The sequence below is a fragment of the Oreochromis niloticus genome, linkage group LG23 (assembly GCF_001858045.2).
Source record: "Oreochromis niloticus isolate F11D_XX linkage group LG23, O_niloticus_UMD_NMBU, whole genome shotgun sequence".
Classification (NCBI taxonomy): Eukaryota; Metazoa; Chordata; class Actinopteri; order Cichliformes; family Cichlidae; genus Oreochromis; species Oreochromis niloticus.
This window is the reverse complement of record NC_031986.2, coordinates 37,565,576-37,637,426: the sequence shown is the minus strand read 5'-3', so window position 1 is coordinate 37,637,426 and position 71,851 is coordinate 37,565,576. Positions and strand designations below refer to the sequence as shown.

Sequence of the window (71,851 nt, the reverse complement as noted above, 5' to 3'; positions counted from 1 at the left end):
AAGATGATTTTTACAATGTGATGATTTAACCACCTTGGCGTGCTAATAAAGATAGGAGAAATTTGATGAATGGCTGGCCGGCTTGCCTTTGCGTAGCGAGTTTCTCTTCTCAGAGGATGAGCTGACCGGTGCGTTGCCAGCAACAGAAGGCTTCATGGTCATGTAGCTGTTCAAGCTGTCACTGTGAAGAGGAAAGGAGCAGTCTGGTCTCAACTGAATACAGCCACACATAAGCATGCTGCTGTCCAAATAACTTCCTCCTACGCACGTTCTGGATAGTAAATACTAGTTCTGTCTTTTCCACAGGACAATAAATCACTTTTTAAAGATAAAAAAGAACCTGACCCATCTGTGACTCTCTGCTGCATGACGTTGCGGTTGTAGTAATCGTCCTCAAGCTTAAAGCAGATGCACAAGTCTCTCTTTCTGCGTAGAAAGTTGAGCAGATCTCCGAAACAGCAGTACTCTGTGATCACCAGGGTAGGACCTGCAGTACAGTGAAAATAAATCTCAAAATTTGCAACAATTTATGAAGTTTACAACTTTATTGCAGTCATAAATAATAAAGCAGGCGAAAATGGTTGCCTCACCTCCAACTGTGCAGGCTCCCAGCAGGTTGACAATATTAATGTGGTTTCCCAAGTAACTGAGGACTTTCAGCTCTGACATTAGTGCTTCTTTCTCTGTGGCATGAGCGCTAGCTGTGGAAAGAAAAATATGTAATGCACTCATTATTTACTGAAATATTAAGAGTAAACTGAAGCCAAACTCATGTTAAGCAGTGCTTGCATATCGTGATTTGGTATTTGCTAGCTTAAAATGAATGCTAAATGAAATAAAAGAGCTCTGTTGAATATTTTTAATATAGAAATAGCGTGCAAACCACCAAAAAATATCCACGTAATGACTCTGTTTACAGGCATCTGCAGGCAAATTATGTTTTCATTAGAATTTCTCGACAGCGTGAAGCTACTGTGCACATTTGTCACATAGTCAAAACAGCTACACAGTGCTTATCCCACTTTATTTGCATGTGTGTTCACAGCACTTACATTTGAGCATTTTCACAGCCACAGTCATGACTGAATCTGCTTTGGAGAGTCCATATGCAGTGGCTTCCACCACTTTTCCAAATGCACCAGATCCCAGAGTCTTCCCTAAAAAAATGGAGACAGAAACAAAACTGTTAATCCCCATCCTGTTTTTTTCTCCAACAAACAAGCTCCATGGTAGTGTTCCTAGGACAACACCAGTTTTAACCCCCAGGCTGTGTACGTAGGCACCAGGACATGCAGGATCCTGTTTAAGGTTTGTTGAAAACACCCAGAATATGTCAACAATATTGTGTTTGCAGTGAGGGAGTGGGGTTTCATCATTAATGAACTGTGGAACTGGTTAGTAAATAAAGACCACAGACATGGCTAAGCCCCTAATGCTGTGTCCATATACAGAAACCAGAGTGGCTGTCAATCAATGGGAACTAGCCTGAGGGTGGCAACAATGATGTCATACCCACTGGACTGTTAGGCTTTATTACAGATACAAGCCCCCATTTATCTTCATATCATCCTGCTCCCTACTTACACCTAAGACATGACACCCAGAACATTAATTTTAGGGCCGCAGTGTATCAGAAATTATGGATTAATGTAATTAAGGGAGCCTAGATACAGAACACAGTCCAGATTTTGGTAAATAGGTTCCGGATGCTCACCAAAGCGCAAGTTGTTTCGCGGAAACTCCCACTGGTCATCGTACGGTAGCTGGGTGGGGTCAATGTCCACATAGTCGTTTCCGATAACTTTCCACTGAATCTGATATTTGGGTTTCTGACGTGAAAAATAAGACACGGGGATATCAAAATACAATTCATGCATTCATCATGTGGCATCTCTCTGCTCTTTCTATTCACTTGTTTATAAATGTAATCAAAGAGGGTGGGGCATGCAGGAAAAGTACTGTACTTTCTTACCTGCATGTACTTGTAGAACAGCATGATAAGGATGAGGCAGAGGATGCCTGCTGCTGAAATGGAGCCAATTAGCAGAGGGGTGAACAGGCCATGTGGAACTCTTTTCTCTGCAGAGAGACAGAAACAGTCATGTTTGATAGAGCCAATCGGGGAATCTTTTCAAGGTTTGTCATGTTTACATTCTAAACGACATTGACAAGGAGGCATTAAGGTAAGCCAGAGAAGTCTAAGTCACAGTGAAGCCCACTTTTGATCAAATAACGACAAACTAATCCAATTATACAAGTATACATACTGGGGAGTTCTCTGCTTTTATTCTTCGTTTAAAAAATTATGCACTTTGTTTTGCTAATTGCATAAATTCCCCTTGTTTTTAGTTTTTTTTTAAACCACACTGTTGTCCTTATTTTTTACAGCTGTGCTGAGAATAATTGGAAGTAATCAGTGTTCTGTTCCTTTGTGTCTGGCTCATTGTGATGCCTTATTGTTTTGCTCCTCTGTACAGTGGGGTGTAATAAGCTCTTTAGCGATAAGAAGCTTTCTCTCCACTTCAAATCTGAGAATGCAGAGTCTGCAGGAACTAATCCCCTGTAAACCTGTCAGTGGTTTCTAAAGCTCTGCGTGTTCTCTGCTGCAGCTCACTGACACCTCCGAGCCTCCCACAGCCCCACAATGCCCGGCATCGCCAGGACTCCTACTGTGCTCCACAGTCTCAGCGCCTCCGTCTGGTCCGCTGTTACTCTGTAAAGCAGAAAAATCCTGGGCACACACTCCCAAAGGCCTGTCCTGTCTGGCCACAAACACTCGTCTTCCTCATAATGCTCGCCCACATACCCGCTGGAGCCACAGTTAGCCCCCTGTGTCTTGCATAAACCCAGTCCTCCAGGCTCATTTGGGGACAACTCAGCTCAGACTCAGACTACTTTGAGGACACTGCAGAGCAGATGGGGAGGCCGTTACAAAAAAGTGGATTTGGGGTCATGAAGTAAACAATGGACTCACCAAACGCTATCTGAGCCAATCATGTCAGTGGTATCTCTTCACTAATGTTTACCTAACAGATCATACACGAACAACATCTAGTAGTAGGACTCCATTTGTGGGTTAATCCCTGCCAAAGTCATGTTTTCAGTAAATATTTTGCTGAGGAATTATCCCATGTGGCGTTCACTGAGGGGAAGACCTGCTTAGATAACAGATCAGTAATTTTTTTGTGTTCCAAAAAGTAAAGAAATTCTTACACCTATGTCTTCTGTTGTTGTCCTTTAATATTACAAAGAAAGCATGCGGAGGATTGCATCACTTCAGCAGCAAAACATGTGAACTGACAGACGTCAACGCCTCCTTTAATTCCACAACCCCTATTTAGACTACCTGTGCTGCTTATGTATGACTGGATGTATATCAGTGAATTAAACTCACCACTAATAGAGTAAAGTATGTAGGCTTGCTCTCCCTCCACTGTAGCCACACATTCAAGAGTATTGAACCGTGCTCTGCTGATGTTCACCCGACTCTCCACCTCTGTCTTCCCGAACATGGGACTGACCAGTGTGATGGTGATGACATTGAGCTCCTCCTGGGTGGAATTTACCTGCTGGGAGCACCTGAAGGCAGAAGATTATATACTGTTGACAAAAGAGTTGATGGGATCATCTAGATTTCCAACGGTTGTCTCTTGTCTGGAATCTCTCCTGTATGTCTCTGAAAGAATTCTTTCCTGAGGCTATAAAACCCTTTCAAATAACCTAACTTTACAATATGCAGAACCACAGAAGCATGCACTTCTATTTTAGTACAACAGCAGTTGTTAGTTTCACCTTTTGTGATGTCTTTTTGTGCTCATGAACCAAAGATGAAATATTTGTAATTAACCTTTGACGGTACTGTGCTAATAAGAGTAGCAGTTATTTAATTGCTCTCTGGTGATAGGCTGACTTAGATCAGGTTACTTTGTACTTGGATATACATGCCTTACATGCCTTTAATGAGTGTGCATGTAGTGAGTGTTAAGTGGATTTGACTACAATTTAAAAAAAAAAATGACTGGCTAAAGTTTGGATTATCGGCAGTGATTCATTGACCCAGCTGCTTAGGATTGGTGTTGCTACAGCAACCCAGGGCTCCTCCTTCAGCACACTTTATGTTTGACACAAGATGAACCCTGCCCACTTGTAGTACCTACCAATCACAAATCAATACTTCTCAATCCCCTGTCACATGGGAGGGTCATCTTATCACAGTCAACCAATCACAAGTCAGCCCAGTCAAATCCCCCAATCTCACATTCCACCGTCATCATCATTCCTGACTCTATCCAATGTGTCTTTAGTGTGACCTTTAGGACCCTTGACATGCACTTCATTTCAATCATGTTAAATATGGTTGAATATGGAGATGAAACTCCAAATAAATAAATGGTTTGTGTTGTGTGCAAACAGAGTGCTAAAATACGCAGTAAACCACCAAGAATTCTTCGAAATGCAAAAATGAAAATGTATTTAGAAAGATTTTCTGGGAAGTATTTTGTTAAATTCACAGATGCATGCCTCATTGCCTTGCAAAAGCTATGAGACTTTTTTTTTTGCAGACATAAATCTAATAATTGGATAGCGTTAGAGAATTTTGTTTGTTGGATACAAATTACAGAGCTGCTATTGATTTTGGTTTGGCAGGTTTTCCTTTGTTTAGTCAGTTTATGAGACAGATGACTGATCTGGCTAATATGAGTTTCCAACCAGTATAATTACTTTAGGCTGGAGTTCTAAAGTGCAGCACATACCATTGCACTCTGCCTCTGCTAATTATTATTTTACTTTCAGCTGTGTTACAAATTGAGCAATCATTTTGTATTTATCACTATGAAAATGTGTAGTTTTTCCCTAGAGGGACCACATTCATTTTCTCATTTTTGCCAACTGAAATGATTAAAGCCTTACCAAATCACATCAGTCAACATAATAATCGAAAATCTCTAGCTATATTATTTTTTGGGAAAAATGTATTGCTCAACACCTCATCAGGGCTTTGAGGGCATTGTTTGGTCAGATATGATTGGCAGTGCCCCAGCAGCTGTCATTGCTAAATTTGGTGCAGGAATTTATGATATGACATTTCAAGATGCAGCCCCGTCCACTAAAAACATTGAGAAAAGCAAGACAAACAGAAACATCTTACGAGAAGTCACAACCCTTTAAAAAAATATTTTGACATGTTGGTAACAGTAACTAGTAGTCAGTAAATAGAAAGGATTTTGGAAGCTTTAAAAGTCTCACCTGGCATGTGGACGCTCACAGTAGTACCAGGTGATCTGGGGAGCAGGGAACCCCTCAGCCACACAGCGCACCTGTCCATTCACTGGGCTGTCAATCGATACAATTTCTGGTTTACCTGATAAACACAAGTTAATGTCACAATGTGTTAGGTATGTAACAATGAACAAGCAGGAAAAATATTGGTTTAAGCATTAGCAAGGTATATTTACAAGGTGTGGTGAGGGTGGAGAGCTGGACTTCATTCCACACAAAGTAAGTGTAAAATACACTGTGGGTGGGTCATGAAATTCATCCCATGGCTTAAGGGAATATGAAACCTTTCAAAAAATGTGAAAACAACTTACTGATCACAAAGACGGTGAATGTCTGATTTGCTGAAGCATCACCATTGGAGGCTTGAAAGGTGTAAACTCCACCCTCTAACATTTTCAGCCGCACTAGCCTCAGCTCACTGATGTAACTAAACATAAAATGATTATTTTATTAGTGCATTTGTTTATTTTTAAGATTCAAATATCACAGTATTTAATTCAAACTCTAATTGTGCCAAAACAGGAAAGAGCTGATTCTCATTTAGCCACCCTGTGAGAAAGAACATAAAATGTTCAGATATTTGCATTTTATATTGTAACCATCTTTTCTTTGTTTTCTGCTCTTTCATGTGCATCTGCAGTATGCATATGAAAAATATTATTAGACAAGTATTAAATCCTTTCAGCCTTTTTGCATCCATTCACTGTTGTGGCCACTGTAGTAATAAATCCCCAAAAGTTGATTCTGTTCATCTGGTAAAGTTTTTTCTAGTTATCGGTATCAATTGTATCGATGGATATTTACTTAAGTGAGTTATATTAAAGTCAGGCTTAAAGGTTGCATCAAGGTTTTATTAGAAAGAAGTCTCGGCAGACATCTTGAAACTAGTCTGGGCGTCTTCTTCCTGTTGTAATGAAGCATTACCCAAATGAACTTCAATTTTAATGATCACTGAGACATAAAAACAGTGCAGTAATAAAAACAGATCTTCTTTGCCACAAATAAGTATTTTAGGATATACTCCTATTATCTTTTTTCAACATATTTAGAAAAAATTGAGATTTCTTTCACAGTGCCATATCTCCTGACAGAAATATTGAGGGTGGGAGGCACGCAGGATTACATAAGAACACACATTTCTATCTGCAGCATGTAGGTTACACTCCAGATATATCATGGTTTTATTTCTCAGAACAGTCATTCACAGTCTGACAGCTCCTGTTTCACAAGAAACCCCAGGGCACTGTTCACTGTTTCAACTGTATATTTAAAGGGACTATGACCTGCAGCTAAACCAGAGATTCACCTGAAATAAACCTTGCTGAATGTGATGTTTCCATCTTTCCAACACTTAGATAAAACAAAGCAAGTGTGTGCTTGTGCGCTGTCACACCTGTATTCATCACTGTGTGTGGTGATCACATGGTCAGTTGTGTTTCTCAGCTCATGGCCTTTAAAGCTCCAGGAGATGTGTGGCTTTGGATAAGCCACTATTCGAACTTTCAGGGACAGACTCTCGCCGGAGCGGACTTGAAAGATGCTGCTGTTTGCGGGCATTAAGTCGATGAATCCTCTTTCTGAAAAATAGGAAAATTAAATTGTTGTCAAATTTGTAGATTAATGCACTGAAGTCTGAATAATCTAACTAGTGCTGTTCTCGAGTCATCCAACACTTGCACTGCTAAGGGTTAGGATAAATTTAAATGTGAGGGGTTTAAAGTAAACACCTCACAAACTGTTTGTAACTGTAAGCAGTAGTTTGACATTTTGGTTCAATTTTAAGCTTGAACAGGCAGCAGAATACTGAAAATAGATGTTATCAGGAGTTGGGTGAGAATGTACCACTGTATACTGTATGCTCTGACTAATCTGGTCTGTTATTTGGGGCATGATGTTACTTGTATATTATTATTATCACATGCCAGATAATCAGTGGCTGTTTCAGGAATATTCACTTATTTTGTTGTCACCATAAAGTGTGACTCTAAGTGGTGATGGTCCATGAGAGTTCATGATATAGACAATACTGGTGCCATGACGCATTAACGTCTTTAAAGAAAGTGGAAGTGATAGTACAGAATGAATGCTATTTTGTTCCCTTAACTTCTTGTACAGTGGGGTACATTTAGTTCAGCCTAGTTAATGTCTAATAATCACAGTGAAATATATCTTCTCAATTAACTGTTATGCTCTTCCTTTTTTTCTAGTCATATCTGTACTGCTGCAATGGTGGATGCTTATATAAAACACTGGTAAAGTTTCAAACAAGGTATGTAAAAGTATTACCAATGAGCAAAAGGCTCAACATTACACAGTTTCACAGTTTTGTTCTTATTCTTGACTCTGTATGACATTAATGAGAGAGAACATGCTTAATATGGTCATTTAAGGTTTTCAACTTTGGATGTGAGTGTAGAAACACCTACCTGATGTTCACATATTTTGTTTGTGAGAGGCAATCAGAAGAAAACGATTTTTTAAAAGCTTGAATCATACAAAGCTTCATTAGTAGAATCAAAGAATACTAATACCGTTGGAAATTAGTGTATTGGGTTCCCTTTAATTCTTTTAAAACACTGAAAACTTAATGATGCAGCAAATGTTTGAGGAGAATAATTCACGAAAACTCAAAACAAGAATCCAAATGTGTTTTTATTGCCATCTGTGAGTGGCAACAAAATTGTCGAGATTGAACAGCTGAATTCCATAACAATGAAGTTCATGTCCAGCTTTAAATGCAAAAAAAAAAAAAAAATTACATCACTTACTCACCATATACATCGAGCCACACCGACTTGCTGCTGACCCCTTTTCCATTCCTAACTTCACATACGTAACTCCCAGCATCCTGTGGCCGTACTGCATCGATTTGCAGTGTCGTTCTGTGGCTATTGGCAAATTTTTCCGTCAGGGATTCTGTAGAACTGCCAACCTTTGCTGGTTGCTGTGGATACCAGACGGCACCCTGTCAACGCCCAGAGATCTCTAGAGATTAACCCTGTCTGCATGTCTATGCTCACCAAGCACAAACTACCACATACACACAACCACCTGCATGCAAGCACACACACCTACGGTAGCCCACAAGGTACACTGCAAGGCATACCTGAAGCTTAGACAGCATGGACTTTTTAAAGACAGACAACAGGAAGATGCAAGGACGAGGCTGTGCTACCAGTGAAAGATTCACCAATATTTTAAGGGGCTTGATTTAATTTCCTTTAAATTATTTTCATTTTGGAGCACCACATTGTAGCAGCTCATTTGGAATGGCAACAAATGCAGAATTTTAAGGCAACTCAAAAAGTGAAGCAGTTAAATCTTCCACTGACGGCAAAGCACACAGCAAAGACAAAGGCAGAAGGTTCTCACCGAGCCAGGTGGGGTGACCCACGTGATGCTGATTTCTCTATTGGCATTACTGGTGTTGCAGGTGAGGGAGAATCTCTCACCTCGGGTCAGAATCACTCTTGTGGATGGTTGGAGCTCAACTACAGGAGGCGCAGTCGGTACTGCAATAAAACAAACCTCATATGATGTCATGCCTTTGGTTGATTTTAGCCAAATCGAAAAATGTACATATGCTGCACACCCACACTATTTTACCTGGTACAACACTCAGGTGGAATTGGCCTGATCTGACGTCCTTTCCATGGAGTCTTCCTGCACACACATAGCAACCTTCGTAGGCCTTTTGTGTGTTGTGCATGTAAATGCCATGCTCCAGGCTGGCGGAGAACTGGAGACCAGGGGGCAAACTTTTACTGGAGCATGTTTCCAGGTGCATATTCTCCAGATCTGGATCAGTTGCCAGGCAAGGGAAGGAAGCATTTTCTCCCTCATGAGTAACATATCTATACACCTTTAGTTTTCTGAAGGGATTTCCAGGATCTGGCAAAAAAAATAAAATAAAATAAATTGCAAAGGTAGTATGAAAGGGATACACAGTGTAACAGTATATGGGTATTTGAACTTTTTATTATAATAATGGGGATGTAACGCTGGACGTGCAGTTCCTTTATATACAAGGAACAATGTACTTTGCTCTGACAGTCTTTTCTGTTTTTATGCATGCATTGATCAACCACATTATTAAAGCTATGTGCCTAATAATCTCCAAATCCAACCATGAAACAGCTCTGATACAAATAAAATAAGTCTTCTTTTGATCTCAGTGGACCCGCTGGGTACTGTGAGATGCTGACTCGATTGACTGGTTTGCTCTGATACATTCTGCAGATGTTTTATCAGACTGGGACTGGGTCAATGGCTTTGCATCTCCAACTAATTTCTGTGGTTAACTGTCTTGCTGGGGAAGGCTCATCTCAGATGTTTGAGGTAATTGATAATATAAACTAGAAACTGTTGCTACTTAGCTCAGACTTAACTGGCCATGCACTTTGTGCTGTTTGTGCCCTGTGAAATCTGGGACCTGTAGTCTTAAGTCACACTGCTATTACCATGGGAACCATAATTGTTGCCAAAACACCCAACAACCAGGACTAACATGTGAAAGATTATCAATCTGTAGATATTCCTTTTGAATAAGTTCCTTAACGAGAAAACAGGATGATCTTCCAACACGATTTAAACACTTACATATTAGCTAGTTGTTATAAGTTCATTACCAAACAAAATATTTCTTAATATTTCTAAATATCATCTGCTAAGCAGTTCCTGCTTGTTGCCTCAAAGGTAGATGAACGGATTGTGGAGTGAATGATCAGCACATGATAGAAGCCAGCAGTGATGGCTTTGGGCCAAGGGGATATTGGGTCATGTAGAAGAAGAAATACAGTAAAACTCAGTCATACACTCAATAAATAGCTCTGGTAGCTACTGTACCTGTCCAGGGCAAAGTCACAAACACCTTCTTCTGCTAATACACCCACACACATAGATTTTGTCTACTTTTCCCTGCAGCCTGCATACACTCTCGTTTCTCTATCTCTCACACAAAATTACCACACAGTCACGAAAGCGTTTAATCACCAGGAAGCATTTAGGTACCTTTCACATAGACGTAGATGGAGGCTTCTTCCTTGGAACCCTCCTCCTGGCAGATATAGCGGCCCATTTGACTAGGCAGAGCCTTCTTAATTGAATATGTCAACATCCCATCGATCTCGTTTGCTGCCGGCAGCTTTGACCTCTCCCGCTTCCACTGTATCCTGTTTTCACCCTGGCAATGTAGTTTGAAGGGTTCGTTGAGCTGGACGACGATGTGGGGTCTGGCAGGTGTGATAGTGGGCTTTGTGTCACCTTTAATGGGAAAAAGAATGTATTTAAATGAATGCCACAGGTATGAAAATGCAAGTAAGTGCAAAATCAATGCTACATTTCTTAAGCCTTCATATGAACTTAAGGCCCTACAGTCTATGCATTTGAAGATTTGTTTTGTTTTTACTTGACCAAAGCTATTGTACAGCAGTAAAAAGTTTTCAGCATTGTGAAATCAAGATGTTTCCACTTCTATGGCCCGACAAGCCTCCCATGCATCATGAAACCTTAGGGATAAAATCTCTGATGTAAAGGTAAACATAAGGGTAGCCCACATCAAATTTCAAAACAAAAGATTTATACGGCCATCATTCACAAATTGACCAACAGGGACATGAACTTTATGTGTAAAACTTCTTCAGTATATTTATTTGCTCTCAACATTTATGGCTTGTGACTTCTCGAAACAACATGAATTGTACTCATGGCTTCTCAACTCAGGATGTAGCTCCACAAAACAAGATGTTTTGCCAAAGAGTTGCTTGTCAATCAATGTCTAATTGTTTTTGAAAGATGCTAGGAGGCCAAAAAAAAGATTTTCACAAGAAAAAACTAAATCAATCAACTAATTGATTAACTAAAAAAAACAAAACAAAAAGCAATCATGTACCCCTTGAAATTATAATAGGGGTCTCTGATGGATCCAAACCCTCAAGTTGGAAATAACTTTGAAAAAACATTTTTCTGCATCAGTGGTGTAAGTAAAACAGCTTCAGAATATGTAAACTGTTCTACGATAGTTAAAAGAAATGATTTTCGACTGTCATTATAAAGCAGACTGCTGGTGAAAAATGTGCCATATGAGAAAAGCACGTACTTAATACGTGCTTTTTATCAGTCATGGTATAAAATAAAACAAATGCCTGTAGCATGGTCTGAATTTAAAGGGGTGGGGGTGTAACCCAGAGTCTTAATCTGCTGCACCAACTGAAAACAGGTGGGGAAAGATTGAGTTGCTTGAGTAATGTTTTTGTTCCCTGAGAAAACATCACTGTCTTTATTGAAGCCACTTGTGATAAACACTATAGGACTGTGGCAGCAGCAGTACAACAGGAATGAACAACAAGGTTTTTATGTGAATAGATGTGCTCTTTCCATCCTTTGAATTCATACTTGGATAAAATATATAAATGAATAAACACTGTTCAGAGAGCCAGTCTGGCACTAAGAAAGACACTATTGTAAGAAGGATGTGGAGCAAGAAAACATTTATCTTAAATGATGAAATACACGGAATTTCAGGAATAGCAGGGTATCCGTATACAAATACACCCTGTTAAGAGACTGTAAATAATACCAACATTGGTATTGGTTGGAATATTAAAACGTGAAGATTTGGATATCAGTATAAAAGAAGGAGATAAATACGGTTATCGACTATTAATTTGCATGCGATGTATATTAAGCCTAACTGAATCTTCATTGCGTTTATTTAGTTGATCTGATTTATTATATCCATCAAATGCAGAACAAACATGGTAAAACTTAATTAGGTCCACACTGTGCGTAAACGGGCTAAAGGCAAACTTCATGGCGTGCGGTATTGCGTCATATGCCAGGTAAGCTTGTGCGCGCTCGCTGGAAATGTGGCAGTTATTCGAAGCCCCTGGTGAAAATGTCGTGAACATCAACCGTCCCCTATGGGCGCATTAGGCTATATGCTGCCAAGCTGTCGGTCAGATGGAAGTCCACCTGATGCCGCCCTGAGCTGGAAGAACCTCCGTAGGCGCACCATGTGCGCAAAGGAGCGCAAAGTTAAACAGCAACACTCGCGGTTCACCGCTTTTATAAACATGCATGGCCAATGTCGGTTTTTCATAAATTTCCATAGAGATAGCTCTGGGAAAATCCCAAACTCTGTTTCCTAACAAGATAAAAACAAAAAACAAATCTAATTTAAAAAATGACAAGCTGCACATCAACCCACTTAAAGCGACCTAAAAATTGAATCGTGAAATTAAAAAACTGACACTGAGTATTTTTAAAAGGCAGTAAAGATATCATTAGCTGTTTATAGACGATTGACCTATTCAGCTGGACTCTGAAGATTATGCCAAGTCGTAACAGTTGCAATGTGTTTTTGATATTCATCCCCAGATCAAAGAACAACCAACCAACCCGGAGCGCAGGGGAAACGTTTTACATTGCCCAGTGTTAAAAGTCACACATGTGACAATATTTATCTAAAAGAAAAAAGTGAGAAATTACATGTGAATGCAGTGCTGCTTTCGACAGTCGATTTGCATACTTCCTGTGAATCAAGAGACGCCAATAAATTTCCATACTGACGGTTATGTGCAGCTCTAGGAAAAAAAACGGCTTCTAGGCTTCTTGTCACCTTCATCATGCACAAAATGATCAAGAAGTCTCTTTGAAGCTCAGTCTTGCACATTGTTCAACACTTTATCGTTTGATTACTTTTTTAAATAGCGCCCTGTTTTCCCAGTATAACATAAAATATTAAAGTAGCCCCAGCGCCCAGATCGTCCGCATTAGTATCCACTTTCCTCATTAGGTTTCTGTGACTTCGGGTTGTCTTATTCAGCACCCTTCAGATCTGACTACTTCATAGAACAAAGAGAAGTACGGAAAAATCGCGATGGGAGGCAAGTGCAGTGGTACGGTTCGCTATACGTATATTATCTTTATCACACTGGGCTGCAAAATAGCAAGCATTAAAACAGAAACCCTTTCTTTGTTCAAAATTGAACAGCAACAGTTGTCTGCGTAAACTGGCGCGTCAAGTGCAAAGGCTTAGTCTTACCTGGATGGAATGTTAGCTGTAAAAACACAGAGAGAAGTATCCAGTGGTATTCCATAGTTATCATTCCATGGGTCTACCTGTGAAGGTGAGCCAATGCCTTTATATGAGTAAGGTAGCTCTTGTCTGCTCGCCTAGCGCGTCGGAGTTGTGGGAAGTTGACCGTGGGCTCTGATAGAGGCGCACTTAGAAGTCTTTAAAGGCACAGATGCTCAGTTCATCTCGCAACAGCAGCAGCCGTCGCCAATCTGCAAACATACTGTTCTCCTGGGGAGCGCCAGAGGGGACGGAGCAGGCCGACCAGGTATCTCTGACTGGCTGTGGCGTCAACAACATGTTTATAGGAGCCAGTGGTGGAGCCTATTACTCACACGATACAGCGAAAGAGGGAGGTGTTTGTGACCTGCAGTGTGCTTCCCAGCACACACACACACACACATATACGTACACAATGAACTCGGAGAGAGACTGACAGATCAACAAGGATATATGCAAGATGGCATATGCTGTAGATGATGTTATCACCAATGTAACCCGCATAGCCCGCGTGCACATGCTTCAGATAATTTAACTGTTTTTTTTTACCTTTTTACGTATGGGTGGAAGTCAGATCTATAGATGTGCATTTTGTGCGGCTTTTGTTTTGATCAGATAAGAAGTCTAACCAAGTGACTGCACACCACTAGCATCCATTTCAGCTTTAATCACACTAGCATTGTTGGTCATTTTTCCCACGGTTTTATTATTTTACATGTTTTTTCACCAGACAGCTCCGTCCTCCTAAGAACAGATATGACTAGCCCTGTGAAACTCCCTCTCTCTCTCTCTCTCTCTCTCTCTCTCTCTCTCTCTCTCACACACACACACACACACACACACACACACACACACACACACACACACACACACACACACACACTAACGTGGCCTAGTTTTTCATTCCCTGTCACATCCATTGCTTTCTGATTGTCCGTATTTGAAAGCACGTGGCAGCGCGATTTTAGCTAAACGCAACTGAATGAATGCAAAATTTTCAATTTTTTTCACCTTATTAAATAAAGATTTCAGCTCTTCCCTCTGTCATATTTAGTATTTGAGCATCAGACCAACAGATCTGGCTAAAAATCACATGAAAATTAAAGAAAGCCAATGTTTAGTTTTTAAACTATAATTTCCATAATTAGACTTTGCATTTCCAGTTGCACTGCTTCACAAAAGGAAAATAGGGCTGCAACATTCAAATAATCCCAACACACACAAGCTAAACCCTTGGTTAGATTTATATCAGATCTAGTGAACCTGCACAAGCAAGCTCAGGCCATAAATGGCACTGCCAGCTCTTTGAAAATAGTGCTATGAAATCCGATATGTTTGTTAAGCAAGCAGGTAATTACTAATGACAAAAAAATAGGGATTAAGTTAGCTTTCCGTTGATGAACATATATACTTTGGCTCACTCAGTGCATCATTTAAACAACGTTGGTGTGTAGAACGTATTTATAACTAAACCAGGATGTGTTCATAGTGGTGAAGGACATCTGTAAATATGTATTTGATGCAGTTGCATGTTTACTTATAGAGCATATGCTTGAACCACAAAATCACCGCATGTCAAAATGACAGGCAAATAAAACCTGCAAATACTCTGCTGCCACACATTATTTTAACTGATAAGAACTCAACATGCACAAATGCTCCTGTTTTTCATCTGTGTACAGTGCAGCAACTATCACACAGTTTCAAACAAGCTCTACATGTCTGAAAAAACATATTTGTCATGTAAATATTTTAACAACATAAAAAAACAAATTTCATCCTGAATCTTCTGATATTTAAAAGCCTCTCCAATCGATTCTTAAAAAAAGAGTATCACAGACCTCGCTCTAAGGCTCAAATGGCTAACACATTGAAACCAAATCTCTAATTTAACTTGCTTGAAACATTAGCTCCTGTGAAAGATCATTCAGTTACCACACAGCGATTTTTCCATTTTGTATACGTGTTAGGATTACGAAAAAAACAAATTGTCTCATTAGCATGTGAAACACGACAACTTGTTGTCAAACCCACCATTTTCTTTGTGTGTTTAATTGAAAATTACTTGTCATTCATTCCCCTTGTGGTCGAGGAAATAACTAGACTGTATCGCAGCTTGGGTATTGAAGATAATAAATTAAAGATTCTTCTGAGAGGGACAGTGCTAACACTACTGATGCAGCAAAGAATTGAGATTAACGAGTTAAGTCAATGCAATGAAACACACAAACAACAAACTTTTTAATATATTTGCAAAAAATGAATATAAAAAAGCAAAAAGTTGTTGCCCAATATGTCATAAATATAGAAAATGGAACATGCTCTGAGAGGGTCTATGAACAAACCTTTGTTTTTCTTCTGTAGCCAGAACACAATTTCCACCCACAAAACCATGATTGTAATATTAGAATGTTTTGACTATTTCATGCCCAGGAGGCATCAATATCCCCTCTAAACTTCCAGAACAAGGTTTTTACTGTCTCTCTCCCCTAAACATTTCCTGTGATGAACACGGTACAGAAGAGCAGGCGAAAACATTGGGATGGAGAAGGAAGTAGGAACCTGACACTTGTTTTCATGCTGATTAATATTTTGGACTCCCGATCACCCTGGGCCAAGGACACAGTTTTGAACCAAACCATAATTGCTTCCAACACTTCACTGAGAGCGACTAGTGAAATAAAGATGTATGCAGGCACATTTAAACTTGTGGAAATACACAGATGAAAAGATTATGATGGGAGAGGGGTTTTGGTCAGGATACTGAGGCTTGTAAGAACTTGTGCATGTGATTTAGTCAACAACCCCTCAGGAGCCATCAGCTCAGTACCAAAGAATCTGATACCAGAACAAAAGCTCTTTGTTTCTTGTTTATAAGAATAGTGTACAAAATGGGCAGACAATATGTACTAGTACAACTAGTACTTTAAATACTAGTAGTAATTCAAGTTCTAGTTCAAGAAAATTTAAATTGCAACATATATAAAACTGAAAAAAATGAAAATGTATCAAATGGAAATAGTATGCAAAGTATGTATCTTTCATTGCAAGCACTTTTTCCATTTAGTTTTTCATCCCCATACATGAGCTGCACCAAGATATATTGAAGTGCTAAACTAAAATAGGCTGATCTCGCAGAGATACCATATGTCGTGTAAGAACCAGAGCCAGTCAAATGAAAGAGCAGATTAAGATGTACAGGTAACAGGTCCACCTCGTTTCTCTAGTTATTTTCTTATCAGCCCAGTACCTGCTGCCTGTGCTTTTACAGAAATGCTCTAAGGTCCTAACAGTTATGTTTGATGTACAAGATCTGTGCTCCAGGCCAGGTGTGTCTTCACTACAACCAGCACTGGGAGATGCCAACTTTCTGTCATTTGCCTATTTCTAATCTCTTACTCTGTGACCTGTAATTACTGTGTTTTAGTGTTGAAAAAAAACTCAGTTGATGAGTTGACATTAGGTGATGTGACATATATATTGCCTATGCCTTTAATTTACTGTCCTTTTTCTTCCTGGAACTGTGAGATTTAAAAAAAAATGTGAAAGACTTTCATAAAGCTGCAGAACAACAAAATTTATTTCCTGCTAAGAGAAAACAGATGTACACTCAGTACAATGTATGTGTGTTTTTGAAAAGGCTTGTGCGTCTCCTGAAATGTTTCCAGTAACAAGATAGAGAGAAAGAAAGGGAGAGAGAGCGAGAGAGACAGAGAGAGAAAGAGAAAGAGAGAGATACAGCTCTTTCACAATAAAAGCCTTTGTTAGTGGCCCCTTGATTCATGCCTTAGGTCTTCAAGGGTCGTGCTAATTGGTATGTGAATGTGTATGTGTGCATGCGAAAGATAGAAAAAGTTCTCATGGTTTCTGTTGAACATCAAAAATCAAACAGCAGTAACAGATTGTTTCAGTTTTTGAAACAAGAAGGAATGCTGGAAAACTTTTTTTTCCAGTTCTGAGTTGTCAAAGCTTGTCAAAGACCTGTAATTTAGCAAAGAGTGAGTCTTAATAAGTGACTTGCATAGAGTCACAACCCCAAATCCTCAAATCTTCTGGGAAAGAGAACAATTAAAATCACATCAAATTATTTTTTTAGGGGTTCTAATAGTAATTCCTCCATAGTCAGAAGTGCAGCGTTGAATCTGCTGCCACATATTGGTTGTTGGATGATAGCACCCTATATCTTGTGATTAACGCAAAGCTGAATATGGTTATATAACAGGAAATATTTGTATGACAGAGGACATATTTGGTTCCATGAAATGTTTCATTGGCCTTGTAATGAGATACACTGTCCTGGAAGTACAGAAAGCTGAAAAAAGACAAATTCATACCCAGATGGAGGTGCTGTAATTTGCTCAGACATGTTTGAGAATGAAGAGAACAAAAAGGACTGCACAAAGTAAAATCTTTTAAACAAAAGAGAAACCAAACGCTGAAAAACTGCTGTATAAAAGAGCACCAGCGGGTAAGTACTTGTTGGTGCTATTTTCTTTTTATGTTCATGTATCAGGCTACCTGTTTTCTAAGTATGCTACACAATTACTTTTATTTTAATAACTGTAATGGGTGGGGATTTAATTTACAATATAAATGTGTTTTCTCAGAGAGACAAACTGACTTCAAAGTCAGTACAAGGCTGATGAAACAATTTATTTCCTGGGAATTCCTGTTCGCATCAGGATACCAAACAAACACACACACACACACACCGCACTGGCAGTTAACATTGACTGACATCAGCATAGTTAGTAACTGCTCCCAGACTGTCCCAGTAATCAAAATTGTATTTCTCAGAAATTAGCAGTTCCTTTACTGATGCTTGGAAATATCAGAGGGAAAAGGGGTTCAAGAGAACACTACCTACTATGGAATTGGACATGGGACCTTTTGAATGTAAGGTGAATATCTTAAAGTTACAGTCACACTGACATAGAGACTGAAAGCGTGTGCTTGTGTCCACCAACCTTAAAAAACAAAACAAAACAAAAGAAGTTTACACATCTGTATTTTCTGTTTCTAGTGTTAAACATGTGAGATGTGATGATAGGAGTGAGGTAGTTTATGCTTTTCTTCAAAGGTCATTGATAAAATATAATTGGTATCGATTAGCTAGTTAGATGACACTCCTCTCATTCTGAAGCCTACAGAGAAAACAGTTCAAGCCTGCTGGGTTTGACAAAGAGATCCTTTGAAAGAAGATATATTTTGCTTCAATTTGCTGATAAAATTATGTCTGTAGAGTGAAAAAAGATGTGCTTAGCAGCAGGCTAAAGGAGAGATTTTCAAACCTTTTTCTTAATATTTGGAGTAAATTAATCACCAAGCCACAGGGAGCCATAAGCCAGTGTACGCCTAGTGCCAGTTTCGAGCCGAGATAAATGGGAAGTGTTGCATCATGAAGGGCATACTGCATGAACTGGTTTACAAATTAAACATGCGGATCATCAGTAAGTTTGCCAAAATGGATTGGGGTCGATGTGACTAAAGGGAGCAATTGAAATAAGAAAGAGAAGACCTAGTGCAAATTAACAACTGGTCAAACAAGTATAAAAGCTCAACTACCGCATTGTGTGTAGTCAGAGAAACCTGCAGCTGTTTTACTGAAGAAGTGCATTAAAGACAAGTCAGTATAGACTGAATATCCATGTAATTGGCATCATTACGTCTTTATCCTGCTTGTCTTACTGGCATGCTGCTCTTTACATTCAAGAATATAAACCGTAAGTCAGTTTGGCATTTATATATGCATGCAGTCAGTGCGCCCCAGGGTGGCTGTGGCTACAACGTAGCTTGCCATCACCAGTGTGTGAGTGTGTGAATGTGTGCGTGAATGGGTGGATGACTGGATGTGTAAAGCGCTTTGGGGTCCTTAGGGACTAGTAAGGCGCTATACAAATACAGGCCATTTACCATTTACCATATAACTTTTAAATATCATTTTCTACATCTTTATGCTTCAAAAACTGTGCAGAGCTTTTGCACTTTATCTGAGGATGATGTGCAGCGCTTCTAACACTGTACAAAACAAAGGTTTCATCACACTGTTTATAATACTGAGCTTTGGCCAGGCTTTGGTATCAGCCTACGGTGGGGGTCTGAAGAAGATGATTTTCATCTGAGGGAACTGCTGGTGAAGATTCTAAGTTCCATTTGATCCCTGGGATAAGCACTGGTCCTCCTGATGTTTCTGATATGTCTTCTGCCTCAGTGGATCAACAGGACATCTGGCGCAGGAAGTGTGTAATGAAAGAAGGAAAGCGGTTTTTCCCAGGTTGAGCCCAGCAGTCTCCCTTATTCCCATATTGTTCCCCTTGGGTGAATATAACTATTCATGTTAATGCAGGTTTCGGGTCCTATTTGCTGGATAAATGAAACCTTCTGCTCATGCATTTTTAAAGGTCATGTTTTATTAAATTTTTCTGTTTCCACATAGGCTGTAGAGTGTTTTGTGAGCATATAATGCCTGTAAAATGTTTTAAACTTCAAAATGATTTGATTCATGATTTAGTCTAATGCTAAAATCTGACAAGGCAATGCATACTATCCAGATAATTCTGACATTTACTGTCACTCTGGGCCTCTGTGGAATATTTGGTTGATGCTAAAATGACCATAATAAAACTAAATATGCATTTAAACACATGACTCAATAAAAAGAGCACAGGTGCACAGGTGGGTATAATTGCTAACCAAAAGGTACGAACACAATTTATGCCTTTGGTAACTGCTAAATTAGTTAATGGACTAACAGTAGAAGCAGCCAGGTTAGGTTGCAGTGGCTGAGTCAAATGGGTGTGTGTTTGATACAGCAAATCCTTCCCATATCACTACTGTGCAAGCTAGCTCCAAAAGAGCAAGATGGCATCACTTAAGTGGGAAACCTTAGTTTTATTGTGTACAGTGGAGCCAGGTCCTCCATCTTTTTTGGAGTCATTGACCCAGACATGACAGCAGGACAAGAAAATCATGGTTTCAGCCTAAGCTGATAATGGTCAACTGTAACGTTGAGCCGTCATAAAATAAATGTTTGATGTCTGGCTCTTATGTAAAGTCTATGGTGATAATACCTTTAGCTTCACAGAGGGAGGCTTGACAGAATTCTCCTAAACACTTAAAACAAATGCTCTGTTTACTTAATTCATATGTTTTAGGTGATGAAAAGCAACCTGCTGTTAGTGTTACGAATGTGTAGGACATGCTGACCAGACACTACAATAATGCTGCCCTTGCAAGCTATCACCAGAAACGCTAGCCAGTAAAACATATTATTCTTATTTTATTAATATGCAACAGCAGTTACCAGTACAAATATGTTGCCATGCCACCGGCCATGCTATCTGCAGCCCTCGTGGATGAGAGCTGATGGGTTAGTGGAGCAGCTTCAGCTGGCTTTAGCCCCCAGGCTAGCTGTACTGTAGCACTAACTATGGATGTTCAATTCAGTCCACACGAAATTCAATTTATTTAGCACCAAATCGCAACAACAGTCCCCTCAAGGCCCTTTATATTGTAAGGTAAAGACCCATAATTTGCTAGTTGTTTGAACAAGAGAAAAACGTTAAAAGCTCACTAGTCTAAAAGGCAGTTTTATGTCTTTTAGACTGGTTAGCTTTCAACGTTTTTCTTGAAAAAGATTGCAAACTGAGCTCACTTTAAACGGATGACGGTAATCAATGGCCAAACAAATATTTCCCATGTGTTTTAGAAGCTATATGAAACATTAAATATGTTTCTCTTGAATCATAAAATGCTTTAAATGTAACTGAAACATGCATCACTTTGCGTCATGTATAAAGCTGCAAACACACAGTATCAGAAGAGCTTGCAGAGCTTAACCAACCTTTGCAGTGTTTCTTGGTTCCCATACAAATGTCCACAGCCCAGTACAGAATCTGGGTGAATATAATGAAAAACCCTTTTAGGTTTGCACGGAAAAGCAAAATTAATGTAGAGAGGATGAAGAAGTCTCTGTGTTTCACTTTAAAAGTTGTAGTGTCAGGTCTGAACCCAGTAGAAAAACAAGAATTTTGATAGATTACCCTCACATAAGTTTTGTGACATCAAACTAGGTGATGAAGTGACAGATTTATTAGTCTTTATCAAGAAGTATTTATTTAATCAGTTATTTTATTTTTAACTAGCAAGATATATTCTTTTATGAACAGGAACATTGTAATTTAATTTAGCAAGTCCCCTTCCTCCACGGTCGATGGCTGCTCCTCCCTGAGCCTGGTTCTGCTAGAGGTTTCTTCTTGTTAATTGGAGTTTTTCTCTCCCACAGTCACCAAGTGCATGCTCATAGGTGCTCATTGTTGGGCCTATCTCTGTATTATTGTAGGATCTTTACCTTATATGTCTTCTGCTTTGACTCTTTTATTGTACAGTGCTTTGGTCAACAACTTTTGTTTTTAAAAGTGCTATATAAATAAATAAACTTGAAACTTATAATATGAAGAATACTGAGGATATTTGGTCCTATAAAAATCACATTGAAATAAAAGTTGCACACAGAGATTTTGTGTAGTTCCTTGTCTTGCAGCAGTCTTCACTGAAGCCCCTGACCTGCAAGCAGTTTCATTTATGAACTGTCAGAGGTGGGGAAAGTGGCTCTGAAAATGTAATCTTCTCCTAAGTGGTTACTGGTTAGAATGAAAGCAGTGTCAGGCTGAACGTGGATCGTGGGTGTAATAGACGACTTTATAAAAGATTTGTTTCTGCAGTCACTGGGTGTAACGACTTGACATTTCTATTTGACAAGCAACATGAAGCAACCGACACCCTCAACTCCCTATTTAAAATTTACTGGTCTAGAAATGAGAAAGCAAGCTGCCCCTTGTAAGCCATAATTCTAATGTGTGACATCCCACCTTGCTTCATCCATGTTTAGTACAGTGTATAAACAGAGTCGTGAAGTTAATACTTTAAAAACTGCTATGTCAAATCTCCTTTGGAGGCAGAAGCAAAACAAAAGAAAAGCATCATTTCCGTGGTGTAAGTATTGAAATAGATTTGTTTTTTTCCCAGATTCCCACAGACTGGCACACTGGCAAACAACAGGGCATTTGGGCTGACCAGAAGGTCAGTTTGCGGGCACTTGGGTTGTCGAAGTGGTCATATGATTTGACTTTAGGGCAGAGATAAACAGGGAAGTGTTTTGTTATAGAACAGGCACATCCTGGTTAACATAAGGACGCTTTGGCATTTAGAGAAAAACACTGACACACATACACAAACACAGAAGAAAAACAAAAGCACTGGAAATTAAACATTTTGTACACACAATGTTTGAAAAAAAAAAGAAATTGACGTCGGGAGACTAAGTAGGATGACAGGAGTGTGCTTGGGAGTAAAAAACACGAGACAATACTGGCCATGACTTTGAATGATTTTACCTCAAGATGTGATGGAATCTTGGCCATCATCTGAACCAGAAACCACTCTTGGAAATTTGTTTTTAGAAGCATTTCAGGATCTTTTCTGTAAAAACCTGGAACAAATAAGCGGCTATTAAACTTTCAGTGTTTATCAGCGTCAACCTATGTAGTTTTGTAAAACAGTGACAGCAGTCAAAACTAACAATTACAAGATAGTAACAAAACAAAGATAGGGAAGAATAATAGGGAGCGCTTTTTTAGGATGTTGCTATTCCTTTGCACAAAACAGCCAACAAATTAAACACTGTTAAAACATTAGTTTTATTTTTCTTGCGATTACCTTTGTAGACAGCTCATGTTTCCCAGGACTGTTGCTTTTTAAAAGACCACAGAATGAAAAATGAGCAGTTATCACTTCTAGTACCCCACGGTGGGAATTGTCAACTTTGCCCTTCCTTCAATTTTATATGTATCACATGAACTTGTTGCAATCGTTTCCAAATATAATGCTCTGTTTGTTATAGGCCATAAACCTATCAACATGATACTAACAGACTGCAGTGAAGGTCTGTGAGTCACAATAGAGGAAGTAGCAGGTTGGACACAGCTATATTTTAATATTGTGCGGGGAGGTGCAGCTGACACTTATGTATCACTTTGTAGACATTAAAAAAACGTTTCCCAGTGAGCGAGAGTGGGCTATTTGTTTCCAGACTTTAGACATATTTATGATCTAGATACAATTTGTTATTCCAACTTTGAGAAAAAAGACAGCTTTATGCCGGCCAGATTATTTACTCCACCAAGGTTAGTATGATACTTTACTCAAGTTTCCTTGAATTACATTGAAGCAAATCTGTTATTTTTCCCCCGGCCTTTTGCTTTTGTTTAAAATCTTTTCAGATGATAGGTGAAAAAAATGCCTGTGAGATACAGCTTTAGCAGAAATACCTACAGTATTCCTTACAGGCCTCATTGACTTATACCAATAATAACACAGCCAGAGAATGCAGACTCGACAACCTGGATTTTGAAATGCAGGATCTGTCCATCTGTGGATCCAGCACAATAGTTATTAATACACAGCCAGGACCAGAGTTTAGGTTTGCAGAACTTGATTATATCTGGAAACCCAAGAACAACAGAACACAGACAAAAATAAATGATAAACTCGGGGCTTATTCATGGACAATTGACCTGCACAAGTGTTGTTTCTTAGTGCATGACTGGTTCATACACATCTGCCTGAAATACAAAGGGCAATAAATAAAATTGATAATTCCCCCTCCTGTTTGTTTTAATCCTCCCTTCTTTTTCCTCTCTCTGATGTTTAATCAGTAGCATAAGTTGCAAGTTTGAGCATCACTAACACAAACTTAAGCATCAAAAATACAATACTGAAACAGATAAAGATAAACTCGCATTGTATAAACACTCCACTGGGGTCCTTTAGCAGTAGGGTGTGGTTTTTTGCTTATCTGCAGGTGGAGTTGTGGGACAGGATCATTTAGGGAGCAGTGCCAGCTAGAGCTGATTGGCACAGCTGCTGTGTATTTACTTACCAGCTTCCTCCTTTTTATGTATTAGCGAGCTGGAACCTACTCACAAACAGGCAGCACTGTCACACACAAACACGGCAGATTATGGTGTTTATTTCCCAGTCAAGTCTGTATCTGAGTTGTGTGGAGGGAAATTGTCTGGAGACAGATATCTACGTGTAAATATGTTAAAGCAGTAGAAAAGCCTTTTGGTATTTGCTGTTACTGTTTCTAGCCCAGGTTAAATTGACCAGACAAATTTGGGCAGGCTTTGATTTCATCAGGATAAACAGCTTTTGTCGAGAACAAATGATGGATTCCATCTGGTGAATCTATTGACTGTCTTCTGATGTCGATTTTGTTTTTTGTTGTTTATGCTTTTTAAATCTATCTGCATTTGTAAACAACAAAGAAGGATGGAAACATGAATTTTGGCTCTGATATCTGCACCGCAACACCAGCTTTGAAATACAGGCTTTTGCCTTCAAAGAAAGACCCATAGTAGACCATCCATTTCTAGTGCTGAGGCCCAAAGGTAATGCAATCATCTGTAATAGTTACAAAATGGATACAATGTTCAATAAAAAAAAAAGGCTTAAAGCTAGCATTTGAAACCATTAAGTCACCAGGAATGTTTACTGAGTTTGGCAAGCAAGTGGGGTCATTTTCTCATCTTCCCTCTAAGCTGTTAAAAAGAGTTGAAAGCTATGCCCAGCTTTTATATAGTTTGTGCTAACCTGTACATACACAGAGCTACAGTTGACTCACTGGATGTGCTGAACCAAGAAGTTGTAATACAGTTCATTTCACATTAACATTTTGAAACAAAAAAAAGAAAGCTGTCGTCTTCCTCACCAACATAATATTATAAAAGATAACATTCTTTTCTTTATTAGAGATTATGATCATTATTTTATTGGATTATGTCTCATGATCTCATACCGCTAAATTGGTGTTAAGTGTTTTGAAGCATGTGTTCAGAACGGTCCTCTGAACTAATAGAAGTTTTTACATGGAAACATAGAAGATTTTGTTCTGATTTTTACATTACGAAAACAGGGTCTATCTGGAAGGGTTAATAATCGGGATGTGGAACGTGGAGTAATTCCTCCATTGTCCACTCCACCATCAGGGCTGCTCAGCTGATTGGAAATATCCTTGCTTCAAACAAGTTGGCTCATCTACACATCCAGGGGAACATTCAGGGGAACAACACGACTGAACAACTAGAATGAATCTATCTATCTATCTATCTATCTATCTATCTATCTATCTATCTATCTATCTATCTATCTATCTATCTATCTATCTATCTATCTATCTATCTATCTATCTATCTATCTATCTATCTATCTATCTATCTATCTATCTATCTATCTATCTATCTATCTATCTATCTATGACAACATCTGATTTTCATATGATATATGTTAAAATCCCACGCTCATATCTTGTAATATCTAAGTTTTATCACCATAGTAATTATCCACAGAGGTTTCCATTTTGGCTGTTTATCTGTGACTAACAACTTTAAGTTGTTGCAACAAAGGTTCACAGTCGCTTTTCATAACAGTGTGTTCTTGCTAGCTCTGGGATGTGGTTTTTCAGATTTTCTTGATTATCAGTTTAATAACACTTGCGCAGATGAAACTTGAATGAGGCTCTAGAGAACAGAATCACTATTTAGAATATGTAATACTTTACTAAGGCACTTATTTGAAAATATAGAGAAAGTGTTAATGCAGGGAATGTTTTTAGGAGAGAAGAAAATAGGAAAAATAGGAATTACAATTCTGATAGTGAAATGAAATTATTTATGGTACTTATTAATAATACTTTGATTCGTATTAGAGGGTAGGTCAAGGATGTAAAATTAACTGATGGCCTTTTCACTGGATTTCATTATTGTAGGACATATTAAAACGTATAGTGAGAGGTTTTTTGTTAAGAATTAAGTGAACAGTTTTCATGATATGGGTAATATGAAAGGTGTGTCAGCCTACTAGTACTGTCTCTTTAATCATTTAACATATACAGGATAATTATAAAAGTATCTATAGTTTAGGTTTGTGTGTTTACCAGTGTATTCCCAGTACATATTGTCTCAAGGTAGATCTATGAAAAAAAACACCCTACACTAAAGACTTATGCATCTACATATCTGCAAGTATTTTCTGTTCAAATAAAATATATATAGGGAATTTTAGTATGTTAAAAACTGAGTTGTGAGTATATTCAAAAACTAATTTTTCTTTCATTCGTCATTCTAAATCCCTCGAATCTCATTTCAAGCACTGAGAAATGTAATATGATAGATCACAATGAAATGATTTGTAGAACGCATGAATAAATGAATTCCATTTTATATATGAACCCCCTGCTGACCCTTGACTAAAGCAAAAAAAAAAAAAAGCAAGAAAAAATAACATGGAAGTCCGAATAATGTCATGGAGATTTCCACTGTAGCTGAACAATTATGATTGCTTTGGATGGCTGCAGTGCCATGGTGTCTGTTTTGTTAATAAATACAGTTCTGTTTCTAAATTACACATGGTATGAGCAATAAAACACTGACTGCAAAAACAATGTAACAATTCTCAAAGCAATTTATTCAGCAGCTGAAACAGTGAATGTGCAACCTGCTGCATTTTCTTTCAGCCAAAGTTGTGTGATTGCCCGGACAACGGTGAAAGTAGACGAGGAAAAATCTAATTAGGAAAATAAAGCTGAGTTTTGGAGTTTTATTTTATTTTGCATGTGTTGTGAAATGATGCTTTCTCTGTCTTTTTTATACTTTTACTATTTGCATGTATTTTATAAATTTTAGTATGTCAGGCTCTCAGGCCTTCATTGTGTAACTCAAAAGTTTGACAGAAACTCTCATGGGAGCACCAGTATCCCGACAGGATGTGAGAGATATGAGTTAATATGGAAATTTTTGTTTAACTAGCAACACGAGCTGTTTTTGTTTCATAATTAACTTGATATTCTGAGGGACAGGATTCGAGTAATGAAAGTTCATGTAATCCTCCTGTCAGAAATTGAGAGACATGTTTTTGTTAAGTGTTCTTTGCCAGGGTTTGCTTTTTTGTAAAACAAAACGCAAACAAAAAAAAGCATCAGAAAGCTACTCAGAGAATAATTCCAAGTGTTGTCTGTGCCGAATCAATGAAACTGCAGCTGGTGCTCTGCGAGATTAAAACCACCTCTAATAAGATCAGTTCAAAAAACAGGGAACCGGGCACATGAGCAATATGCACGCTGTTAGTTAGCCTCACGGTTGTGTTTGGGAGACAGATGCACTTTGATGACTTCCATGAGTTTATTTCTGTCAGTCTGGCATATGAAAAGAGTATGTTTAACCCAATTTAAGCCTGAGGCTTCTAGAGAGTACCCACATAGCCCACTGTCACCGATCACATGAATGGAAGGGTGTCATCCCCAGGCCAAGGCCACAAGTCAGTAAGCACATGACTACTACATTGGCTTGGTCGCAAGCATGTGAATATTTCCACAAAGACAAGCAGACCCATCAGAGAAAAGACACAGACTGAAGATACTATGGCACACAAAAACAGTTTTATGCACAAACAAGAGCTGGAAAACAAGCCACAATTGCTTTGAGTAAACATTGTTGTATCCAGGTCATATCTCCCCAGAGGAAACAAGAGGCACAGTGTTCCAATTCAAACACTATAAAATTGAACTAAGGAGGGGGTTTAGTTAAAAAAAAATATACAAAAACAGTCTTCCCTTTGAGATACAGGGGCTGGGTATGATGCAGATGCCATGGGGCTTTTTTGCGTTCTGAAAGTCTGAAAGAACCTTTGGGCACAGTCAGGCTAAGCAAAGAGTTGTCCAGTACAACTTTAGGTTTAAATTCATCGATCTCCTGAACTATCCAACCAGGGTCACATCAGCAAGCTTATCACCAATCAACTGTGCATGTCTTTGAAGAGCACTCACTGAAAACCCCATGCATGAACAGCAGGAAAATGTAAACACCACACAGACGGACCCTCCTCTGACCACAGACCCCCCCATGCTTTTGAATTTGACCTCTAAATTATCATGGGACTGACTGTTTATAAAAAGCGTATCTGTAGTTTGTCATAAACAACAAAATATGAAAGAACAATTTCATTTGAAAAATCTAGAAAGCTCAAATAAGTAACTGTTTAAATTGGCAAAATAAAGGTCTGCACCAGAACAGATTTTGTTTATATTTTTAACTTTGACCTCAAGTGATTACAACAGACAGACGATTATTATGACCAAAAAATATAAATATATTTATTTAAATTGACTGTCTTGTACGAAGAAGTCTAGGAGCAAGATGTGGCCAAATGAAAGTTGTCTTGGTAAGAGTAAATATAAAAGAAAATCATAAAAATGCATTTTGGATTTCCGTACTGTCTCAGCCTGGAGCTGTCTCATATGATTCCTGAAAGCGAACCCTCCACACAGTCATGAGTTTGCATGATTTCTTGGCTTACAGCAAGTTCTCAACAACAGGGCTTATGTCATTACAGCTATAAATTTGAGACTGAGATCAATGCAGCATATAGCCTACTGTATGTGTGTGGGTCTTTGGGTGGTTAGGCTAAAGGTACAGTTTGTGTATTTAATATAGTTGCTGTTTGTTTTCCCCTCCTATTGTGCATAATAAATCAATCGCGGTATCTCTTACGGTGATGGTGCTTTAATCTGGAAGTGATGCTCTGCTGTTGAACAAAAAGCCTGGGAAGCACACGCAGGGCAGGCCCCTCAGTGAAAAAGCTTGAAATGAGACACCAGCCTTGAGGATGTACAGCGGCCAAGAGACAAATATGTCTCGCAGCAGATCTGTCGAAACCCTGAACTGCTCCTGGACCTGTTTTCCCTGAGGAGCACAGGATGGAGACCGCACAGACGGCAACAAGGCGTCGAGTTTCACGAAGGAGACTGATGTTACATATCAAACAAACCAAAGAGATTGCTAATCTAATTGTCTCACACTCTCTCGTGCAGCCAAATATATCAAAATCAGATTCTCTCTCACTCTCGCAAAGTAAAACATTATACAATTAAATTTCCCTCAATCTCTTTCATGACTTATGATCTGGTAAGGTCTCGCTGAGTCTTTCCATATTGTTAAAAGAATCTTTATTTGTCATTGTAAATCCAATCAAGTGTCAGTTTGGTTCTCCAAGCATTTGGTTGATGAACAGTGTTATTGGGTTGTGCTTTGTTTATGACGTATGTGTTATTCACCATTCCATTAGCAACTCAAAGAAATGAATTGTGGAAAGGTAGGGTACACCAGAATCCTTGGAGTCATCTGATTTGCTGCATATTGTTGCACACTAACTTTCCAAACAGCTGTGTTTGTTTAATTTTGTTTTTCTGCACTTAAGGTGGGTAAAAGTGTACCGGCTGTGACACTTTTGACAGCGACGAGACTGTTTCACGGGACTGTTCTGAGTAGCTCTAAAGAATGAAGCAAATAGTGGGAAGTTTGTCAGCAGCACGCAAAATCGCCTAATAAATAAGCAAGCACTGACACAGTCAACAGTGTGTGTCTTTGTTTTGTCTCGCCCCTTGGCGAGAGAGTTATCTTTTCACATAAGCACATTTGTTAGTTGGATTTGCTTAACATTAACTGCAAGTTTGTGTGTGTGTGTGTACAATCTGCTAGGACATAAAACTCACACAGTCACATTGTGAGGACTTGCCTACCTTTAGAAAACACTTTGTTTTGTGGTAAAATCTTGGTTTATAACAACATTAAAGCTTGTAGACATTGTAAAAATGACCTGCTAAAGCTCTAACTGAGCATGAGAATGGGGAAGAAAGGTGATTTACACAACTATGTGGCTTAGTTATTGGCGCCAGACAGGCTGGTCTGAATATTTCAGAAACTGCTGATCTACTGAGATTTTCCCAAACAACTCCTATTTAGCACCATTGCTGCTCATAACAATAGCAGCAGTTCTCTGAAAATACCATGTCAGATGTCAGAGGTCACAGGGAAATGGCCAGACTGCTTCAAGCTAGTGAGAAGGCAACAGTGGCTCTATTGGTTACAGCCAATGCATGCAAAAGAGCATCTGTGAATGCAGAACACGTCAAACTTTGAAGCATATGGGCAACAGCAGCAAAAGATTACACCAGGTGCCATTGTTAGCTAAGGTTAATTCTGACTGAGTTAATTAAGGTTATAACTCACACTAGCTCACCAAAATGGGACAATAGAAAATTTTTAAAAGGGTTGCCTGGCCTGATGAGTTGCAGTTTCTGCTGCAGCATTTGGATGGTAGGATTAGACTTTGAAAGTGAAAGCATGAAATCCATCCTACCTTGTATCTGTGGTTCAGGCTGGTTGTGGCGGTGTTATAGCATGTGGGATATTTTCCTGGCACACTTTGGGCTCCTTATTTTACATCATTTAAACAGTACAGTCTACCTGAGGATTGTTGCTGACCATTTCTGTCACACTATGACCACAGTGTATCCATGTTTTGATGGCTGCTTCCAGCAGGATAACGTGCCATTTCATAAAAGTAAAATCATCTCAAACTGGTTTCTTGAGCATGACAATGAGTTCATTCCATGTGGCAGTGTTATAGCATGTGGGATAGTTTCCTGGCACACTTTGGGCTCCTTAGGAATAATTTTACATCATTTAAACAGCACAGTCTACCTGAGGAGTGTTGCTGACCATGTCTGTCACTTTATGACCACAATGTACCCATGTTTTGATGGCTGCTACCAGCAGGATAACGTGCCATGTCACAAAAGTAAAATCATCTTAAACTGGTTTCTTGAGCTTGACAGTGAGTTCATTCCATGTGTGATGATGTCATGCCAATATGGACCAAAATCTCTGGGGAATCTTTCCAGCATCTTGCTGAGTCGATGCAAAAAAGAATTGAGGTTGTTCTGAAGGCAAAAAAGAGGGTTCAACAGTGAGGTGTACCTAATGAAGTGTTTAATGCATGCACACCTTTGACATTGCAAGACAAAACCTTTTTTTGCTAGAAGTTTTTCAAAACCTTAATTTTTAGTGACCTGAGGCGAATTTTACAAGTTGACAAAAAGATGAAACCTATAGAAAAAGCTACATTTACCAAAACACTTGTTTACTTGTGGACAGGGTCTTATATGCTCTCCTTTCTAATGTGTAGCCGTGTCAGGCTGCTCACTGATTGGTTCACCCAATGACAGCTTTGCTCAAGAGTAAAACATGTCAGCAACTATAGGATTAGATATATTGTGCAGAATTTTAGAGTCCACATAGAAGAGACATAGTTAACTTTCTTTTTATTGAATTCTCAACACTGACATGAGGTTTGCATTTATCATATAGTGAAATAGCTCAACAATGTTTAGATAGTTTTACATTACATCACTGACCCCCCTTCCACTTTCTCAACACACATGTACTCACTTTGGTAATCTTTTGACAAATCCTCTGTCATTATCAAGGTGAAGTCCTTATTTTGTAACCTGGTATTTCTAGGACTTGTTTTTATACTTCAATGTTTTTTTAAAAAAAAAAAAAAAGAATATGCACTTTATATTGTGAAATAGTGAAATTTAATAGTCATGTGATTATTGACTTGTGGCCTTGGCCTGGTGATGGCTCTCCTGTGGTTGCAAAAACAAGAGAGATTGTATGAAAGTCTTTAAAAAATGTTCTCAGTTGATTGATCACCTCACTAAACATTTTCCCAATGAGCCCCTGAGTTTGAAGTTTTCTTTAATGCATCATTTTGTTTACTGCATAAATTATTTTCTCATATATAGTAATACAGATGATAAAGCAGGATAACCTTTAGAGCTACGCTGTGTGTAAGAAGTCTTTCCACTGTGGGGATGAGGTTTCCTCAGTTTCTTACCCATACTGTTTTCCCCTTTCGGTTGTGGTTTTAAGTTAAGTGCAATTCACCGTAAACTTGTTAGGCACAAAATATCTCAAATAGTTGATCAATTTCCAAATATAAATATAAGGCAGATATAAGGCTGTTTCATCGGTTATGTCAAACTGTCTTACATATGCTCTCTGGTGCGTATGGTGTTGGTAAGTGGTAGATGCTATTTCACATCACCTGCTTTGAAATAATAGAAATAATCATCCAGTAACCACTGTGTAAATTTTCCTCTGAAATCGTTCGAGTACATTGTGAATTTACAACTTGGTGTATTCAGTTCAGTGTAACACAAGTCAAAACTAGATACTATATACACTAAGCCATTCAGGAAATGAGATCAAGGTATGGAAATCTCAGGTTCTTACTAGCATGCTAAAATTCCACTCACATTTGAACATATCTTCCTTCATGTTGTTTTAGTACACACAAAACTAACAAGGCCCAGCTAACTGGGTGATAGGCATCTTTTGAATTTACTGACCTTAATGAAAAAATGTTCTTTGTATAATGTCGTCTCCTTTTTGGATTGAATTAGTCTTGTTTTCACTGTGCAGTTCTGCAATGGTGTATGGGAAAATATAGGCTCTGTTGCACAATGGAAGGCCAGCAGGTATTGACTCCCATGGATAAAAGAGCATTTTATTTCCTTTTAACTGAAACAGGTCTTTGAATTCAGGAATGCAAACAAGGACCAAAATTTGATCAGATATATTTCATGAAATAAAATGTATTCATACATGCAGCCGTTCCTTCTGTTATTTTATTGCACAAAGTTCACCACAACACTTTGCATGCATGTCGGCATGTCTCACGGCAGGCAAAGTTGTCTGAATGGAACATTTGTTATCATCGTTGGGGGTTGGGTTGGCTAGTATCTTTCCACCACACGAACAAAGTTTCCAACGCAAATAAAAATAAAACTTTAGGAATATTATCTTGAAATTTTTAGAAGCTAGTAACAAATGCTTGTTTGTTTGCAAGCACCTGCCTGCTGACAGAGCCAAACAGGTTTTCCTTTGACTGACTCTCTCAGTTTCATTACTGAAAAGATTTTGTTTTTTCAAATGTTTAGCTTTTTGGTGCTAATGTAAATGCAATAAAATTACAAACAGAACAAAACAAAAATTCAACATAATGCTAGTTCATTTTGGTTATAAGACAATCTGCATGTGGAGTATTTTTACATGCACCCATGTTTACTAGAGGTTTATCAAAACAAGACTCTTCAGAATAAGCTCCTTTACAGCTGTGGGTTTGAGCAGATATTGACCCTTTTGTGTACAAGTACAGGTCCGCCTTCAGGGTTCAACAGTTTGAGCAAACAGAAGACTCAAAATAAAACTGGGAAAACAGGCCCCAAATAAATAAGTCAGAAAAAAGTTGCTTTTGCTGTTAACGGTGTATAGCAGAGCAGATGGTGGTAAAGTTATAAAAGAATACAACCAGAGTGATAAAAAAAAATCCATTCCCAAACGGCAAATAGTTGACAATTCACCACAAATTAATTTATTGCGTTAGTTATTGCTTTATGGCAGAAAACAGCTTTAGATTGCAGCTCTGGAGGCTTAAAACTCTATTTCTAATGGCCTACAGGTGCACATGGTTTTGGAGTGATGCCGGCACAGCTGCATCTTTCTCAAGCAACATCCTCTTTACAACAGCTAAGGTTGATTGTAAGGAGGTGGAGAGGGGACTAGATCTACCTATGTCCGCATGGTTAGGCTTACACAGATCTGCATTATGTTGCCATCCCCTTTTTCTTCATAGGCCCTTCTGAACGCATATAGCATTATCTTGATACTACCTCCCCCTTGTGGAGGGTCGGTCAATGACAGCTAATACTCACTTGTAGTGTCTTCAAATGCAGTTGAAGTTTTTTTTTTAATTGTTTTTTTTAGTAGTGAAGCATACAAACAGACACTAAAGCACAGACAATGATAAACTAGAACAGAACCATGTTTGACCTTATACTTTATACATTTTCCGTTTAGTTGGCGATTTCACAAGGTGATTCATGAGGAGACCTTCGCCCCCCTGTGGCAGTGTCTTAGATTGCACAGTATATTGACACTGTTTAAATATGAGTGATGTGGAGTGACACAACTAAGTAATTTGCTGAAACACTATGCTAAAGTACAATTTGTGAATACTTGTCCTTGACATTTTCATTTTATTCTACTTTGTAGAATTTGCCGTAATAGATATTTGAAGTTCCACTTTACATTTAGATTAACATCATATTAAAGGTATATAAATACAGTTCGTTCTGTTGTAACAATAAGTCTCCACCTCTTTGTCACACTGTTGCTTGCAAGAAAGCAATGACCAGTTGGGGTCGCTTGAAATAAATTAGAATTTAAATTTTGAGTAAATGCATTTTAAAAATAAGATTTTGTAACAAAAGATGAAAAAATAACATATCTTTGTCTCACATTAAACTGCTGACCATGCAGCGTGAGATTTTTTATGCAGAAATTGTCTTTCATGTGTACTTTAATACTTTTACTCAATAAAATGTGTGTATAGTACTTCCAGGACAGGATCTGGGTATTTCTTTCATTATTGGTTATTTGTGTGTATTTGTTTGTGTGCGTACAATGACACTGATTTAGGCAAAAAGCAATTCTATTTCTTTTGCAATTTGTATTAGTTTATTAGAATATTATAGTCAGATGTAGGGAATGAATGCCATTTATGTAATTATTCTAATTATTTTTATTTTGCTGCATCTTCCATGGCATTTTATATCTCTGTAAGCATTTTTTTTTAATTAACCACTTTATTTTTCTTTATTCTGTATTGAAAAATGCCTCAGAAGTAATTTCCTATTACTAATGTATTTTCTGTTTGGGTGTGCAATGCTTAAAAATCACAAAGAGCAATAGAACATGATTTTTTTACATTATAAATCATTTATTGAAATATAAATCATCTGAATGTACATGATGTAAAATAATGAAGCACAGTATTGAATCATCATACTGGGTGTGATTACCTTTACTTACAGGTAGGGTACTAACAACAACACATCACTCACCCACACCACAAACATTCACATCCATACAGCCTGCCTTAAGCATCTAAGACCAAAACTAAACGAGGGCAAATTTGTCAGCAACATCAAACGACAACAGCAAGACCAAAAGACAGGAAAGTGCAACAACTGTATGTAGTTTATGTCACAGTAAAAGAGAAGGAGGCAGTGGCACAGCTGGTTCAGCAGCAGGAAGATACAGAGGGTTATAAAGAGTCTACAGATAATTGATGTATGACATCATATAAAAATGAATCTGTAGTTTATCTACTGTCTTCTTATAACTAGAACCTGCTAATAGACATCAGGACAACAGATAAAATATGAGGTTAGAGGATGTAACCTTCTGGTAAAGCACTATATACTTTTTATTGGCCATGCTGCCATATTTACTGATACAAAAGTCTTTTGATCTCTATTATTTTATGATTCTCACATTTCCATGAGAAAACTAATATTTTTGACTGTCTACTGTGATGTTTTAATGTTTCTCTGACTGAAGAAGGGAGAATTATCTCCTTTTTTTGTATTGGATTTCACAAAATTATTGTCTTCAATCGTGTGAATAAGGGTGGACAAGCTTAATATGTGTTTATAAAATATTTGAGTGCTATCCCAATAATTCTTTCTTATATAACAACTCTGAAGCTATTTACATTACAATCACACTTCGTTAGACAAAGCCTATATGACAGATATGACTGGGGACTTTATCTGAGAACAAATGTTTGAATTTGTATTTCTGCAAAAAGCGCAGTGCCAAGAAGCAACTCAGAAGCTCATTTCTCCTAACCATACAAACCGCTGTGGTCAAAATCTACTCGGTATTCACAAACTAAACATGTTTATATACTGATAAAGTAAAAAAATAAATTTGAATTACTGTATGTACTTAACCACTGAATACATTAAATGGTTATATACAAAAAATGCACATAGTCCAAATTTTGTGCTTTAAAATCCAAGTATTGCTACTGATTGTACCAGCATCAGGTGCTTCTCTTGCAGCAGGTGAGTATGGAGTGTGTTTACCTGCCAAAGTTGTTGCTAGTGTTGGAATCATATAGTTTAAATAGTGCACTATAGTGGTTTTATAGATACCATATGAATGACGTCCCGCGGTGTTCAATCAAAGTTCTGACCAACATGTTTAATTTGTCCCTTGTTGCTTATATTGCTGTTAAAAGAATGCCCGATAGAATAAAGCTCTGCAAAGTACAAAGACAAATTTGATCTTTTTTATCTAGATGTCTCCAACACACAGGCTCTGAGTCTTCTGAGTTCTTTGAGTAACCTTCTGCTCACTCTCATCTCCAGCCCACGGGGACGGGGGGGCAATGTCCGAGGGGTAGCGATGTCACCACAGAGTCATCCAGATACTGAAGTGGTTTTGTTCTGTCCTCTCTCTCTGATGGGGTGACTGATAGGAGGGATGGCGGGGCTAGAGGGTTGACAGAAAAGTCTTTGGTTCATTTACAGGTCTTTCTCTAGATTCCCATATCCTCACACCCCTTGTCTTTTCTGCCCATGCTATATAGGCTGAGCAGTTGTCACAGAAAGCTGTCTTCCACCAGGTCACTACAGTCTAGACACATCTCATCCAGCAGCGTGATGTCCTCCAGAGTCTCACCCTCGCGCTTAGCAAAGGTGGAGCTGCTGGAGCCTGTCTCAATGGCGCTCTCTTCAGATGTTTGAGAGCTACAGGGGGCATAAAGAACACACAAGTTAATCTCATCTGAAGCGTAACACTGTGAACTGCAGCAAAAGTCACTGACTTTTACCTGTGTCTGTTCCTCTTTCCATATTCTTCGTCAGATATAGGGTCCAGGTCAGGAAGGGGAATGATGTAGCCACTGTCAGAGCTCAACCGCTGTTCATCGAAGCCACTTTCTCTGTCCTTCAGCTTCCCCTGGTTTTTGTAGGCGATCCCAATGTAGTCCTCATTTTCCATGCATACCCGAGTAACAGCAGGGTGGTCGCTCTTCAGGAACTCGTGGTTTACTCTTTCGTATTGCTGAACAAAAAACAACATGGGCCCATTAGAACTAGATACCATTACATGGTGGAAACAAAAGATATAACTTTTTCCTGTTGCACAAAAGCAATGATGATTCAATTCACAGAATAAACATAGCACTATGGAGCCACAGGACTGGAGAAGTGCGGTATGTTGTGTGTAATCACTAGCTCATTTGCCAGCTGGATGGTGCGATCTAAACTGAAAATTACATATCTCATGCTAGCGTGAGGTGCTAAAACAGGAGCTGGTTCGTGCTCTGCCACCAGCCATTTACACTGTGGGGAAGGCAGAGGTGAGGCCGGTTTGATGTGCCATATGTAGTGGGGTCATTAAGACTGGGTGTTGGAGGCAAGAACTGGGGCTGTGTCATTAGGCCAGCCGCTCTGACATCCAGCTGCTGCATTTGCACTCTAATCACTTGTAGGTTTGTGTGCTTGCATCTGTGTGTATGTGGGGTTTTTTTCGTTGTTTTTTGGTTTTTTAAGAAAAAGCGAGAGAGCTTACAAAAAAATCCAAATGTAGAGGGAGTGGAAAGGGCTTTAAATACACAGCCTGCATTTTAAACACATACTTTGCTTGGTAAATGATACCTAAAAAGCCAATAAACAGCCAGAAAATGAAAAAAATAAAAGGGTAACAGAATGCACAGGTCCAACCATGAGGTCAAGCATGAGCAGAGGTAAATCTTGAAAGCAGGTGTTAAGATTCCACAGAGCTCTGAGGCTGTAAGAGGTCACAAGGAGACTCACCCTCTTGTAGCTGGAGGGTAACAACGAAGCTACTGTTTCACTCAGACCCAGGAAAGATGGCCTCTTCTCTGGCTCACTGTTCCAGCACTTCATCATCATCTCATACCTGAAAAAGCAACAAACATGTGATCTGATGCAACTGTCGAGAACATACAAGCTGTCTTGCACTTTGTAAGTTTATCTTGACAGATTCCAGATGCTGTATATATATAGTATGCTGTATATATATATAGCTCAGAAACTAACACCCCAACAAAGCAACTGTATAACCATTATGTGAACCCCTACATACACATCATGAGGTGCGTGCTCTGGTTTTGACATCCTGTATCCACTCTTGATCTTGTTGTAGAAACTCGAGTCCACCACCATCCCTGGGTACGGGGTGCCACCTTTGCACAGAGACATATTCACGTGAGTTTCTCAACCAATAATTGGATTTGCTTTTCTTTAACAGAGGTTTGCTGGGACTCACCCAGGGAGAATATCTCCCAGAGGAGGATGCCGTAAGACCAGACGTCGCTCAGAGTGGTGTACAAGTTATCAAAAATACTCTCTGGTGCCATCCACTTCACCGGGAGAAAAGTCTGTTTTACAGCAGAAACAAAATCTTCAGCTCTTGTTGAATCTCTTATTTTTTTAAACTACAGTATAATTAGAATTAAGAAACACTTACGCTCCCTTTGGACACATAGTTGTTGTCATGCATGATGTCTCTAGCCAGTCCAAAGTCACAGATCTTCACTATCTTGCCCTGAGAGAGAAGGACATTCCTGGCTGCAAGGTCTCGATGTACACACTGTTGAAAGAAAGTAAGGAAACCTGATTGGCACTTCATTGAACGACATAGCTGTTCTCAGTTCTCTCTTAAACTCATATTCTCTTCCAGCTCAAACCAGTACACTCTGCTCCCATAGTTACTCTCTCAAGTACATTTTTAATGCAGTTTCATAATGCTTTATAAAGCATACTCTTTGTGTATACATGCCAGTTGGAGGGATGTCTGTGACCACTGGATATTTAGGGATAATAACTATGAAGCTGAATGAAAAACTTCTGGCTGCAGTGCGTCCCTGTCTGGTAATTCTAGCTCTGGCTGTGCTGCTACTATATTCAGTTCCTGGCCTCTCTCTGGAGTGGGCTCAGCAGCCTTCACGGGACTGCTTATCACACAACCGCTGATTTCCTTAGTTCGCCCCTTTGGCCAGTATGGCTGTCTTCATATAGGTTAAAGCACAAAACCTACAACCTGCGATTAGTGCAGAGGGAAGCAGGGGAATGCAAGGTTGTAGATCTGTGCGTGGAAAAAATTTTCTTTTAAACTTACATTTTTGGAGGCAAGAAACTCCATGCCTTTGGCCACCTGGTAGGTAAAGCTGAGCAGGTCAGTGGTGGTGAGGCCTTCATTTACGTCGTCTGACAGCATGATTTCCATTTCACCTTCTGGTTTAGAAAACACACACAAACATACCCTGAAGCGTTATGCGAGTATATGTTCAACGTGTATTGCAAATATAGCACTGCCTGCGCAAACCTGGCTTTTACTAATGGCAGGGAGAAATGAGGCATTATTATGCATGTGCTGCAATTATCCTCTCCATGTAATTACAGGGTTTTACCAGTCCTAAAATTCTGACAGGGTGTACCCCCTGGCTAAAACACTGACTCAAACATAGCACCAAGGCCAAACAAGTCCACATCAATAACTCTGAGGGCAGAGCAAGAAGCAGGACAGGAAGACGGTGCGTACCACTCGAGCCTTTCTGCGAGGGTGGATGGTCATAGTTAGACCGCTGGATATCTGAGTACTTGGAGGCATTGCTCATCTCCAGCATGGGCACATACTGAGTGCTGTCAGCCTGCTTCATATCCATGTAGTCCCCTTTGCTTTCAAATGACAGGATCACATAACTGGGAGCAAAGACAAGAAAGGAACGTTGTTAGTGATGGCAACCTATAGCAAAAATACATTTTACAAATTATGTGCATGTCAGTTTATATGTGTGTGTGTCCTTAAATCCTCTCACTCCCCTAGGCTGAGGTTAGAGGAAGATGTGGTTGAGGATAACATGGTAGCCAGGATTAAATTGTGTTATGGTCATTTTGAGGTGTGGTCACTGTGAGTCATCCATCAACACAGATGAGCCTCAAAAGAGAGTGAGAGAGGGCTGCTATTTTACCATGAGGATTTGGGTGGACACAATTAACAGGTACCTCCATAGTAACGCAATTAAATTGAAAGCGGAGACCACTTCAGACTGTGATCTGATTAGGCAAAGATGCCAGACAACCTCCTCAACCATGGAGAAACTGGTGATAGAGTTACTGATTGGGGGTAGATGGACAATGTGAGTGCATGTGTTGTAAACGGTTGCTTGGGCTTGTAAAGACTTGAGGATGTTTGGTCTTTTTGCAAAGTACCTTTTGATAACTGTCTGCACGGAAAAAAAAAATATCATTCCACAAATGAAAAATACATTATTTGTGATATATGTGCAGATGTGAGAAATATCTTCTATATGTTGTACCTCCTGCTGCTTTCATCTGCAGGGTTGATTCCAAAGATGTCCAGCTCCTTCTTGTTCTTCTCGGGGTTCAGACTGAGGAAGTTCTCCCTGTTCTTGTGCAGATAGTTAACCAGGTCCCCATAGAAGCAGTACTCAGTGATAATGTAGATAGGGCCTGGGAACAACACAGAAGATGAAGTCGTGCATTGGCGTCAGTCTGCAGGCTAATCTTATCAGAGGCTCATAAAAGGCTAAAAGCACAGTCAAGAGGGCAAGCCTCCACTTTCCCATAAAAAGCCTATTAAAATACCACACCCAGCAAGAGCTGAGGAAGGCTGTCAATCTTTTTGGGCTGTTACGATTGTAAATGTCTACAGTTCCCAAATCTGAAAGAGTGTTTGTGTGAGTGCGTGCATGCAAATGTGGGTGTTATTGTTTGTGTGTCTTTGTAAAGTGGTGACTAAATTACATAGGAGAAGCAACAGTGGTTATGATAAACAGTCATTATACTACCTTACATGTTTGCTTATGAAAGTGTGTGTGTTTGTGTGTGTGTGTGCATGTGTCTCTATGTGTGTGTGTGTGTGTGTGTGTATGTGTTTATGTGTCTCTATGTCCTTGGTTTGTGTGGGTTATTTACCTGACTTGGTGCATGCTCCCAGGAGGTTAACAATGTTGAGATGGGGTCCAAGATGAGTCATGATCTTGAGTTCAGACATCAGGGCCTGTTTCTCACTGGAGCGTGCTGTGGCTGAAAGAAGGTACAGCAAGCATGACTATCACAGACAGTCAAAGCAACCACAAGCCACTCAGTCCCATATCTAGAGACTTTTATCATAAGATATGGGACTAAAGACAAAAATCTTTCACTGTAGTGTCCTGTCTTCACTATAGTGAAAACTCTTAGGTATTTTTCTTGTCTTTACAGCTTTCACTTTACCACCCCCCTGAGTTCCTGCAACAAATAAAATCAGCTGTCAGCTGTTTTCCCAGTAATATATGATAATGTATATAGACAGACCTGTGCCACTGACTGAATTCATTGTTAGAATTTTTTCAAGGCTTATTTTATTTACCACTGAATTGGCAGCAGTTATGACATGGCAACGGTTAAACTCACGTTTCAGCATTTTCACTGCCACCTTCATGACAGGTTGCGAGCGGCTGAGTCCATAGGCGGTGCCCTCTACCACCTTCCCAAAGGCTCCAGAGCCCAAGATACGACCTGTGAAAGATGCGACAACAGGGGATCAATTTCCTTGTGATAAAAACAAAAGAAACTGCTCAGGCATACAAACACATCCATACACACTTTGCATGCTTCTGCTTTCTCATCTGTGACTCTTTCCAGTGATTGACTGTCCCCTTGATCACTGACTCAAAACAAATCCCAGGCAGAAAAACTTCAAGCTGGATTAGTTTATCACACCCTAACTTCAAAGAAAGACTGAGCCATCCTGGCTGGAACATCCCAGCAGGGAGGCCACAGAGCCTCTATAGAGTTAGCATATAAAAAACGACTGTCAGCTCACCAAGCACAAGTCTGTCACGGGGAAACTCCCATCTCGAGTCATAGGGAAGCTGCATGGGATCCACATAGATGTACTCATGACCGTCTGGGCTCACAGATTCTATGACCCTCCAGCGGATTTCATATCGTGGTTTCTGGAAGATGGTTAATTGCATAAAAGATGCTTAATTAACCTTTGCAAAATTACTTTTGTTCTAACAGTATTGGGGTCTTTGTTTTGCAGATCCACCAACAAATTAAATTTCCTTTATTGTCTCCAAAGAAAATTTTAAGTTCAGGAGCTGATTATGCAATATCCAAATATCTTGCAGGTGAAAAGACTAACAGTGTCCAGTTGAAATCTCAGAGTAAAATCTGCAGTTCATTATGTATGCTGAAAAAAGAGAAATGGATGAACAGGTGAGCAGGTGAGAAGTGGGGATAAAATGCAAAAATGATCACAACAATACCTGTTTCCAGATAACAACCAAGACAATGAGTGAGATGATGACAATGACCAGGAGCACCAGCACAGCAGCAGCTACAGTCAGCTCAGGGTGAGGGCCTGTTCAAGAGGAAATCCAGCAGTCACACATGTTAAATGGATCACGCATTAATCAGGTGGATGCAACATGTCTACTGAAATTCTTGCAGTGAAATGTGCTTTATTTATTACATAAGAAATATGAAAACCACAGGGTGTGCAGAGAGTTAAGCAAAAAGTCATGTTGAGAAAACAACACAGAAGTGGGGGGGATGGGGTGGAGATGAGGAGCTGTTGTAGGGAGATGGGGGTGAAATTGTAAAGCTCATTTGAAAGGACCAAATGGCCTAGTGATTCCTGGAGTCCCAAAATTAGCTGTCAGAAGAAGAGCCCCTTCCTGATGACCCACTGTCAGAAGAGGATATTGTACAATGTGATCAGCTATATGAAATGTATCTTTTATTTTATCATTAAGCACATGTCTATGTGACTTTTCACCTAGTAACTTGTGTGATGAACCTATGCAGCTACTAACCGCTTCCTGTCTTCAGAGAACATTTAGATATAGAGAAGTGAAAACCTCAGCTCTGAGTTCTGAGAATAACTCTGTTATCTCTACCACACACACACACACACACATACAGACACACAGAAAAGTATAAATAAAAGACGCAGACAGTCATGCGACGCAGTTCCTGTGTTTCATGGCTGCCCTCGCGAGCGAAAGAACTGCAGTGTTTGTGTTTTCTAAACTCAGGAGTCTTGGCTAAAGAAAGAAAGGCAGGGTGATTTAAAGAAATCCCCTGTCACCCACCATCAGTTGTGCCACTAAAAAGTCATCAGCTGACAGCTGCTACAACACTGGCAGAGCTAAGCTAGCCCTAAACAGTCTTTACAGAGCACATCACACCCTGAGCGTCAAAAATTAAAGGAAATTTGGAGGATACAAGGCGGAAAAAACAACATCGTTTCAAAGCTAGGTTAAAAAAAGGAGGTTATTGAAGAGGATGCAGTGAAATATGTTTGTGTGCTCTCACCATTGGACACCAGTTTGACCTCCCTGCTGACAACAGCCATTTCGTTCCTGGCCAGGCAGCGCACTGCCATTGTGCTTTCCAGATGACCAAACATGACCTGGCTCTCCAGGTTATTGTCTTCATCAATGTGTGAGTCCAATGTGATCTCAGTGGAGTTGGCAGGGATGGGCACCCACGAAGACGAATCATTAGCGCAACTGGATGGTAACAGCAGTAAAAAGACTATGTAGTGCATGTGTGTATATAGAGAGGTCCAGAAACAAATGAATGTTTTCTCAAAGAAGACTGGACGTACTGTTTGATATTCTTGCAGACAAACCACTCCACCATGGGTGTCGGCTGCCCTCTGGTAATGCAAACCACAGACTGGCCTTGAGCTGAGCCATGGTGGACGTCCATCAGATCAACAATGACTGCAGGCACTGTAACACAGTCAGTGTAAGCATGAGAAAAAACACAGACTTTAACTGAGGCTAAAAGGTTGTCAGAACAGTATTCATGGGATTTGATTTCTCTGACCTTTGACTTCAAGGATTAAACTGATATCACGACTTTGGTTTCTGTTCTCCACCCGCATGGTGTAGTTCCCGCTGTCCTCCTCCTTGGCTCGGATCAGGGTGAGAACACTCATGTAGCTGTAAAGAACAACACAATCAGAAGTTCCAATAAGCACCCAGTAGTGACAGCTCACAGTCGCATCAACTCTAACTAATTAAAAGGTAAGGTAGCTAATGCATGAGAATTTTACTTTGAGGTTGTCATTAGCTCTGCTGCCATTAGTGGCGTTTCACCTGATTTCACTGGTCTGCTGGAGGCTGGTGGAGATCTCTGCAGTCACATCGCTGAGTGGGTAGCCATCTTTAAACCAGCTGACATGAACACTTGGGAAGGAGTTGACAACAGCCTTGAACTCCCGGACTTCATCCAGCGCTGCAGATTCGTATTCTCTGAACTCTGGCTTGACGGACAAGAACTCACTTGCTGCGAGACATGAAGAGAGTCCAAAAGATAATCAGTAATATATCATTGTAAAAAGAAAGACCTCAGAAATAGTATACATGATATTCACTCTGGATAAGGAAGGTTTTATACCATAAACTTGAATAGCTAGTTGTTTCGTCTGGCCACTGTTACTCAGTATGTCAGTGATGGAGCAAGAATAGATGCCGCTGTCTTTGGTTGAAGCTTGTGGGATGGTCAGGGTATAAAAGATCTCCTGAGTTCTCTTATTTTCTCGCACTGTTTTTGTACCACGATTTGCCTGCCAAACAAAAAAGGGATATCAGAAATGCTTAGTTGCAAACAATTTTAAAACAACATTAAATACAGTTGGAGTCAAAATGACATTCACCAGTTTGCCAGGATACTTCCAGTGATCTTCCAGAATCTCAGATCCCCGAGCCACACAGGTGACAGTTATTGTGTCGCCCACCAGCAGAGCAGTCTTTTTCGCTGTCAACTCAACATCCAGCTCATCTGTGATACAACATTTTATCAAGTTAAAATGATGGTGTAGAGGTAAATCTTGATCAAAGAAGTTCAAGCTGAAAGCTTAGAATTAACATGTAGGATGCTAAACTTGTGTCTTTGTCTTACATATTCACAAATGCAAGAAAACGCACCTGTCGAGCCATGGACGATGTATTCCTCGCTGTAGAATTCGTGTCCATTTATGACGGCCTTGCAGACATAGGTTCCAGCAGTGAATATCCCCAAAGCGCCCCTCTTGCTGTCATAAATACTAGGCACAGGCTGCTGGGTGTCACTGTTAATCAGAGTCACGTTAGCATTTGGATCAGACACTCGACACTGGATCTCCATCTCATCATATCCAGACAGGACGTGGTAGCCAAAAGGTATCAGTGATTCCAGAAAGGGGACATCGGGGTCTGTGTAGGAATAAAACAAGATTATCACACCAGAAAATAAAATCAAACACACAAAACACACAAGCTCAGAATACTCCATACCTGGAACATAAATGTAGATTCTGCTAAATTCTGCTGTATCCTCAGCGAAAGTTCTACTATAAAAGCACGTGTAGTAGCCAGTGTGGCTTGCTGTGGCACTATCCACTGTGATGGTGCTGATAAACAAGCCGTTGGGGTCCTCCTGCGTTTGCTCAGATACATCGATTGGCGTCTCCCAGCCCAGGTTTTCCTGTCCATGACAGGTCAAGGTGAAAGGGGTGTGGAGAGTAACTACCATCTCGTCCAGCTTTGGCAGCAGCAGAGGGACTGAAGATGATGGGATCATCCCTGCAGTGGGAGCTGAGAGAAGACACATACAGTGGGTCATAAATCTTCTATAGGTCGTAAATACTCTATGGTCTGCCAGTCTGTCTTTCTTACCTTTCATGTGCAGGTTAAAGGAGAACTGAGCAGTGTGAGAGCCACTTTGAGCAATTATGGTATAATTTCCATTGTCTTTTTCCAGAGGATGCCTGAATTTCAAAGTGCTCAGATACCTGGGTAAGAAAATGATAAATATCTATAAATTTTAAATAAGTTTCCCACATGTGTAAAGTGAGCATTATGGTGACACCAGCTCATCCATCTTAGCATGTTGACAGAAAACACCCAATCTGGCTCTGGACTTTTACACTAAAATCATATTTACATCTCATTGTCATACATGTCTTTTTAAAAAAATGTTGCTAGTTTTGCTGCTTCTCATGGGAAATGTTATGTCAGACAACCAGCATAAGACCTTCAAACTAAATAACAATAATGTCAGTGTTGAATTTTCCTACCTATAAATCTAACAACAAAGAATATTTTTCCTCACCGATTTCCTCCCTGGTGGCTAGTAGTAGTAAAGAGGTAGTAGTTCACTTGTAAGTCTTTGCCATCTTTCATCCATGTCACTTTGGGGGCTGGGTATGCATCAATAATGATAGTAAACTCTGTCTCCTCAAAACTGTGGACAAATTCTGTGGATAAAATCCCACTGTGGTCCATGGCCACAAAGGAATTCTCCTCTGCAAAAGGAAAAAGCAGACGACTGCAGGTTAAAATGGGTTAAAGTGAGTGAGGAAAAGTTAACAGTGGTGCAAGTCAAGGACTGGGAAGAAGGCACATTGACAGGGAGGCTGAAGGTGAAATGAAGACCTGACACACATCTGTTGAACCCATCCTATAAAACACAGTAGCTGATGCTGAAAGCAGGGATGATGCTTTATGGTCGGATAGCAGAAAATGACTTCCACACACTGCTGAAAGCACTTTGTGTGCATATGCGAAACTACTAATTTGACCTGAATGATGATGAGAATGTTAAATATATATGATATAATTGACTTTAAGTTGGCCGTTTATGCAGTTATTCACATTATTACAGCTCTGCTGGAAACTCATTGATGGTATCTAGGAAAGCTTTCTGAGGGATGACTCACCAAAGACGGTCACAGCCACCTTTTTGACTCTGACCTCACCGCTTTTGTCTGTAACAGAGCACTCATAGGTGCCACTGTCCTGTGAGGCGGCTCGTGGGATACTGAGGATGTAGGCGACCCGCTCAGGAAAAGTTTCCTTCATCAAAACTGCATCCTTAGCCTATAGAAACAAAAGAACAGTGTGAGATCACCGGAGAAAAAAAATATTAGCAATATGATATCTGAATGTTGTAATTCACCGAGTTTTCCCTTTTACAGATACAACATCTGTATATCAGAATCTGTATGTCGTGGTGCTGAAGGCTAATGGTTAAAACACTTGCTAGGCCACAGGAGATAAATTAGGATCACAGAGGCTTTTAAAGAGCCTGTAATTGCAGCTGAGACCAAAACCAGGAGTCATAAGTCCTGTGTTCCTACCCTGAACATCTCTGGAAAAGGGCTTAAAGGAATCCCATGCAAAATGTGCCACATAGATTAAGTATGTGAATATAAACAAACATAAGTTGCAAATGAAACTTGCTCTGACCCTTCAGCGTAACACTTTAAAAGCATTAAATGTTTAGCTGGTTTACAAGTGCAGACAACATCTGTACAACATGTCTCAGGGTCAGTGGGGTCAAAGATTTACTATGGTTCCTATTGCCCTTCTTTTAAACTGCTTCTTTCCCTCAAGATAGCTGTGGCAGTTAACTCCATGCAAAAGTGCTGTGTTTGGCTTACATCCTCACAATAAAGACCCAACCTTCAGTTGCTGCTTTCCTAACACATAATTTGTAACCACTAAAGGCTGTCCTCTGAGCTATATTCCACTTGCCACTGCTAGCTTTGGGTCCAAAACCATTATTTTCTTATTTAAGGCTCAGCACTGCTGGCTTGGAAATGACACTGGGTAGAAGGACACACTGCAAGATGAAGTGGACAAGTGGCTGAGGCTGTATAGGAGACTAAATTTAATTAAAATAGGAAAACACAGAGGGAAATGACTGTATCTTGCCTGTTTTTTAGGATGGAGCCACTGCTGTTGAAAGTCCAGGCCAGAAGGAACGATGCATGTGATGTTGAAAGGCTGCCCTGCTCGCAACGTCTCTTCACTGGCTATTACCTCCATGTCAGAATCGTCAAAATCCTTCCCCTCCATAGGGTCTAAAGAGGGACCAGCGAGAGCATTTATCAGCAACACAATCTCTCACATCACGTGTGGCAGCCTGATTACCGTGACTTGATTTATCGCAGAGCTGTGGTTATACACCAACACACACACAAACACACAGAGAGTGCAAACATGCATGTGAAGTCATCCCACTTCTGTAATAATGACATAATGTCATGCAGTGAGATCACCCTGTAGCCTTCTCTTCATAAACAGGGGTGTTTCCAGCTGTTCAGTTATTCTTTTTTTTATCTTTATCCTGCCACTTACCATCTCTATAGCTCCTATTTCTTTTTTAATAAAGAGAGTATATCATACTACAACTACACTTGTCTTGACTTACCATTAGATATTACAGTGTAAATAGAACTTCGGACTATCTGGCCATTCAGAGTGGTTTCACACTGGTACTGCCCGGGAGTTAGGTTGTTTGAGAAGAACCCTTCTTTGCTGTTGTATAAGGCATGCAAAGCCTCTCCACTGGGGACTTTTCTCAGGATGACGTAGGAGTCCCAGTGAGACACACGACATGGGATGTTGAATCCATAATTGTCCACGGAGACAACCAGGTCTGTGGGTAACTCGGGGACAAATGGAGCATGTGGATCTAGGTACAAAAAGAGGATTTTTATAATTTGCTTCATGACTTTGTTCATTTTGCTAATGCTCTGTTAAAGTGAGGAACAATTTAACCTAATATCCTTTAAATGTCTCTAAAGCTGTATTAACAAATTCACTCTTTTGGCCTATTTCAACTTTGATAGATTCGGTGAAGAAACGACAGGAAAGCGGGGACAGAGAGAGAAAGGGAAGACATGCGGCAAAGGGCCACGGGTCCCGTGGCGGTCGCTCACAGCCTATGGCATGTGGCGCCCGCTGAACGCGAAAAACCGACACCCCCACAAATTCACTCTTGTGCTCTAACCCGCCCGAGCAAACGTTATATGGTATATCATAGCATATCACCAACATATTCACCTGGGACAAAAATATAAATTTCTGCTTCATCAGCTTCCAGTTCTTCATCCGGGTCTTCATATTTGCACGTGTAATAACCTGTGTTTTCTACCGTTGCGTTGTATATGAAGAGTGTTGAAGTGTAATACCCCGGATAAACCAGGGCGTTTTTCTGCAGCGGTTCCTCCCAAACCACGTGTGTTTTAGCGGTGCAGCTTATATTGAAGAGGGAATTAGGCTGTAGGACAAACTCCTCCTGGTCAGACAAGATGGTTGGTGGAAGCAGTCCAGAGGTAACTAAGAGACAGTTTGGTAAACATCAGAGAAACAGCTGGGAAACTATCAAAAGGATTTACCTGCAGACTGTTTTACTTACCTGAAACCAAAACCACCAAACTGCCCCCAAAGAGGACAAACGTCTTCAGCCAATCCATGACTATGGATGCTTTGACCTGTAAAGACAAGCGGTTATTTACTAAAGACGAGGACACTTTATCCGATCTTACATGATTTATCCAATTTGAAAGCATTAATGTTTAATAAATGGATCAGTGGGGTTTTCACTTTTGATTTTTGACTCTTAGTTCCTTTAAGCCCAACTTTAAGTAATTATATCGAGCATGCGCTTGCTATGCCTGTGGTGCCACACATTGCTTTAGTGCTGAAACTGTACAGATATGAAATTTATTGCAGATTTGCATCCATTATTTTATTAAGAGGAGAATTACGATTCTCAAATTGTGACTCGCAATTGTGCCTTTAACCCCTTTAATGTGAACCATGAAAGAACTGCCAGAAATCTTTAATTTTTTGATAATGGAGTGTTTGTTAGACAAAAATACATATATAAAAATATATCAAATTTTAATCTGATTATATATGATATTTAATTTGTATCACATTTGCTACACAAGCCATATTTTTACAATTTAGTCGTTAAAAAATTGTCATGCAATTCATATCATTTTTGAGGGTAAAAAAAAGTCACGCTGATGATGTAGAAGTCTCAAAAACTCACAAAAACACATGCATTAAATATGATACGCTGGGTTTTAAAGGGTTAATAACTCCGTGGTACTTTGAATAGGAGCCAGCGGTTGCTGTTCCCAATCGATAGAGGGCGACACAGTCCGCCTTATAAGTGCATCGAAGCTAATCCCCCTCCTTGCTTACTCGCTCTCTTAAAGCTTATCTTTTCGCTTTATAGATGCACATTTAGTTTTTGCATGGAATGTAAGCACAAATTGGTTGCACATTGTTCTGTTTCTCCCCTTTTTGTTACAGTTTTAAATGTACCCATTAAAAAAAACACTGTTATCAACTGGATAATAAGGTCTCATACCTTGTCAAATTTAGCCCATTATTCCGAACAATTCTTTACAAAGATCGTGTTATGTCTGGCTTTTTCAGGTAGCTCTGCAACTATGATCCCCATATTCTTTGAAGCTGATGGGCGATCAGGGATCTTTTTACTTTTTCTTTTTTTATCAGGGGCAACATAATTTGAGTGGCTTACTCAAAGAAAACTGTTAAAGATTAAGCTCCCCTTCAATTAACTCTCTTTAAGTAGTTTTCTTTCTTGTTATATCTCAAAATAGGTTTTACATGTGACGGGGAGGTCTAGATTCCATTTTCTGTAACTTCCCTGGTCCCAAACAATACAGCTGCTGGTCCCTTTGCTGTTTCCTGTGGCTGCCCGCTCTGGCTCAGTCGAAAAGAACTAAATTATCCATGGGTAACCTGGGTTTGTTTAGCTCTATAATTAGCGCGCCCAGTGTGCACAAAAGTACATATTCGCGTGGGAATCAGTTGACAAAATGCCTAATCCGTTTGGCATGTTTGTGCACTCGCGTTGTCTCAAACAATTTCGAGAGGGGATTTTTCAATTGCATTGGCTTGGCAAGAATTCTCTAGCCACTGCGCGTAAATCTGACTGAGCCTAAAGTGGCAGTAAGACTTCGTGCACGTCCCGATCCACTTTTATTTCCACTGCTCTCCCAGCAGGAGACTCAACAAATGCGCCACAGAGCAAACGCATCCTCCGCTGGGCTTGGACACAGTTGAGCAACAGCTGATATTGGCTTATCTCAACTCTCACTGGGTCAGTTATGTACCATAATTTTCCATTAAAAAAAACTAAGAAACCGTCGAATACAGTTAAAATGTTTTAAATTCTTGTGAGTATTCACTCTTGAAATTCTGACCACAAGCGGTATTCCTCTGTTAAACCCGTTGGTGACATGACCCTAAAAGTTCTTCCTTTCTTCTTTTTCTCCTCTTGGATCAGTTCAGCTGCCGCTCGAAATCTCCAGTCAGCCTTATTGAAGTGCACCCAGTGCAGATTTTCCATTTTAATTCCTCACATTCCAGGGACAGACTAGAAAACAATGTGATGTACAATTTCCAATGTGTTTCTCATTAAATGCCAAGCAGCATCCCACAATGGAGCCTTCAGTCTTCGAATTGACACCTCCAGCTGTGAGCCTAAAACCGAGCGCTTTTATCCAGCAGAGTCAGCATGATCTCTCCGCTTGGCGTCCAGGGGTGAGACCATATGGTGCAAGGGGGAGAGGAAATCAAACCCCAAAATCCTTTTGGATTGTTTAATGCAAAGCCTGCATACAAATTGCAGGGTCGAAGGGCTCCCTGCGATCCATATTAAGTGAATGCAACTTTTAGATCAACTTTTCTACTAATATGATACGAAATGATATGGTGCATTAATTGGCTAAACTAATTAGGAATACAATTAAACTCCATCTAATCTTACAGAACAGTAATCTATTATAGATTTCCCACTCTTTAATTATATCAAAACGAGACAACTTTTCAAAAGACTAAGAAAAATAGTTTCAATCGACCCCTTAATTACCTTATACTAATCCCTGCTTTATATTCCTTTCGTGTAAGTATATCCACAATGAATTGGTCACTCCAAACGCCGCAGCATAAAGGGTCCTTTGCAGCGGTTATAATCCTCAGAGGTCCTGCTCTGTGAGAGCATATGTGCCACCCTCTGTCCGCATCCACGACTGCCTTCACTACTGCGCTCCAGCTACATCGACCTGTAACTGATTCGATGTTACAGTCCACCCTCCTCCCACCCGAAAAAAAGTAATCATCTGTCTCAAAGTAAATAACTCCCAGGAAATGACCCCCCCTCCCCTTTCTCTTCTTTCGAGCTCCGAGACCCTTTTCAAAGTAAGAGTCGGGCGTATATGCCGGCTGAAATCTGGGCACAACATAGCATTTTCACTGGACTTTAGTCGGATAGGAAAACTTCTGAAAGTAAAACTCTTCATGAGATATTTTTGGGGAACTTATGTTGTATGTGATTATGTTTAGCTTTGATGGATATTGCATTTTGTGACTAATTTTATTAGTGATTCGTGTTATGAAGGGTTTTCCTCAAATTAAAACTTACTTATTTCTATGTTTTCTTGCAGGATCCCCGTACCCTACAGTGAATACAGTTCTCAGTCGGAAACCACGAACTGCGGCTCTCGGGAACGCATAGAGGGCGCTCCAACACCACCATATCACCACCTACCTTTTAGTTTTTGCTTCTTCTCTCTCTCTCTCTCTCGCTCTCTCGCTCTCTCTCTCTCTGACTCGAGCCTTCTCGATGAGGGACACACACACACACACACACACACACACACACGCACACACACTGGCACACGTGAGTCAGCTGTTTACCGAGTGCTCATCCAAGGCTATTATTTTTTCACCGTATCTCCCTTCACCCCGGGCCTCTCCTGGTGGGCTCACAAAGAAGAATGGGTCCCTGTGAATCACCTATCTTTTGGCAAAGCAGAGGGGTATCAGACCGTTGTCTTTGCATGGAGCAGGGCCCCGGGGCCGATGTTTCACCCCCCACCCCCAACTCCATACGGCCCCTTGGCGCAATTACTTCCACATGTTAGGGAAAAGAACTGTGTCCTTGTTCTCCAAACAAAGGATCTCAACTTCGGAAGGCAGAGCTTAGCTCAGACCTGTTTTGCCTCGTTTTGGGGGGATAAAACTGCTCAGTTTTCAACAGTTCTAACTTCCGTAAAACGTTACAGGTAAACTGAAAAAAGTTTTATTTACTTATTTCTTCGTGTGAATAAATTCAGCACAAAATGAAGCAAATACCAGGCTTCGCTAATAGATTTCTTAAGAAAAAATCATCACAGTTAATTTTCACAACAAATAACAAGCACAGCAAACGCCTAAATATTCCAGATATAGGCCTATACTGCATATAACTCCAGAGTTCCTGCATGGTGACTGTCTTGCCACCAACTCTCCACCAGGGGGCTTTGACAAAAAATATAGCGGTATTTAATTATATGTTAACGGCAACGTTCAGTTGCTACATAACAAATAAACACATAAACATAAATAATATATATAAATAAATAAAAGACTGAGAAACTAAAATCATTACACCCCTCCATTTGATGTGTGCTTAAACATCCATTTTAAGCAAGAAACAACTTCTTGCTAGAGCAAGCTCAATGTACAACTGACTTTAACAAACATGTATATACAACATAACATGTCTCATAGACATGATAAGTACTTAAAGTGAGTACTTAAAGTACTGGATGGACGATGGCCTTTGGAGGGCGGTCCTTGCGGGAGCTGTCCAGGGTGCTGAACTGAGCAATTACTAGAGTTGTCCGTAACCTATTCAAATCCTCTCCTTTACCTTTTTAGCTCTAACCTCTCTATAAGGCCAGGCATTAAGTGGATTTTTATAGATCAATAGAAAACGAAAACAGTGACTGCATGAAACACAACATGCTAAACATTCACCAGAACCCCGCATTATATTACGATGCATATTAAAAACAATTCCAAAAACCTCCAAACAGTGTAAACAAGGAAAAATCGGAGTCATTTTGGATCAACAACGCAGCATACAAAAGTAATATATGTAGTTAAGTTCATTTAAGCTGATATTAATGCAAATATACGAGGTCTCCATAGCGCTCCATGTGTGAATGTACCTGACCCTGTTTATACAAAGATGGATGTAACCACTTGACTTTTACTTTTGAAAGGTCAACGTAATAATTAATTATCACCTCCTTCTCTTACACACACACATGCGCGCGCACACACATTGTATATCAAACACACATAGAGAGATCACCCCCCCCCCACACACACACACACATACACACACAGAGAAGGAAATTGGCCACCATATACATATATTAGTTAATTACTATAGCCTAAATAGTACAAATTTCCACTGTAGCTTGGTCCGAAAAAGTAACCCAGTATCATAATTTAAGATTCATGCGTTTAAGTGTAAAAACGTTCAGCTGTTTAACGTGAGATCAGAGCGTGTGTCCCGGAACAAACCCGTTGATATGTGATTTAAATGAATGGAATAGATATATGTGTGGACGATGAATGCTACACTGCTGACAAATAAATAAAGTGGACCTCTCCTGGAGAAAAAAAAAAAAGACAACACCCCCCTCGGGTACTTCAGCTTCTTCCAGCCCATCTCTCCGCATGAGACAGCAGCTGCACCCGGCTCAAAAGCGCTCTTATTAATTGTCTTTTGTCATGCGTAATTGCTGTATTTTCAATGGTGGCCGATGCAGGACGACTTTGGAGTGCTCTCGTTTTTCTGTGCATTAGTTGGTATAGTCCCTTTACTGCAGAATGTATGCTCCATAGTCTCAGCCTGGCATTTTTTCAAATAGCTGTGTAACCTCCGTGTGATCGGAAAAGTTCGTCATTGTGACAGTTATAGAAGAGATAGCCGTTCGACCTGGAAAAAAGGAGCTTCAGCCCATCATTATATAGACCTTACAGTTTGAGGTCACGTCCTGTGGGGCTGAAAAGGGGGAGAGTCTTTGTCGAAACTGTGGTTTATTCTATTGTTAATAGCTTTAAATGCTGCACTGGTCTTTCACACCTGCAAGGGAACTCTAATTCGATTAATAGGAACTTCAATATATATTCATTAGATGGCTTTCCCCCAATAATATATGATCACCAGCGGGATGTGAATGGGGACCATTTATTCCTGCTCTGAATGGGCCTGCGTGGGACCAAAACTTCACCTGCTTCCCCTCTCAATTAGGAATGTATCCCAAACTCTGACAGAAACGAGTTAAATTAGGCGTCAGCTAATTTCCAGTGGCCCCTCCTACGTAATCCCTCCTCAGAGCCTTTCCATTTGAGCGTGCCCCCTTTAATTCACCATAAGTTGAAAGGTTCAAATAGTGCCTAATGAAACAGTGACTAAATCGTTCTCTGTCGCTCGGAGGAACCCTGTAGCTGTCTCTCAAAGCTCTCTCAGCACACAGCCGTCGGGGGTCCTGGGCTAAATGCGAGTCCCAAGGCAGGACAATCTAACCTGTCAAAGCCTTTGCCCACTTCTATATATACTTGTTCTGTGGTTTCAAGCAATAGCAGCATAATCAACCAACGTGGGACCGAAAACGCAATTAAACTCGCTTTGGACAACCAAAATCTTTTCAAAAGCGAACATTAATGGACTATTGGCTGCTCCCCGGGGGCGTTATCGGGTACCCTTTTGTGGTCACATCTAAGGAGAAATTACACTTTCATAAAGCTCACTTCATCCATTTTGAATTAGATAGCTAGATCTTGTAAATTGAGCTCTGCTGCATAATGTTCCTAAATAAAATACGCACAGTGGACATTGAGGTGTAACAGAATAAGACCACTAGTTAAGAATGACAGCTTAATAATGATAGCTGTCGTGACAGAAACACCTTAATTCGGTGAAATGCTAAAAGATAACTGAACTCACGGTTTAATGAGCCAGTTTGCGATACGTGTCTGCTTTTATTCTGAGGCTAGGAAAGTACAAAGTCTTTGTAATACAATAAAACAACTTTATCTTTTTTTTAAGGTGGTGTTTTAATTTTTTTTAACATGTAATTGTGTTTAAATTATATTATATGAGGGGGCCTTTTTTCTTCATAAGATTACAACGAATGTACGTTTGAAACCTTGTAATAATTCACTTATAATACTGAATATTTACATATTTTTAATGGAAAAGTGAAAAAAAAATCATTTCTGCGAGCAGTTTTTAAATCAACTCGACTCTCAAAGACTCAAAAATTCGTTTTTTTCACTTTGCATTCATTATCAGTGTTACAGATATTAGAGATTCAGGTGAGCATGTGCATAATCAATCATAGTAAGTCAATAGTGACAAATTATTAGGTCAACTCGTCATGTTTATTACAATAAATACAGATATACAAAGTTTACAAATTGTTACATACAGGTTTCGGGTTTACACGTCAGACCTTTACTATTTCTTGGGGTTTTCTGTGCTACACGTCACTGACTGTAAAAGGATTTCCGGCAATAACTGAAATCATTTACTGGGGATAATTAACAAGGTAGTGTAGGTGAGAACCTCAAGGGGATCCACATAACGTCAGTCACATAGTTGGTCATGTTCCCAAATATTTCACGAACACCTATCCACACTGGTTTTAAACATTAAACATTTGTTTTGAACATTATAAAGAACATGAAGCGAAGAACAATTAATATTTTCAGAACTTCTGCTCAGGCTTCATGCAGCAGATATTTGGCTCAGGGGCTGGGTGATGCCGTGATCCATAAATGCAGCAGGGCAGAGGACGCGCCAGCAGTGGAACTTGTTGAGTCGAGTTGCTCTCAGATGGGAGACACCTCTTTCTCTTCCGAGACTGAGGCCGGAGATAGAGACTCCTCGTCTTCTGACCTTGAATAGTCTGTGTGGCTGGTTGTGCACTTGCAACCACTGTGCGCGCTTCTTTGGGTGGCTTTACCCTCTTTCTTGTGCTTCACTCTGCGGTTCTGAAACCAGATTTTCACCTGTTTCTCTGACAGGTTTAAATATGTAGCGATTTCGATTCTCCTGAGTCTAGAAAGATACATGTTCGTGGAAAACTCCCTTTCAAGTTCCAGGAGTTGCGTGCTTGTAAAAGCCGTGCGCATCCTCTTGCCATTCTGTATGTGGTTATTCTCGGAGGCACCTGTTAGAGGAAAAAAACATTTTTTGAGTCATGTTTTAGTTCTGTACTTCCTCTGTGAATGTGCGGTCATTCCAAGACAGGCGAAATGTCGCGCGTAAATCGTCGTGCGTAAAAACAAAGTGCATACCATTGATCTTACTGCTACAAAGTACAACGCGAGCTCTAATAAGTACAGAAATATGTGCCGGACAGTAGTTCTAGTCATGAGCCGAGACAGTAGAAAACACGTGCTTACCAATAGAGAGACAATGGTATCTCCTGGGATCTGTGACGCTGAAGGTGGGCGTGCAGACAGGTGTATGTCCAGGGTGAGCGAGTGCAGGAGACTGCTGATGTGCTATTCTCTGACAATACTGTGGCTCTGCTCCTGGAAACTGACTCTTCAGCATGGGAATGCCGCTGCGGGAAGAGTGGATATGGGATGTGACGCACAGTGGACAGACACAGAAAGTCCCATTTTTCCTGGAGGGGCACACCGGAGCGGTGACAGTCATTACGCTCGGAGAGTGCATGCTGATTGGAATAAGGAAGTCTTGTCCCGGATGCTCAGTTGGTCCAGGTCGCACCGTATCCTTGATTATTAAAGAATCAACATAAAATGACCTCGACATGGCTGCGTCGCTGATAAGTGATCGCTCCGTGAGCAGGATGATTGCTGCTTCTCATCTGAGCCCCTCGGGATTTCCAAAGGTGCTTATGTTTGATGGTCAAACAAAAGAGAGCCCGAGGAGGGTTGGCCCTGCAGCGTCACCCACGTGCGCACCCGGCTCTTGGGGTTTATACTGTCAGTGACCTAGACCACGTGATATCTCATATGGGCCTCCAATCACAGCTTCAAGATTTACTTTTTTATGCAGAATTGACAAAAGTCTTGACTGGTAACATAAAATAATCAGGAATTTTTATTTATTTATTTATTCCTTTTCAGAACTGTGTAGAAAGTTCTACAAAGAAATTTTTCAGCAAATTCACACTGACTGAAGTATTACTTTGTAATATCTTTGAAACAAAACCTAAAAAAAATATATATATTGCAAACATTTAAAATATGCTTGTGAGATTTGAAAATTATAAACTTGTCACTACTGAACAGCTGTTTGGAAACACCTGCAACTATATCAATAAATTGTTTAGTGTCCACAACACTTCAAATTTCTGACAAAACGTGCATTACATACGCCATTCACTCTTCTTTTCTTTTTCTTTCTTTTTTTTCAAATTTGACCTGCAGTCAGTTATTGGTTTATTCACATTCTTTTAAATTACTGAGTAATAAGTCTGACATACAAAGGAACGCTATATAGCCAAGGCTAAGGATTGATAGTTCGCAAATGAGATTTAAGGAATTGTCCACGCGACCATAAGCAATAATTGCTTTGCAGACTAATCGTGCTTTGAATCCGGTTGGTCCAGGTTTCACTTCTAGCAATTAAAGAATTATGAACTCATGGCGAGTCTGGACTGGGGTTATTTGACGGCGATTAGGATTCAATTAGAAAGTGTTTATAATGGCCAGTCTGTGCGGGGGTAAACAGGCAGCTATTTCAGAAATGCGTTAATCCCTCATCTTGTGACAATAATTAGCGAGTTTGATCCCCAGGCGGGTCACCGGTAGGTTTAGCTTCTGCTTTCATCTGCCAAGTAACGCCTCGAACCTTCATATTTGAGCCGTCAGCGGGGTTAAGGTGCAGACGGTACAGGTACAACACCGCAGATGTTAAGTTGTCCGCTGTCTGTAGCAAAACAAATAAGGCCAAAAAGAAAATAGAATAGAAATAGCCTCATGTGGATTCCAACTTTTCAAAAGTTATTTATTTGTCACCATTTTTTTCTTGAAAAACCTGCTGTATGAAATTCATCATCACGGAGCAAACACACATGTTTACAACAAACAAGGCAACTGAAGCACTTAGTCAACTGTGACTTTCGATGCACTCTTTGAGAGAATTACAAAGTCTTTAAAATCCAACCATAATAAAGATAAAAACAGACATGTCAGTCACACAGACAGTAATTGCTCTAATAAAGTGAATTCAGCGTTTGACAAGGAAGACGCGCAGTTGTTATGGTACAGATAACAGTCCTGAACGAGAGAGAGACGGAGAGAGAGAGAACGGGAGAGAGAAAGTAAACCAAGCGGAATGATGCGTGGCGCACGCCCTCGCCTCACCATGCGAGGTCTAATATTATTTTTCCATAATTTTGCACGATAAAATTTCATTGTCTATTAAGTAATCCTACAAATGAGATCCTTTATGAGGCTATAATGAGTCCTAATTGCCAGGACTAGTGGAGCCACGTGGAAGGATTTAGGAAGCATTAAGCCGTCGGGTACTGAGCACAGGCTGTTACCTAGCCATTACTTTCATAATTCAAGGAGAAAATTAGTCCATTTAAGGGAAAAATCCTTTGATTCCCTTTATTCTGCTCGGGGTGACAGGGCTGCAGTGCTTTTTTTTTTTTTTTTTTTTTGTCCGCTTCGGTTAAGAAGTCGGTGCAGTAAATGGGGCCGGTGCAATATTATTCGGTGTTTAAATGTTAGGTTAAAAAAGAGAAATGTGTCCAACTCCCGAGGCCCCACCTCCCACTTTGCCTCTTCTTTCTCCCTAACGTTTTGCGCCTTTAGTGCAGCAGTACCCTCCACTATTCAACCCCTTTTCAAATCATGCTGATGGGCAATTAATCAACGGCCTATTCAATGACTTGAAAATTAAAATTAAAAGTGGGGGATATTTTTTAAAAGTTAAATCCCTTCCGAGGTTGGTGCAAGTTTGTTTTTTCTTTTCAGTTCCGTACAAAATTTCTTGTACCAAGTCCATCAAATAGGTGGGTGTGTATGTGTGCATATCCTGCTCCTCCCAGTAGTAAAAACACACAAACTTATTAAAGTGCGCAGCTAAAGTCCCCCCCCCATTCACCTCGCATCCCATGCCATATTATACCGTGAAGAAGTCCATTAATGTTTTGTTCAACAAGCGTCATTAACTTGTTTCAACGCCTTTTTACAAACCTTGCATTGTTGTGCAGGGCCAGTCTGCGGCCCATCTTGGCCAATACAGTCGATGATTTGCCCCTTTATTAGTTTCCAGGCAACAGATCCTGAATACCAAAACTCAAAGGAAACACTCTGGTTCTCCATATAGATCTCAGTGGCGATGGGGGGAAATGAACAATGATCCCGTGGACAACATAATGCCATCCAATGACTTTTCATTAACAATTATCTGGTTGATGTGAATAGCAGCTGCAGTGGCTACTCTCCATCTCAGAGCAGGGGAGAGAAAGAGGCTTGCCCCTGAATAGTATCCTGCAGGAGTTTGGGGGGTCATGGTCTCCATGAATGTGGAATCTAATTTATATCTCAGTGAATAATTAGGTTTCTATGCAAAATTGAGATAGAAATAATTACATCTTAAAATGGTGTGACAACTTAGCCGGATAAACAAAACAAAGCAGGGCTATTTAATGTCTCTCATCAGGGGTTTTTGAACTCTTTTAGTTCCCTGATCAAGATCAATAAACTGCATTTAAAGTTTTGTCCTAAAAAATGGATCAGATATTCTTCTTTCAATATACAATCACAGGACTGTTGTGTTGCAGCTATATCCTTGAAAATATCTACAAACTGTTCCAGTGATTGGGTACACACAACACTGTTAAGGAGCTCAGGCTTATAGAAAAGTAAAGTGACAGCTTCAGTGTAAGAAGAGGCTGCTGAACAAAGCCAGCAAGGGCCCTGTTGATGGCCTATAGAGATGTCCTGCACCAGGCTCCCTCTAATTAGGGAGACACTTCTCAGCCTTACAGAGCTGTTCAGACCAGACACTCCAGTCTGAAGTGTGCCCCTACATCAACGAGTGTGTCTGGATGTCCACACTCAGTGTAGGATGTGTATGAGTCTGTGCTTCGTAGCGCACACAATTAAGGAGTCTCGAAAATGAGATAAACAGCAACTGATAGTGACGCCGATCACGCTTAAGTTCCCAGAGAAATGTCTTTATTAGAGCTTATTGTTAGAGCCCTGATTTGTCCCTGTGCCTGCTCTGTTGTTTCCAAAAGACTAAGCAAATGCCATTAGAGAGAGCGCAGCACAGAACAGCCCTTATTTCAATCTTTTCTTGCTTGAGTTGTCAAATAGTCGTGAATTTCAGTCCTTATTGTAATAAGACGCTATTCCATTGTTGGTCACTTAAATCTACACTGCAGGGCTTAGGAATTATTAACTGTAACGGCTCACTATTGAGGAGACGCACAGGTTTCCAAGAAGATCAAGATTCTGTTTTATCTTTGTTAATGATTGGCCTTTTAGCAGAATTATTCAGGTTCAGAATAATGCCTTTAGACTTTTTCTGAAAATGTGCTACTAAGAAATCAGAAAAGCTATTCTAAATTTAAAACGTAAAAACAGTCATGGCCTAATTGGCCCCTTTTTCCTATCGCGAGCTCCCGACTTCCAATGAAACCTAAATCAGGAAATGAGTTAGAGAGTGAATGACAGCAGTACCTCCATCCTGTCTCCCGATTTAAAGGAGGTGATATTGTAGCCTCCTTTTCTGCCTTCTGAAAGGGGAAATCCCTGGGATTGAGCTTGTGTGCTGGAGCGGAAGCAGACTGGAATGTGTGTCCAGGCCGCATCTTTTGTCACCAGCCTGGGCCATGAATAGACTTGGGCCACAATCTCTCTGTTTATCAGACTGTAAGGAAGCAAACAAACCAAACTGTATCATCCATGTTTTCCACACCTTATACCTGTCAGTTGCTCTCATGCAGTCAGACTTGCATCCACTACCCACAAAGTACACGGTAGTTATTATTGCAACTTACAGTCAAAGTAAAAAGACAGTATAGCCTATATCAGTTCTAAGGTTTTACATATTAGGGCATAAAAAAAAACCAAAAACCAAAAAAACATCTGGTGCTTAGAAAGTCTTAAAATGAGGTAAATACAACCTTAAATGAACAACAGTGCATGACATATTACACTGTTTCATTACTTATTTAACAAAAGTTAAGCCAAAATAGAGAAAGAGTGTGTGCAAAACTAGTAGCACCCTAACTGCTTCGAAAGGAATTAAGAGTAAGCGAGTAGCGAACAGCTGCTGATAACCAAATGCACTTGAAGCTTGCTGGTCTGTTAATATAATGCTAAACAGGAAAGAGATGAGCAATGATCTCAAAGAATCAATTGTTGCTGTACATCCATCTGGGAGCAATTGGAAGACTATTTCCAAACAATTTGATGTCCATCACTGTACAGTCAGAAGGATTATTCACAAGTGGAAAACACTGAAAACAACTGATAGTCTTCCCAGGAGTGTGGAAAATGCATGTGAACAAACCTCAAGACTCCTGCAACAAAGTGGAGATGTTTGGCTATGATGCACAGTGCCCTGTTTGGAGAAAAACAAACAGAGCATATCCGCACAAATACCTCATACCAAATATCAAGCACAGCGGTAGAGGAGTGATGATTTGGGCTGGTTTTGCAGCCACAGGACCTGGGAATCTTGCAATCATTGTATCAACAATGAACTCCTCTGTATACCAAAGTATTCTAGAGTCAAATATGAGCCCATCAGTCCCATAACCAAAGCTTGGCTGTAACTTGCCCATGCAACCCAACAAAGATCCCAACTCTACAAAAGAATGGCTGAAAAAGAAAAGAATCAATGTGTTGTGTGGCCCAGTCCAGACCTCAACTCAGCTGAAATGCTCTTATAGGACTGTAAGAGAGCTGCACATAAGCGAATGCAACAAACCTCAAGGAAATGAAGCAATATTGTAAAGAAGAGTGAAGGTGAAAATGCCTCAATAATGATGTGAGAAACTGACGAAGTCATAACAAAACCTCAAGTTATTGCTGCTAAAGGTAGTTCTACAAGCTACTGAATCACCGGGTACAGTTAGTTGACATTAAGGACATGGTGTAATGTGTCATGTGTTTTTTTTGTATATATCTAACTTAAGACCTGGCAAGAACTGGGTCATTTTTTTGTTATGTAATGATATGAAAAACCTTACAGTTGGCAAAGTATATTTGTCACTATTGTGTACCTGTGGGCGTGCCCTCTGGTCATGGCTTTGCAAACATGCAAACAAACCACTTTTGCTTCTTTGGTGACATGAGCTCAGTTTGCCAAATCCATATTTGCTTTAGTTTTAACGGGGTTTATTTTGGCTGCTAGGATTATCTTTTATAAAAGCAAGCCTAGGTAGACCTAAATATAAAGAGTGGTTTACATCAATTATACAAACTAACATATTTCAGTTTTTAATGGTGTATTAGCAAAACTGTAAAAGATTGATATTTGTCTAGATTTAGTTTTAGTATTTCAAATCAGATTGTCGGCATCTTTTAACTTTATAAGTGACTGCACTGGGCTCATATTTTCGCTTTTTTTGTTTTCCTGCTGCACTTGGTGATTCTTTCAAGGATTAGTGCTGTTTGCTTAGATAAGATTATTGGAATGATTAATGTTTTTTAAAATGATGGTGCTTTGTTTGTTTTGTTTTGTTTTCGTTTTTATTAATGTTTCTTAAAATTCAATGGAAACAGGTGACATCGTCCTCCTACTTAGCACTGTAAATTTAGAAAAATGAGACAACAAACGTGTAGAAATTACACTACAAATCACAGGCTGTATCATACATTGCTGCCAAATATTAATCTGGAAAAGTGTCATGTTGAGTAGAGTCTGTCATTATCTTGATCCTCATTATTGCCCGTTAGTGTCTCTCAGGCAGCTTGTCGCTCGCAGCTTTTCCCCGTGTTTGAGGTCAGATACGGTCGTCCACAAAAACACACAAACTTATTTCTTAATTCAGATAATGTCCACTTTTTTTTTTCCATCTCTTACGCATATATTGAAAGATATGTAGAAGTTAAAGGGAGTTAGAGAAATCCACTGGAAGACTGCATTCTGAACCTTATTCCTTTCATCTGAACAATGAAGAACATCAATCTCAGTTTCCAGTTTAGTCTTCATCGCTGTTTGCATCTCAGTGTTCATTTAAATTCACTCCTCTGTGCAAACAGCATCCAAATCCCTTTCTTCTCACTTAAAGAAAATTTAGATTCAGTAAAAGGCTGCAGAAATGACATGATTTATGGTCTTCTGAAGAAAAATCGGTACTTTTTCTCCCACATGAAAAGGCCAGCTTTCAAACATGTAGAAAACTGTTCTGCCTTATACTTGATATTTTGTTAAAAATTAACATGGATTCATATATATATATATGTGTGTGTGTGTGTGTGTGTGTGTGTAAAAATACATAAAACTAAACATGTGTGAAACACGTGTGAAGGGAAAGCTTCACAGGTGTTTTGCAATAGGTTTAGTGGCCTGGTTGGGATCAAATTAGGTTCAAAGTATTGGACAAACTAAAATGAATTTGACATTCCTGCTTTACATCACTGCTTTGTAATGCACAAATTATGCTTTTAAACACCAAATGTTAAACAGCCTGCTCTAAAGATCTGGAAAAGCCACCTGTTCTTTTTTGTGTGTGAGTGCATCCCATAGTTATTTTGTAAATAAATAAATAAATAAAAAGTCGGAATTTGTAATCACAATCTGTTGCCTGGATCCATTCTTTTCCCACCAGTCACAATGCGGCATCAAGCAGAGTGAGGGCATCACAAGGTCTATTAGCAGAGAAACTAACCTAGTGTTTTAAGCCCAGCAGAGCTTATTATGTAACATGCAGCTAATTATGTGGTAGGTAATTTGGAACATCACATGAACTGGCCCATGTTTGCCGGGAAGCATCAACCAGCCTCCAGCCTCTGTGAGTCATCAGGCATAGCAGCAGCAGCACAGGGCTACCCTCTGCAGGAACAAAGCCCCGCAGCTTGTTGCAATTATTAACACCTTGAATCAGTTCATAATATCATAATAATTGCACAATTAAATTACCATAGGGATAATCCTAAATGTTGTGTGTAACTATGATCTGTGCAAATGTAAACATTTTATGTGCTACTTAGTGAAAGCTTCTGGCGTTTTCATTTATTGAAATATATTTGCATTGGTTCAGCAGACTGTTACATTTTTCTAAATGTATTATTATCCACTAACAAATACAGCATACATCTGAAAGGATTAAGTCTTTTTTATTTATGAAAAGGTGCTTCAGTTATGCTTCAATTAGGCCAATGCGCTGACTGAAAAGTTGGTGCTGACCAACATATAACACATTTTTATGAATTTATATCTGGTCTGTGACCACAAATAAAGTTATTAATAAAGGTCATAATTAATGCTCAATAAAACTATATATATATTCGCTTGTAACTGAATTGGTTTGGTGATTATTTCTAAAGTAATAATTTAGTAAAAGTTACTTCAAAACTGTATTAATGAGTGTTGTTTGTGATGTATACACACAATAACACATGAACTGCAAAATAAATGAAAAATCATTCAAGTGAATGATGAGTCTTGCAACACACAAAATGAGCAAGTTATTTAAAACGATAAACTCTAAAAATATATTTTAAAACAAAAAATAAATACCATTTATTAATTTAGAGGAGAATATCCATATCAAACATGAATTTCAAAGTATTAGAAGACGTTTAAAATTCATCAGCATCAGGTGCAATTTTTATTATTCTTTTCACAAAGCCATCTAACTTGTCGACATAGACATAAATACAAAGAAAAAAGCAGAGACAATGTAAAGCAATTGTTTTTGTAAAACCACATAAATTGTACACAGTCCAGCATCTGATGTCTGAATGATAGTAATTTATTAATGAGATACTACTTTGCCCAAATAAATTTAAACATACACACATACACACACAGCTATGCCATCACAATTCCACTTAGTATTATACTCTATCATGGCAAATACACTTGAATTCCTTTTTCTCATTTTCTCACCACATTCATTCCCAAAAAGGGGAAAAAAACTAGAGATTTTGTACAACAGTTGAAACTTGGATCAGTGTAACTTGTCCATCACCTCCATCATTATTCACTCTTTTCCCCTCAATTTCTCTGGAAACAAATGAATTCATAGAAATGAAACAAGTGTTGACATCGCTTTGTTTGCATTTGGCTTGCTATTGAGCATTTATAGACAGCTGAGGTCAGGGGTAAGGGTGCCTGTCTGCATCATCCCAGCTCTGTGCCAGCCAGATAAATGGAGAGTGTGTTTATAAGCCGTCTGAGCTTTTTGTGTTTGCACAGAGTCACAACTTTGTATGGGGTCGAGGGGGAGTACGGGGCAGTTAACTAAGATTTGTATGCAGACTACATCGCTCAACCGCCCCCCTGGTCCACTCTATGTCCTCTCACCTGCCTGTTGCAGTAAATCATAGAGCCATCAAGTGAAGCGTGTTGATGGGCCTGCACGTGCAAGAGCTTTGCTGCACCTGTCGCGTCTGTGTGTGCGCATAAATGTGTCTAAAGAAAGGACTTTGAAAATGTTTCATGGGTTTTTTGGATGTTTACGTCTCTGTATTCATATCTTCTGTCCGTGTGATTCCTCTTGGAGGTCTGAGGGTCGGCGATAAGAGAGTTTTGGATATCTGCCTAATGCCTTGGTAAATGTGTGTGTATGTGCACAACCTACTGTGTTAGTAGTAGGGACTGAAATAGAGGTAGCTGGGTGTCAAACAGGAGGTCTGCAGATGCCTGTCCGGCTGAGTGCTGCAAGGTCCCTCCTTTTGACATAGTATCCATTCAGAGTCAATGAGCTGGGTCAAAGCCTGCACGTCAGGCTGCAGCTCGGCCGAGCACTGGGGCGGTCCAAGAGGTCAGTCTTATTCACATGGCGCTGTCATGCAAATGAACCCACCCACGCTTAAACAACTCTTGGAATTTTTATGTGTGCTCCCTGGCCTTTTTTTTCTCCATTTCTCCCTCATTTCCCTACTTTCCTCACTCCCTCTTCTCCTCTCAAAATCTCTCTCGCCTGTATTCACAAAGTCATTGACGAGACATTCAAAGCTTTTTAAATTGGCCAGCTTCATTGTGCCCGCACTAAAGTAGGGGGGAATGGAGAGAGGGAGAGTGTAAAGAAAAGTGGGCCTAAATATACTCCGGTCTGAAAGTAGTTAGATCATGTTCTTTTCATGGTCCGATTAGAATCAAATCGATCCCCCCGCCCCTCCTAACACTCAAAGGTTTGAAGAGGAGCGACCAAACAAAGATTTCTTGGCTTAGACAGGGGTGATGAATGCCCAAACCTGAATGCTAAACACACTCTTAAAAGTCTTTTTCTGACACATGACAATACCCATGAGAGTAAATTTGTTTTAAGTGTGAGTGAGAGATGTTTGTGTGGATGAAGAAAAGATATCTCTACAGTGATGATACTGTAGGAGCATCTCTGGATGAGACCTGATCTGCATATAAATCAGGAAAACACACAAACTTCAGTGGATCTTCTCTTAAAAAAAAGGCTTTGAGACTCTTGATGACAAAGAAGAGGATTTCACACAAAAGTACTTTATCAAAAAGTGGTATTTGTCAATCAAGGAGTATTTTTGTGTGAGTTTTCTTCAGGACGAAGGTTACATACACGAAAGACAAAGAAGTGAGTTAGTGTTAGGAAACTGGCACTTTGGCCCGAGGATGTCAAATGACAGAGAGAATTACAGCTGGACGCTGCGGCGGTCCTCTGGGGAGGCGTTTTGAACTTGGTGACACCCTTTCTGCACCTGCAGCTGTGAAAATCATCTGCTTACTCTTCATTTTTGGTCCTTTTTATGGTTTTGTGTAGGGAAACAATTACAGCATCATTTTGACCTGATGAGCAAAAAATAACTTGCTCGAGTTTTTGATTTTTTCCTCTTTAAAATCTGGCAAAACCAGCCCTATTTCCAACTTTTTCATGATGTCTTTTTCACAGAACCCAGTGGATTTAAATCAATTTAAAGTCTTAGAAGACAAAAAGAAAATTCTGTTCTCAAAAGTTTAAATCGTCCAGAATTGGAAAGAGAAGTTTTTCACTACAGAACAATATTTTTAGGCATGCTTATGTTCAAAATTATAAGTTGAAAAGCTATTTTTAGCAGTCAGTAAGTTAAATCAATTAATAAACTGGCAGGTATTTTACTTTATACATCCCATTTATACCAGGAATGCAGATTAAATAATGATGATAGCCTTCAAAATTATAATCAAAGTTAAATCAACACCTCGCTACTAACCTGTAGGCCTCATTAGTTCTTTAAAGGTATACTCGGTGGATCCAGAGACTTCACTGATTAATGAATATAACTACCTTTTTAGTGATGACAAATGTTTTTAATCTGGTTCATTTTTAAAGCACATTTTAAATATAGTAAAATGTGAAAAGCATGCAACTCCCCCAAAGCTCTGTGTGAAATCAGAGGCTTGAATAAAATCACTGTGGAAAGACTTTTTTCTTTCCCCTTTTTTATTTTCTGTCTGACTTCTGGTTTCACTTTCTCTCTGTAGGTATCATTAACCTTTCATAGTCTTTTGTTTTTGTTTATTATATGGCTTTTTATATCTGAGTCAAAGTTTAACCTTCTTTCACTTTTCTACATTTGTTTTGTTTTGTTTTTAAAAATGATCAAATTATTACCCCTGGATAAAAACGTGTCCTCAAATTTATTTAATACACTCCGAGAGCAAAGGGAAAATGAACAACATGGCATCTGTTGATAAAAGAAAATGGAAACAAGCTTCTTTGGCCCCGTCACTCGGTCAGAATGAGATTTATTAAACTAAAGCAACCATTTTCATTTTTACTTCAGATAACTTAAAACTATAAAGTGCATAAAAACATTTCTGACATTTTCTCAATGCTTAACAATGCTTCACCCGTTTCCTTGGTGATTTTCTCTTAGCATGATATATTTTTAGCAAGCCTGAAAGTAAAATATTTTCAAATATTTGAAAACATCACTGACACCCCTTTTCTAATGTTGTAATATATAATGTCTTGTCTTGTTGTTAACCAGTATTTAATTTACTCATGTCTTATGACAGGAACAGAACATAGATTTTGGTCAAATAAAAGCTTTCATTTCCTTTACTGTACACAGCAAACCTGCTTACTGTTAAGCATGCACAAACACTGTTTCTATGCCAGTAAAAATCCTATTAAAATGCACCTTTGGTATTAACTTTTGGAATGATGCAATAAGAAATCCAGCCTGGTACTGATGCTGGAACCTCCAGGGTAGAAAGGGTTAATGGACTGTATTTATTTATGTTTACTGTATTTAACAAGTGATACAAGTAACAAGGCTGATATATGTAGTTGTGTTTTACTCAATCGGAGGTCATTGTTGGTTCTATTTATTTATTTATTTATTTTTGCTTTAGTGAAAGAAAACATATGAGTCTGAATTTTACCAAAAAAAGGCACACGAGATTATTTCCATTAGTTGGGATAATGAAGCCATGTGAAGTCTAATATTTGCATGTTTCACTCAGTGTAAACATCATACAGCCTCATGAGGAGCTGGAACAAACTGATGCCATATACAGTTTATGATGTGGTCGGACAGTTTGCGAAAAGATTGTACAAATGAAGGGGGGAAAGACAGGGAAACTGAAGCATCAAGGTAAATGTATACACAATGGCCCCTTTCAGTCCACATTCTTTACTTTCTCCTCCTCCCCTCTCAGTTCTTTCACTGGAGTTACAGGAGCAGTCTGAGCTTATAGCACGTACCATTAAGTTGTTTGTGTTCTGAATCCTAGGAGAAGCCAAACAACTCTCTCGAGGTGGAGGGACAGAGGGGTGGGACCACCCTGCAGCTGCCCCCTTCTCTCCTCTCTCTCTCTCGCTCCCACCTCATCCCTTCATTCCCTCTCCTATTCATCCTGCAGCTGCAGTCTTGTGGCCCTCTCTCTCACTCTGTCATAAAAAGTTTCTCCCTCTCTTTCTCTATTTGTCCCTGAGACACAAAGATGGATGGAGAAGCTCCTGGAATGGGGTCCACAATAGACTGTGCCACAAGGTGAGCAGCCTCAGCTGCATACGGCTCAGTGCTGCCTTTTTTAGCTCCTGCGAGGCTCCTTACCCGACTGGAGTATGTGTGTGTTAAGGGGGGGTTGAACGGCACAGTATGGCAACAGATGCTTTTGTTCGGCCAAAAGTCTGAAAGGGGCCTTGGGTGGGGGGCTTAGCAGTGTCAGAGCACAGAGTCATTTTTCTCTCACTCTGCCTCTCTTTCTCTGTGGCTCCCTCTCCCCAGCTGTGCCTGCCGTGGCGGCTGAGCAAGAGGAAATGCGAGGGCAACGGCATGATGGAATACGTAAGTGGGGCGCGCGGTTTTGGCCTGTTTTGTGGGCGACTTCATTAAAGGGTCGTTTATCTGGCCTGTGATCCCATTGTCCTGGGCCTTCTTTATTAGCCCCGGTGTGTCAGAGGGGTGTAATTGGCTGATTGGCCACGGTCTGCACATGCTGAGGTGATTTATAAAGCTGTGAATGGAGCTGACTCCTCTCCGGGCATCGCTCCCTCTCCCATATAGGAGACACTGCACTGCAGAATAACACTGAATAAATGCAGAAGAAATGTGAAAAGGATGAAACGTCCCCAAAGCTCTTTGTGCGAGTGTGAAATCAGAGGCTTGAATAAAGGGCGCTGGAATCACTCTTTCCCTTGTCATCTATTTTCTCCACCTTTATACTCTGTCTGACTTTGTTGTTGCACCTCTTTAGACGCTCGTCTTCTCTGTGGTGCTCACCCGCCTTTTTCCCCCTAATTTCCTTCTTGTTTAATCAGTTGAAATTTGGTATGAGTGAAACTTTTCTTTTACCTTTTCTACAAACTTTTGTCCCAGTAAGTGAAGAAACATGGGACAGACAGCAAAACTGTTTCATTTTAGTAGCATGCTTGTCTTTTTTTTATTTAATATACCTCTCATAACATTTTAATTCTAGGCTGTGGAAAAGGGTGAGTATTTCCTTGCATAAAATTAAGACACACAAGAACAAGACATGAAATTTTTTAGGTATCCAGCCCTGTTTGACTGAAAGTCATTGTCCAGATTTTGTGCTTCCAGGTGGGAGTGCTGGCATTATGTGTTCCTGTGGTGTGCAGAGGTTGGCTCTTAATGACCTCCTAATTAAAGCAGGCCCTCCTCTCAAAGGGTTGATCATGTAGTGGAGGTCAGAGGTCATTTACAGGGCCGCTGGTGGCCAGAGTTCCTGCTCATGCTAATTGTTTTCCAATATACAGAAATGAGCACATGATCATTCTGATCAACTATAATGGAAAATCTGCTTTCTAGTGGAATCAGCAGACGAGGCTCTTTTGATATTATTCCCAAGCATTATTTATTTATTTTTTATCTTTTTGGATTGTATTTGTATAATTTTTTTCTGTTGACTTAGATTGACTTCACCAGTGCTTCTTCTTTTACAGCCGCCAGTCTCTCTCGGGAAGTTTTTGCATTATCCCCCAACAAACCCTGAGTTCATTAAGCCAGCCTAAGTGTTTATCTAAAGGCTAGACGAGACGACTTAAGTGTTTGTTGACATACAGATAAGGTCTTGATAACACCATTTAAGGTGACATTCACAGGCAGACCCTCATTTATTAATGCTACTTACTTACATACTGCTTAAATGGTACAGATTGTAACCTGTTTGTTAAAAAGAAAGTTGATTTAAGAAAAAAAAGAAAAAGAGAAAAATAATGCAACTTAAACAAACAAACGAAGTTCCATCTTAAACGAGAAACTTAGAAAACAAACATGTTTTTCTTTGGTAACTACTCTCTCTGGAAGTTCTCTGGAACTGGGCAAAATCCTGATGGAGCCTCCTTCCACAAGCAAGAGAAGGCCAGGCGAGGAGGAGGGGCCTGG

The 71,851-nt window shown here is 39.7% G+C and overlaps 3 protein-coding genes across 4 annotated transcripts in view; all 3 read right to left on the bottom strand.

The window, feature by feature from the left end:
- The window catches only part of kita (KIT proto-oncogene, receptor tyrosine kinase a), an 18,002-nt gene extending 4,321 nt beyond the window's left edge, over positions 1 to 13,681 (bottom strand). The window contains exons 1-15 of one of the 2 annotated variants that reach the window (XM_005478881.4): positions 13,325 to 13,681; positions 10,291 to 10,542; positions 8,887 to 9,171; positions 8,653 to 8,792; positions 8,053 to 8,224; positions 6,674 to 6,857; positions 5,592 to 5,707; positions 5,248 to 5,362; positions 3,395 to 3,579; positions 1,973 to 2,079; positions 1,715 to 1,829; positions 1,053 to 1,157; positions 591 to 701; positions 346 to 487; positions 87 to 181 (exon numbers count right to left, since the gene is read on the bottom strand). In XM_005478881.4, coding sequence (XP_005478938.1) covers positions 87 to 181; positions 346 to 487; positions 591 to 701; positions 1,053 to 1,157; positions 1,715 to 1,829; positions 1,973 to 2,079; positions 3,395 to 3,579; positions 5,248 to 5,362; positions 5,592 to 5,707; positions 6,674 to 6,857; positions 8,053 to 8,224; positions 8,653 to 8,792; positions 8,887 to 9,171; positions 10,291 to 10,542; positions 13,325 to 13,388 — 2,188 coding nt within the window. In that variant the 5' untranslated portion in view covers positions 13,389 to 13,681. Of the gene's footprint in view, positions 1 to 86; positions 182 to 345; positions 488 to 590; positions 702 to 1,052; positions 1,158 to 1,714; positions 1,830 to 1,972; positions 2,080 to 3,394; positions 3,580 to 5,247; positions 5,363 to 5,591; positions 5,708 to 6,673; positions 6,858 to 8,052; positions 8,246 to 8,652; positions 8,793 to 8,886; positions 9,172 to 10,290; positions 10,543 to 13,324 lie in introns of both variants that reach the window. The other variant, XM_005478880.4, reaches the window with a different exon arrangement.
- A 21,659-nt stretch (positions 13,682 to 35,340) lies between these two features.
- pdgfra (platelet-derived growth factor receptor, alpha polypeptide) lies at positions 35,341 to 52,120 on the bottom strand. The gene is made up of 29 exons (XM_005478878.4): positions 51,903 to 52,120; positions 49,407 to 49,482; positions 49,052 to 49,327; positions 48,417 to 48,680; positions 47,918 to 48,066; positions 46,921 to 47,080; positions 46,314 to 46,506; positions 45,878 to 45,993; positions 45,497 to 45,796; positions 45,149 to 45,415; positions 44,878 to 45,002; positions 44,619 to 44,787; positions 44,318 to 44,507; positions 44,046 to 44,161; positions 43,822 to 43,948; positions 43,527 to 43,723; positions 42,476 to 42,570; positions 42,028 to 42,160; positions 41,616 to 41,720; positions 41,136 to 41,246; positions 40,517 to 40,670; positions 39,739 to 39,899; positions 39,316 to 39,431; positions 38,665 to 38,787; positions 38,464 to 38,575; positions 38,281 to 38,380; positions 37,989 to 38,094; positions 37,001 to 37,233; positions 35,341 to 36,917 (listed from the first exon to the last, which is right to left on the bottom strand). The coding sequence occupies exons 2-29, from the start codon at positions 49,462 to 49,464 to the stop codon at positions 36,770 to 36,772; spliced, it is 4,404 nt and encodes a 1,467-aa protein (XP_005478935.1). The 5' UTR covers positions 49,465 to 49,482; positions 51,903 to 52,120; the 3' UTR covers positions 35,341 to 36,769.
- Positions 52,121 to 56,160: 4,040 nt separating this feature from the next.
- Positions 56,161 to 57,775, bottom strand: gsx2 (GS homeobox 2). The gene is made up of 2 exons (XM_003439936.5): positions 57,281 to 57,775; positions 56,161 to 57,045 (listed from the first exon to the last, which is right to left on the bottom strand). Exons 1-2 carry the CDS (start codon positions 57,654 to 57,656, stop codon positions 56,705 to 56,707), a joined length of 717 nt encoding a protein of 238 aa, XP_003439984.1. The 5' UTR covers positions 57,657 to 57,775; the 3' UTR covers positions 56,161 to 56,704.
- Positions 57,776 to 71,851: the final 14,076 nt, after the last annotated feature.

Excerpts from the sequence above, each read along its gene's own strand:
- pdgfra (XM_005478878.4), bottom strand. The coding sequence starts at position 49,464 with ATGGATTGGCTGAAGACGTTTGTCCTCTTTGGGGGCAGTTTGGTGGTT. Across the intron at positions 48,067-48,416 it reads TTACACTGTAATATCTAATG|ACCCTATGGAGGGGAAGGAT; the intron begins GTAAGTCAAGAC and ends GTCCCTCTTTAG. Across the intron at positions 45,797-45,877 it reads CTTTAACCTGCACATGAAAG|CTCCCACTGCAGGGATGATC; the intron begins GTAAGAAAGACA and ends GTCTTCTCTCAG.
- gsx2 (XM_003439936.5), bottom strand. The coding sequence starts at position 57,656 with ATGTCGAGGTCATTTTATGTTGATTCTTTAATAATCAAGGATACGGTG. Across the intron at positions 57,046-57,280 it reads ATACCATTGTCTCTCTATTG|GTGCCTCCGAGAATAACCAC; the intron begins GTAAGCACGTGT and ends TTCCTCTAACAG.